Source organism: Salmo salar, chromosome ssa23 (assembly GCF_905237065.1).
Source record: "Salmo salar chromosome ssa23, Ssal_v3.1, whole genome shotgun sequence".
In the NCBI taxonomy this organism is placed as follows: Eukaryota; Metazoa; Chordata; class Actinopteri; order Salmoniformes; family Salmonidae; genus Salmo; species Salmo salar.
In genome coordinates this window covers 28365269-28437357 of record NC_059464.1, presented here as the reverse complement: position 1 = coordinate 28437357, position 72089 = coordinate 28365269, and the positions used below count along the sequence as shown (strand labels likewise).

The window sequence follows — 72089 nt, the reverse complement described above, 5'->3', positions numbered from 1 at the left end:
CAAATGAAATTGTAAAAAGTAATCACAGTAAGGTACTTAGTTGCTACCCAGAAAATATTTGATTTTGAGATGAAAATGGCTGCATTGCACCTTCAATTCAGAATTGTCATTGATCACATTGTGTATTATTTGTCACCTCTATGTGTAAGCCTTTTCACTCCATAAAATCTTCACTGAAAGTTACATTGTATCCACTTTACCACCCGTGACTCACACCTTGAAACCATTCTACCACCATGTTTAATAACACATGAATGTGTTAATAACCGCAGATGATGCTGCTACAGGCCCCAGGACATTAGTGGCTCATTATCACCAAGCTGTCTTCCAGGTGTGAGCACAGACACTGTTGGGAAATGCTCTCACCCCCCTCATGCCAGGGGGCTAAGACTCCCCTGCTGAGAGAAGGGAGTCCCTGGCCTAGCTCACACCTCACACTTTTCCCTCGGGGTTTAGTGTTGGTGTTCATTCACCAGGGTGTGAAAAGGCTTACCTCAAGTCCACACTGGAGCTTTTGTTTATCAAATCAATGTTTATTGGTCGCGTACTGTAACGGCCGTCGTATGAATTGGACCAAGGCGCAGCGGGTTGAGAACTCATTTTTGTCGTTTATTTTAAATAACCACAAACACTTCACGAAAACAAGAAAACGGACGACAACATAACAGTTTGCAGGCTAACCCTAGCAGTGCAAAACAACCTCCCACAATTCCAAATTGTCGATGTTATCACAGGTGCAGCGAAATGCTTGTGTTTCCAGTATTGTAGCTGGGGACGTGTTCTACAACCACATGCAACACCCACCCAAGATTATGGCATGTGGTTGTAGAACACATCCCCAGCTACAATAAATGTGGCTTCACTGTTGTACTCTGTGTACCCTGCAGCAACCCCGCCCCCCGCCACACACACACACACACACACACACACACACACACACACACACACACACACACACACACACACACACACACACACACACACACACACACACACACACACACACACACACACACACTACACACTCACTCACTCACTCACACAACTCATTTGGGGTGTACCTAGGCCTATTTACCAATGGCCCTTTCAAACATTCTAAAACAGTTTGTAATATATTATTGTGTGACAGTGATATGACTTAAGCCCAGATCTCAGGGGGCATGGCAAGGACTTTGCAATTAACCCTTGTGTAGTCTTAACATTCTGTATACTCCCCTTGTCCTAAGGGTCAAGGGGAGTATTCACTAAATCCCTAAAATAAAGCCGCTTAATTGAATTTTAAAACCCAAATCTATTTTGCATGAAGTAACAACCTGTCATTCATCACAAACTTTGTGAATATCTGGGTTTTCCCTCTTCACAATGTAGAAAGACTGCATTTAATCAGTGGACACCACTCATTTTTATTATAACACCCCTGTCATAATTGTTTTCTTTACTAAAGTAGAGGTTTATTATTATTATTATTATTGCTCAAGGTACTGCATAGGTGTAAACATACATTTTTTAGCAAGAGATAGCACTTGTATAGCCTAAGAAAGTAGCAGAAATGTGCAGAAAATAGTTTTGAAGTTTTGGAAACATAGTGATATATTCTTATATACTGTACAATGAGGAATTCAACTACAAAATACTAGTCTTGTCCCATTTTTTGAACCGTTGCTCCCACCCACAAAGTGTATAAGCAACAACAATAAATAAGAATAAAATAAGGTAATAGATACAAAACTAAAATGTGAAGAACATAAATCAATCAACTCAAATTAGCACATGTAGGACAGTATGCAAGTGTGTGTGCATGGACTTTTCAGATGTATTTCTCACATGTGCAGCATATATTATTTATTTTACATTCCTTTGGGGGGCAGAATTGGCATCTCCTCCTCTTGCCTGCCCCAGCTGCAGCCTCAGGTGGATCAGAACAAGATTCAGCCCCCTGAACAGCTTTCACAAGTGCTGCAGAGGCTTCTGTGCGGGGGAGGCGCTCCCTTTGAATGTGTGGGGTTACAAGTGCCTTTCCCAGCTGCTCCAGGAACACCCTCCCATTGTTCTGCTTATCAGGCATCCAGGTAGGGTTGATCTTGTTCCATGCCTCCTTTGTTGTGGTTGTAGTCCAGGATGATGGCTGGCTTTCTGTCCTCACGATCACTGATCTCAGCCGTTTTATGCAGTGTGCTCAGGAGGACCACATTCTTGTTCCTCTTTGGGAGGTAAGAAACTAGAGTGGTGGTGGGGGTGAAGGCAAAATTTGATGAGAAGGCCTCTCTCCCCCTTGTTGTGAGGAGTGCAGGGTGGAGCTCAGGCTTGTTCTTTCTAACTGTGCCAAGCATGGTGATCTTCCTCTTCAGGAACTGCTAGCTGAGTTCAATCAGTAGCACACATAATCTAAATGTATCATTGTGTGTGTGTGTGTGTGTGTGTGTGTGTGTGTGTGTGTGTGTGTGTGTGTGTGTGTGTGTGTGTGTGTGTGTGTGTGTGTGTGTGTGTGTGTGTGTGTGTGTGTGTCTTTGTGGTTTTTATGGTGTGTAAATTATTTTATAACTGCCGGGTAAAAAATGACCCTAAGACAATGTTTGTACCCTGGTGGTGTACAGCTTTCATGGAAATATGATCAAAGGCGACGTTTCACTTTTTCGAATGTTGGGGTCACTCTTGGAAAAGTCATCAAATTTCAATTTGAAAAAATATCATAGCAGTGCAAGAAGACCAGAGATCAGGTTACCTTACAGTCTCTCATGCTGCAGTGGAACAGTTCATGTAGTTACACTGCACCCCTATGCTCCCATTGTCATATTCCCAATTGAGTATAGTGACGTGTATAGTATCTTCTGAGAAATAACATCAGCCAGGCAGTGTTGACAAAGATCACCTCCCGAATGCAGTGTTATCAAACCTAACAACCTGCTGCTACTGAGACTTTCTGTCTGTCAGCAACAATATTAATGCCAAAGTGAATGCCTCTATAGCAGTGGTGCAGTTGGTGCTGTTTAAAATTAGGGAGGACGATTTTTTAAATTATGAGCATGGCCTTATTTCTATTACAGTATATTGGATGACTGTCATTCATATTCCATTCACCCAGCTCAATGTAACATCAATAGGTTTAGGCTACTACATGATACTTGAATTTGCCCTATTCCCATCATGAGGTTGCTACAACCTAGCCTACAAATTAAAGTTTATAAAGTAGGTGCACAGGTCGAGAGACAAATTGGAGTAATCAAGGTGACAGACAGTGACACATTCAATACAACCTTGCCTACTCTTGCATGCAAATAGCTAATCCAGTGTGTAATCATTAGTCCAAACAGTTGCAAACTTTTCCGTTTTGTAACTTAAACGAAAGTTTCTATTGGACAAATTCGGGTAGGTCCATTCCCGTTTTGTCCCATTTGCTTCCATTTAAGAAATGTTTTGCAACAGAATTAGCAGAATGAATACACTCCTGATCACCTGCACACACAGTTCACTTTCATAACAGCCACAAACAGCATCCTCACCTTGCTTGTTGCATAACTCATTCTCGCATCTACGTGCTCTCCTCCTCTCACCATTTTCCTTTGTTTGTGGACTTCAGTGCAGCTCTCTGTGACCAGGCGCAACACAACAGCTCTCTGTGATCAGGCGCAAAAATCTCTCCAAGCCAAACCTCCATACCATAACCTCTAACCGCTACACAGCAGTGGTTGGAACCTAAATTATTTTCCAATTGTTTAGCTCTGAACAACACCATTAGGGGGAGGGGAAGGTAGCCTACATGCACACACACTGTCAAATATTTTCAGCTGGCAGGCAGAGGCTGGAAGAAGTTTCTGATTGACAAAGGTAGGGCTTTGCATAGGCACTTTGTTGCGTTTTTGTGGGACTGGAAAAGCAAGCCCGGAACCTAACAGAACATTATTAACCGGGATTCATCCAATGGCATTGAGGAATACACCACCTTAGTCATCGGCTTCATCAATAAGTGCATCGATGACGTCGTCCCCACAGTGACGGTAAGTACATATCCCAACCAGAAGCCATGGATTACAGGCAACATCTGCATTGAACTAAAAGCCAGAGCTGCGGCTTTCAAGGAGCAGGAGACTAATCGGGACGCTTATAAGAAATCCCGCTATGCCCTCAGACGAACCATCAAACAAGCAAAGCGTCAATACAGGATTAAGATTGAATCCTATTACACCGGCTCTGATGCTCGTTGGATGTGGCAGGGCTTGAAAACTATTACGGACTACAAAGGGAAACCCAGACGTGAGCTGCCCGGTGACGTGAGCCTACCATACGAGCTGCATGCCTTTTATGCTCGCTTCGAGGCAAGCAACACTGAAGCATGCATTAGAGCACCAGCTGTTCTGGATGACTGTGTGATAACGCTCTCGGTATCCGATGTGAACAAAACCTATAAACGGGTCAACATTCACAAAGCCGCTGGGCCAGACGGATTACCAATACGTGTGCTCAAAGCATGTGTGGACCAACTGTCAAGTGTCTTCACTGACATTTCCAAACTCTCCCTGACAGAGTCTATAATACCTACATGTTTCAAGCAGACCACCATAGTCCCTGTGCCCAAGGAAGCGAAGGTAACCTGCTTAAATGATTACCGCCCATGGCACTCACGTCGGTAGCCATGAAGTGCTTTGAAAGACTGGTCATGGCTTACATACACAGCATCCTCCCGGACACCCTAGACCCACTCCAATTTGCATACCGCCTCAACAGATCCACAGATGATGCAATATCAATCACACTCCACACTGCCCTTTATCCCCTGGACAAAAGGAACAGCTATGTGAGAATGTTGTTCATTGACTACAGCTCAGCGCTCAACACCATAGTGCCCAGGAAGCTCATCAGTAAGCTAAGGACTCTGGGACTAAACACCTCCCTCTGCAACTGGATCCTGGACTTCCTGACGGGCTGACCCCAGGTGGTAAGAGTAGGCAACAACACGTCTGCCACGCTGATCCTTAACACTGGGGCCCCTCAGGGGTGTGTACTTATTCCCTTCATGTATTGCCTGTTCACCCACGACTGCATGGCCAAACACGACTCCAACACCATCATTAAGTTTGCTGACGACACAATAGTGGTAGGCCTGATCACCGACAATGATGAGACGGCTTATAGGGAGGAGGTCAGAGAACTGGCAGTGTGGTGCCAGGACAACAACCTCTCCCTCAATGTGAGCAGCTGATCGTGGACTACAGGAAAAGGCAGGCAAAACAGGCCTCTATTAACATCGACGGGTCTGTAGTGGAGTGGGTCAAGAGTTTCAAGTTCTTTGGTGTCCACATCACCAACGAACTATCATGGTCCAAACATACCAAGACAGTCCTGAAGAGGGCATGACAAAACCGTTTCCCCCTCAGGAGACTGAAAAGATTTGGCATGGGTCCCCATATCCTCAAAACTTTCTATAGCTACACCATCGAGACATCCTGACCGGTTGCATCACCGCCTGGTATGGCAACTGCTTAGCATCTGACCATAAGGCGCTACAGAGGGTAATGTGAACGGCCCAGTACATCACTCGGGCCAAGCTTCCTGCCATCCACGACCTATATAATAGGCGGTGTCAGAGGAAAGCCCATAAAATTGTCAGAGACTACAGTCACCCAAGCTATAGACTGTTTTCTCTACTACCGCACGGCAAGCGGTACCGGAGCACCAAGTCTAGGACCAAAAGGCTCCTCAACAGCTTCTACCCCCAAGCCATAAGACTGCCGAATAATTCATAAAATCAACACCGGAAAATGTACATTGACCCTCCCCCACACAATAACGAGGACAGGGTAAACAGATCAGGGTGTGACAAGTCTACTTGGTAAATATTTTCTTCTTCTTGAACTGCACTTTAGGTTAAGGGCTTGTAAGTAAGCATTTCACAGTAAAGTCCACACTTGTTGTATTCGGCGCATGTGACAAATAAAGTTTGATTTGATTTTAACCGGTTCCCATTTTTTTTATATAACTGTTCTGTTCTGGAACATTATAGATAACTTTTGTTCCAGGTCTGATTATTTTCCTTGAAACAGTTCCAACCCTTGCTACACAGCCTACGTTGTTGTCATCATATTAGTTAATGTTATAGTCAACATAGCTACATCGCAACTAACATGTTAGTAAACCCACAATCCATGTGTACAATCACGTAGCACAGTGTATAGCAAGCAGTTTAGCAATAAATAAATGAAACTTAAAGCTTACCTTGGAAGAGTTGCAATGTTGGATAGCCTTAGCCAGCTAGCTAACATAAATATTATTCCTTTCTGTTTGAGTCAGGTTGTTGAGTAGGTTAATGTGGCCAAGAAGAAGAAAAAAATGAAATATAGCTATCTCTCTTTCTCTCTCTTTCTCTCTCTTTGCTGCTTCTATTTATATTTTTATGAAATGAATGTGTTCAAAACTGTTCAACTATTGTCTTTCTCTCTCTTTGAGTCAACTACTCACCATACTTTATGCAGTGCTAGCTAGCTGTAGCTTATGCTTTCAGCACTAGATTCATTCTCTGATCCTTTGATTGGATGGGTAGCATGTCAGTTCATGCTGGAAGAGCTCTGATAGGTTGGAGGATGTCCTCTGGATGTCATCATAATTATTGTGTAAGTCTATGGAAGGGGGTGAGAACCACGAGCCTCCTAGGTTTTATATTGAAGTCAATGTACCCAGAGGAGGATGGAAAATAGCTGTCCTATGGCTAGACCATGGTGCTACCCTAGGAGGTTCTGTTGAGGCTACTGTAGACCTTCATTGCAAAACAGTGTGTTTTAATCATTTAGTTGGTGACTTGAATATATTTAGTATAGTTTTATTTAAAAAGGCTAACTTTTTTAATGTAAAAAAATATATGAAATTCAGTCAGTAGGATGGTACTCCCCTTCCTCCTCTGAGGAGCCTCTACTGCTCTATAGCCCACTGAGGAATCTGATGATCTGTTCTACCCAAATCATATCATAGTCTTTTTTTCCTCTTTGTAATTTGCATTCAGTTTCTTGTCTAGAAATATTATGAGAGTTATATTTTTAAAATGTGTCTGGATTTAGCAAGCTTGGATACACTCAGCAGATGATCACGCTTCATGGATAATGTTCTGGGAGCAGGTAATGATTGTCACGCCCTGACCATAGTGAGCCTTTTTATTCTCTATTTTGGTTAGGTCGGGGTGTGACTAGGGTGGGTAATCTAGGTTGTTTATTTCTATGTTGGCCTGGTATGGTCCCCAATCAGAGGCAGTTGTTTTTTGTTGTCTCTGATTGGGGATCATATTTAGGCAGCCATTTCCCCACTGTGTTTTGTGGGATCTTGTTTATGTGTAGTTGCCTGTGAGCACTTCATTTGCTTCACGTTTCGTTCGTTCTTTATTGTTTTTTGTGCGTTTCATTCAATAAACATGTGGAACCCATATCACGCTGCGCTTTGGTCCGAATGTTATTACGACGATCGTGACAAAAGATCCCACCAAACCAGAACCAAGCAGCGTGCCCAGGAGGAGACGGTATCCTGGGCTTGGGAGGAGATCAAGGAGGAGAAGATATCCTGGACATGGGAAGAAATCATGGAGGGACAAGAAAGCCTTCCTTGGAAGCAGATGCAAGGAGATAAGGGAGGTCAGCGACAACGCCGGGGTTCGCGGCCACAACGAAAGCCCAAAAAACAGACCCCAAAAAATTCTGGGGGTGGGGCACACGGGGTGGTCGGCGGAGTCGAGGAGTGAACGGAGAGAGTCAGAGACCGTCAGTGAGTTGATGGAGAAATTGGAGGAGAGAGAAAGGAGAGTTGTTGTGCTGGTGTATGATGCACGACATTCGCCCTAAGGAGCGTGTTATCAGTTTGATGCCACCTGAGTCAGCTCTCCATACTCATCCTGAGGAGCGTGCTATCAGTCTGGTAAAATATGTGCTGGCTCAACGCACCAGGTCTCCAGTACGCCTCCCCAGCCCTGTACGTCCTGTGCCAGCTCTCCGCACTCATCGTGCGAAGTGTGTCATCGTTGCGGTACAATTTGTGCCGGCTCTACGCACCAGGTCTCCAGTGTGCCTCCACAGCCCAGTACATCCTGTGCCAGCTCCCCGCACTCCCCGCACTCGTCGTGCGAAGTGTGTCATCGTTCCGGTACAATTTGTGCAACCTGTGCCGGTCCCATGCACCATGTCTCCAGTGCGCCTCCACAGCCCAGTACGTCCTGTGCCAGCTCCCCGCACTCGCCGTGCGAAGTGTGTCATCGTTCCAGTACAATTTGTGCCAGCTCTACGCACCAGGTCTCCAGTGCGCCTCCACAGCCCAGTTCGTCCTGTGCCAGCTCCTCGCACTCGTCCTGAACTGCGTGTCACCAGTCCGGTGCCCCCTGCACTGGCTCCATGCACTAGGCCTCCAGTGCGCATTCACAGTCCAGAGCTTCCGGCAATGGTCCCCAGTCCAGAGCTTCCGGCGGCGATCCCCAGTCCGGAGCTTCCAGCGACAGTCCCCAGTCCGGAGCTTCCAGCGACGGTCCCCAGTCCGGAACCTCCTACGACGGTCCACGGTCCAGAGCCTCCTGCGACAGTCCACGGCCCGGAGCCTCCTGCGATGGTCCACGGTCCGGAGCCTTCTGCAACGGTCCACGGTCCGGAGCCTCCTGCGACGGTCCACGGTCTGGAGCCTCCTGCGATGGTCCATGGTCCAGAACCTCAAGCGACGGTCCACTGTCCGGAACCTCCAGCGAGGGTCAACGGTCCAGAGCTTCCAGGCACGGCGTCCAACCCAGCTCCATGGCTGGAGCCTTCTTCTGCGCCGGTGCCCACTCCAGGCATGGCGCTCAACCCAGCGCCATGGCCGGATCCGGGGTCTGGGCGGGGGTTACGACCTGCACCGGAGCCACCACCGACGCAAGATGCCCACCCGGACCCTCCCCTATAGAGACAGGTTTTGCGGCCGGAGTCCGCACCTTTGGGGGGGGGGTACTGTCACGCCCTGACCATAGAGAGCCTTTTTAATCTCTATTTTGGTTAGGTTGGGGTGTGACTAGGGTGGGTAATCTAGGTTGTTTATTTCTATGTTGGCCTGGTATGGTCCCCAATCAGAGGCAGCTGTTTTTTGTTGTCTCTGATTGGGGATCATATTTAGGCAGCCATTTCCCCACATTGTTTTGTGGGATCTTGTTTATGTGTAGTTGCCTGTGAGCACTTCATTTGCTTCACGTTTCGTTCGTTCTTTATTGTTTTTTGTGCGTTTCATTCAATAAACATGTGGAACCCATATCACGCTGCGCTTTGGTCTGAATGTTATTACGACGATCGTGACAATGATGGCTATTTCAGGGCTGTTACTCCGGAGGTAACCGCCATCCTCATTGATTGACAGGATCACACTGAGAGAGACAATTAGGGGTGTCTTGCCTTACCCCCAGATCTGACTTGTTTGGACAAGAGGCTTTGCAAAGTGTGCCTCCTGGGTGCAAGCAGCTCTCTGCTCAGCACCTACCCCTCACACACATGTAATCACATTTCCCCATGGAGGGAGAGTCAGAGAGGCAAGGGGACAGAGGCCTCAGGGGCTGGCACTGGCACAGGCAGGCTCTTCATCCAACATTTCCTATAGGCTCCATCATGGATGTTTCACACACAAAAATCACACCACGATGGTAAAGCACATACATATACATAAATATATTTATGGCAATTCCCTCTTTAATAAAAACAAATTGCATATCTTATTTATTGTTTTGTTTTTACTTTCTCTGCAAAAGCTAATTTGATTAAAAACAGTGTAGAGAGAAAATAAAATGATAATGCTGTATGGTTGTACTCGACAAACAAGTCTGCTCTACTTTTTACAAGTGAATGCCTGCCATCATGGCCTTTCCATGTGCTCTGTGTTACTGTGGATGTTGTGGCAGGAGGCAATCGATGCTGAGAGACGTGCTGAGAGCACAGGTTGTGTTTACGCCAGGCCTGATGTGTGATAGAGTGTAAAGGCTGAGATATTCCCTGTGTTCCCAACTGTCCATCACTGATTTGTTCGGTCCTCTTCTCAATCAGTGGCTCTGACCTGAGGATCACAGCACGCTGGAAAAGATGGCCAAAATGGAATTAAGACTGTTAGAATTGAAAATTGTATCATTCGATTTGGTTTGATTCCACTAGCTTTCTTTGTTTTTGGCACACATCCCTGATTTAAATTATTTTCTTTATGTGATTTTATTAGGATAAAATGTCACCAATTATATCAAGACATTACTAAAGGAAACAAGACTGTATGTATGAGAGGGGGAGAGGGAAGGAGAAAGGAGAGAGAATGGTAGTGTGTTTGGAGATGTGTTCATTGCGGACTACAGTATGCCTCAATATGTAAGACAGAAGTGTAATCATAGACATTGTGGAATATTTCCATGGTAACATGAAATGAGTAGCAATTTGGGTTCAGTTGCTAAGGATGTAGTTATTATCCTGACCTGATGCTGAGCCACGTATTTAAGTATTCATACCATGAATGAACAATTAAACCCAACAGATTGGTACCCAAGTGGAGGAAAACAGCATGGTGCCAATATCTACGCCATTTGCATCCCTTCTCCTGTTATCAATTTGTTTATATCAATTTGAAGAGTTCCCTACAGCGGTTCATTAATAAAACATGGCCAACACATCATGTATCTAGGAATTAAAATCAAACAAATGAAAAGAATTAGGACGAAGTTTTCTTATTTCTGTTTTGTAGGTACATTTTCAGAGATAACGTTGAGTTTGGTGTCTCAGCAACATGCTTAAACACTGGGCTGTTTGACAGAGAAGCTTCTCTCTCTAACTGGGATCCTTGAATAGAGGACTCTCCTCCTTCAAGTTGATGCCTTCTTGGTTGGGTCCCATCTGCTCTGATTGAGAGGCTGTGAATAGGAAACAGGGGGTTTTAGGATTGTGCTTCCATACAAAGAGGAGAGGCCAGCCCTGGCCCCTGTTGGCAGCTGAGTGTTCTGGGCTGGGGCTGCCTCCATCACTGGCCCCCAGACATCCTCCTACTCCTCCTCCTCCATCCCTCTTTTCTTAGTCGAAGTCCATGCAGGATGTGCAGAGATGGGGGCGTATGTGCTATGTAGACTGAGCTAAATTGTTTTTGTGGGGGGCAAAAATAGTTGCTTAAACATCATGTTTCAAATGTCAATGTCATTGCATTGGGTAGTCATAGTTAGTTGTAGTAGTTCTGTGTGAGTATGTACTGTAGATGTAATACCTTCAGGAGGGCTCCTGATATATTTCACTGACTGATCTTGATGTAACACAGTGAGCACTGCATGCATGGAAAAGTGACTCAAGCAAGGAGAGGTTTGATAAGCAACTGTGCTGCTTCTATTTGGCCTGTTTATTTGAATGCAGAGAATGCATTGTGCTTGTCTGAAAAGCTTAGCTACATAGAATCTCCCCCTCCCCAAGGTCACTTGCAGTGTCCCAGCTCTTATTCAGATATGGCTTATCTATTTTTTCACAAGCCCTCTGTTTTCAATGCAAAGAATGGGCCTTTCTGGAGAATGGCCGTCCGGCCTGGTACCATCCCTCATTCAAGGCCCTTTGTGCTGCCCCATTTAAAGAAGCTGTCATGTTCTCTGTGCAGTTGGCAGGGAAGGCCAAATCTAGAGTGCCCCAGAAGTGACAGAAAGGAAACTTTTTTGTTTGCCTGCCATCGTGCGGACTGAGTCAAGGAGGAATTTTAGCAACATGTAATTTACTCTTGGGCCTTTTTACTGTACGTAGCTTTAGAGATGGTAATTTCTCCCTTTGTCGGTGTGAAAAGATAACCATCAATCAGTTGTCAATTGGTCAATTGCAGAGGTGATGAAAAGGAAGGGGTTGAACAATCCCCTCTCTCTGGCTACCTAGAGTATTCAGGAGCCCTGGGAAAACGTGGTAGCTGGAGCAGAGCAGGGAGTGGATCAGTCACTCATCAGCCTTTTACTCTTCACCTGCTGCAGTGGTTTTAACTTGGAATAATTCATACCTTTTTTACAATTCTAATGTTGATGTTAAATTTGCAAACATTTAAGGGCTCATTTGGTTTATTACTTAAATGCATGTGCACATTTAGTTTATTATATTTGCTCAAATTATATTTCAATTAGAATGCATGTGCATGGCAGTGTTTCTGTATTTTTCTGAAACATATTTCACATAAAAACACATTGTTTGTGTTGTAAAAATGTTTTAGTGAAGGGCACAATTTTACACACTGATTTGATATGTTGAACTGTAACAAGCACACATTTTTATAGCAGTACAGTATTTAATGATAGTCATCATTTTGAAAGAGAGCTGAGACTGGCTTATGTGGAAGTGTCTCTTCAGGGCTATCTCCAAGTGGAGCAGATCTGTAACGTAAAGAATGTCTGGTCTGAAACCACCCCCCAAAAATTATTGTGAAGCGTGCGGCAATGTGAAAACATCCTGACACCCCTCTCACCCTCAGTCCAGTTCCACCAATATTGATTTTGGTTTACGTCTGCTCTGTCCGCCGCTCAATGAAAAGGATTACAGGCCTGCGAAAGGATGAGATATCATCAGCTTGTAATCCAGCCCATGGTTTCCTAGCTACCGTATTGTCTATTCTGTTCCGCTATGTGAAAAATGTTGAATATCAACAATGAGTTTCAGTGCTGTATTGTTGAGTTTTGTATGAACTAATCTTGCCTCACTAAAAAAGACCTACAGCTTGGACAAAAGTCTATAGCCAGTGCATTCCTAGCTCCCCTTGCACTAAGGCAGGCTGAGGCAGAGGGGAAGACATTTTAGTCTTGTGCTCTTCTAGTTGCTAAAGCGCCGGGCTGCCGGGCTGTGGGAGTCATGAGGCGGCCCTGCTTCACTCGATATGGGCTCAGGGGGAGAGAACCATGGATGTGCAGGTCTAGGCCCTTAGAGCAGTGAGGGGGAAAGGTAAGCTGTTCGCTGACTGCTACTACACGGCTGTTTCTCCTCTTGTCAAGCTACAGTATGCTGGTGTTTCCTTCTCTCCTTCCCCCTGTCTCTGCCTTTCCCTCCCTCCCTCTTTCTTTCTGGTTCTTTGGCCTTGTGAGGAAATTTGTTCTCAGGTGCAAATGTAGGCATTGAGTGTGTGGAACGACTAAAGACGAGCATGCTGGCTGTTTTGATTTGGAATGCAGATTAACAATAACCATACCTCCTGAGGTGGTGCAGGTCTGGGCAGAGTGGGGCAAGAGGAGCTCGTGGCAGGCAAGGTGTCTTTGTTATGTGATCTCTCTCTTACTTCACTGCTGTTTGTAGACTAGAATAGCACCTGGAGGGGGTGAGGGCGACAGGGCTGGTCTATGATGGTACCTTTTTCCATTTGGCACCTGCATCAGCCCAAATGTAAAAGAGTTATGTCTCTCGCTGAAATGTGTACATTAATTTCAGTCAAACGTTTATTCATTTCTCCTTTCTTCAGCCGCTAGTGTGCAGAGTGACAGACCATAGCCAGCCTGTCTGAATGGGGGTGGGCCACTTCTCACTTAGATGACATGAGGGAATGTCTAATTTAACGAGCAGCTTAAAATCATTTGTTGAAGTAAAATAGAGACTTTGAATTGCAGTACCTTGGAATGCCTGTAGTATTATTTCTCAAATTAATATTCAATTTTTTTTTAATTATTTTGTGCAGTTATTACTGGTTTTGTGTACTGTTTTTGTGTAACTGATGTACATATTAAGTCAGTTATTAGTGTTTTTCTAATCCCAACAAAGTTAATTCTGTGAGAGGATTGGGAGCATTACTTTGTAAGCAGGTCTTTCTAAATGGTGGTGTGTGGGTGGGTGGAGGAGAGATGCAAGGAGGATGTGTGTTTGATGTAGGGTGGTGGGATAGAAGGATAGAAGGGAGGCTTCTCTCTCCTCTCGGCCGTGCTCGCTGGAGAGTGCGCTTCAGTGGCTTCGGGCTGCTTGAGGTTGGCTTCCACGGAAACAAGGAGTTGAAGGGGGGACTGAGACCGTTTTGGTTGGCTTAACCTCCACCCCCTCTCAACACAAACACATACCACACGCACACACCGACACACACTTCCTTGAGTCATTTTCTATCCACGGCCCCGCACAGTACTGGGGCCTGAAGTTTTCCCCATCCTTGCCCATCATTGTCAGACAATTATAGGGTGGAACTGAACTAGAAAATCTGGTACAATCCATCAATTAGTACAAAGGGTTTTCAGTGTAGTGTAAAGGCAGGGATGCAGGAGCCCTTGCGGCTAGAAAAAAATGGTCCTGATTGGGCACGGACAGTGGATTTTAGTGCTGCTTGGATACACTGTAAAGATGCTGCCTCCTACCCCTACAGGTCTGAGCAGCAGAGTACCACATTACAGGGCTCCTTTCTTAGGACTCCTTTGTGTATGTGTGTATTTTTTTCCTCCCTCGGTCTCTTCATCGTCCATTTCAGCCATTACGTGCACTCAGTAAGAGTATGCCCTAACAAAAGGCCAAGTTGTCGGCAGTGCAAGAAAGTGACATTGTTAAAAAGAAATAGATGTTAATGTGGTCCAGTGATGGAAAGCCTGGCGGACAGTGGATGCGCTCTCCTTTATGTTCCACGTATGTTTTGGTCCAAAAAGCACATCTGTTTCCATGCCTGGTGTTTTAGCATGGACATTAAGTTGGTGTTGGGGGCTGGTGGGTGTAGTGAGTGTAGTGGAGGGAGATGAGTAGTTATGAGAAGATATAGCTGCTGGCAACAGCTCCATTCACTCAAACTTTTCAACTCTAAAAAGCATCTACCATTTTTAAGTCTCTGTGTGCAGTTGGAAGGAAGTTGCTAACTGGCAGTAGCACAAATGCTAACTAGTGTTAGCATAATGACTGGAAGTCTATGGGAACAACTAGAATGCTAGCTTTTCCTTTAGACTTTCAGTCATTATGTTAACGCTTGTCAGCAATGACTCGCGAAACTACCTCTAACTTCCTTCATAGTTGACACAGAATTTTTTTTTAACCAAAATCCCAAACTATCCTTTAAAGGATTTCCAATCAAAGAAGACACACAATATAACATGATTATTTTTAAAAACAGATTCACTGAATTGATAAACCAGTCGTTTATCAACATAATACACTGTAGATGAACTTTGTGGCATATTATACAAATATACTTTGCTTCAAATAATATTCTGTATTTACTATTTTGCTTTTGTTGCAGTAATTGTTTTGTAAAAACTTTATTATAGATTTTATTCCCCTATTTCATGGTATCCAATTGGTAGTTACAGTCTTATCGCTGCAACTCCCGTACGGACTCAGGAGAGGCGTGCGTCCGCCGAAACATAACCCAACCAAGCCGCACTGCTTCTTGACACAATGCACACTTAACCCGGAAGCCAGCAGCACCAAAGTGTCAGAGGAAACACTGGCGACCGTGTCAGCGTGCACTGCACCCGGCCCGCCACAGGAGACGCTAGTGTGCGATGGGACAAGGACATCCCTGCCAGCCAAACCCTCCACTAACCCGGACGATACTGGGCCAATTGTGGGCCGTCCGGTCGTGGCTGGCTCCGACAGAGCCTGGACATCGAACCCAGAATCTCTAGTGGCACAGCTAGCACTGCGATGCAGTGCGTTAGACCACTGCGCCACTCAGGAGACTTGTTGTGGTAATTTAAGAGTATTATTTTCTTAGTTTTTGGAGCTTAGGACTCTTTCTATTCTGCTGTTTTCTGATTCAAAATCTCAGTAGTGCTTTTGATCAGCTTGTTACAAATGTTACAAATGCACTTTGATCACAGAATTGAGTTTATTTGCAATGAGACTTCAAAACTACTTGTGTACATGCCTAGCCTTCTAAGGTCTCGTGAAATGAAAAATACTTCATTTTGGGCATTATTTGTAGTCATTTATGCTGAAGTAGCAAGCAACTCTTCCCCAGCTGGTATAGAAATTAGACAATTTATAGTTTTTAATCAACATTGGGTTTTGTTAAGAAATTTTAAAATATTCTCAGGTATTTGTTTACCTGGGTTGCACGCAAACTCTAATATCAAACCAAAAAGTTGAGTGGTGTGAGTAACTTGATGATGATGTAGTGAGAGTGACACACTAATGACTGACTGTTTGTCCTCGTTAGTTGTGCTCTGCTCTACAGCTGACTAGCTACTCCAGTGCTAATGAAGGTAGCAGCCAGTCAGAAAACAATGAGTGCAGGCTGAGCAGGCTCACTAATGCTCTGTGTGCTGCCGGCATGCCCCTCATCCAGGAAGCCCCCCAGCCCACCCTCTCCTCTCCTTCCCCTCCTCTTGCCTTGCCGGGCACAGCTCTCCTCATCCAGGCCTAACCTCGCAGGAGCTGCTTCCTTTTGTTTTCTGCAGCTTTGTGTTCATCCTCCTCACACTCTTCTCTCCTCTCAAGCCCCTCTGAACTGAGACTGCCAAATTAGCTATTCAATATGTGCAATTTGCGGTGGGGCTTTTTGTGATGTGAACATCTATCCTCAGGGTTGAGAGCACAAATCCCCCTCATTGCGCCGCGCTCCTCTCCCTCTCTGGACAGGCGGAGAGGAACCTAATCTCCTGCAGCGGCCCTGACCCTGGCTCACACCGGCCATCGGCAGCTTCCGCAGGCGCCACATCCCAACAAGGAATTTACTCTACATTAGCATAGGAGGAATTAAGCCTCTTTCCCGCCTCAGTCCACAAAGAGAACCACAGTAGCCTCTCCACATGAAGCACCATGCTCGTGTGATGTCTGATCTACGCCTGTTTCAGAACAGCGTATCGCTGTCAGGATTTTCAGGATGGAAAGTAGCTAGCTGCGTGAACAGTCAAAATAAGTTGTGCAATTGAAAATGTTTAGTTTGAAAGCAAATACAGGTGACTGTAGTAAATCCAGTCAGAGTTCATTCAAATCAGATAAGCCCTATCTAACTTTTCCTCAGTTTGAACTACTTTCCAGTTTCCAGTTCATGCTGGGGATTGTCTTTCCCGGTAGAGGAGAATACAGTGTTTAGGCATGATCTGTATGTGGCAGACCTGCAGGCCCAGCCAGCCAGGCCCAGCCAGGCCCAGCAGCTCAGTGGGTATCATAGGAATTCTGCTTGCATGTTGGTCAGTACTTGAAAATGTTCCCTGTTCAAAGAAGGGATATAAGGGAAATAGGATTAGAGGGAAATCAAATGGCCAGTTAGATGAACAATAATACTTTTTGAATAGCAGATTTGGTCTGCCGCTAACTCTACTGAGATAATACTGATGATTGAAATGTGGGATTTTACTGTCAGTGTAAATCTCTTTCAATATCCAGAAAGTCAAACACACAGTGAGGTGTGTGTTTGTGTGCTTTGCCCGCGCACATGAATGTGTGTGTGTTTGTGTGTGAGAGAGAGAGTCTATGTCTGTCTTTGTGTGTCTGTGCATGTCTGTGGGTGTGCTAGGCTATATGTTGGATGACAGAGATTCCTGGAGTGTCCAGAGGCAGCCTGGAAGTGCTGGCTTGTCCCCAGGGGATGGATGACAGGCAGGCAGACCCAGCTTGCAGGGTATTCCCAGAGGCTGGAGGTCAACAGCAGGCAGGACACTTCTCCTCTCCCACATGGGAAAAGGGTGACTGTGCTGCTCACATCACAAAGGGCTGGACTGTCTCAAAATAAAGATGTATGGGTTTTTAATGTTCAACTTCTGATGGAATTTGGGTACATTTCAGATGGGTCAGATCTTTCCCATGGTGGGAGAGACATTAGTGAATAAGATATTCAGCATTTTTGCAGTTCACCCCATACAATGAAATATGTTATTATGTCATTCTGTTATACCACGTCATAACTGCTCATTTGGATGATATTAAGCCAGTCACTGAACCATGTTAGTGGAACTACAGCTGGGTCTGTTTTGGATTGGAAAGGTGACGAAGACCTCTGCTGTGTCTGTCACTATCTCTGATAGAAACCTCGGGGGTGTTAGGTGTCATTGGCTGTATGCTGATATGTGTGGTGGAGAAGATGGGTTACAGAGCTGAGAAGAGCCTTATTAGCCCACAGAACACACTATCCCACCACCAGCCTTCTCTCTGGGGCCAGAGGAATCTCCACCACTCACAGGCTGATGAAAAGTGAAGCCACCGCGGGGCGCTCAGAAAATGAGAGCCATTACCACCACAAAAACACGGTCATTTGGATATAGAATGGAAGTCGGTGAGGCGCAGGCAGGGGCTAAGATATGGAGCTCGGTATTACAAAAGAAAAGGCAAAGGGGAGACTGCAATTTACTCTGAGACTGGCCACCTGACCATGGAGAGACCAGTAATCAGTAGATTGGGATGGGGAGTGCCCTGGTGGAGATCTGTGGTCCATCACGGAGGCCCAACAGCATGCATCTCCGCTTAAACAGTCCTTTAGCTATGATGTCATCTTGCAGGACAGGCCAGGGACCTGCAGGCCAAGCTAGAGGAACTGGAGAGGATCTCCATCCAGACACCCTTACCTCTGATGTGGTTCCACCTGATATCACGTAAAACCATAGCATGAGATCAATATGAAGTAATGGCGCTTGATGGCTAGTTTGGATACAATTATACAGATAATGTTTTTCTAAAATTAGCTATCCAGATCAATAATTACCCTAGTCTCTATCGTAGGTAAATTCTCCCTCCTGTATAGAGTGAAAGTGATTTAATTTGGGTACAGATGTGATTTATTGCGCATCGATAGCTTCATTTAAGTTGGCAGAAAATGACAGGAAACGGTAGCAAGTCACAGCTCGCACTTGATGTTCATTGTGTATACAGCTGAATCAAAAATCAATCTGCTTCTACATCTGCCATCTTGAGGGTTAAGGGACACAGATGGCTCCATCGCTGGCATCCCACCAAAGCCTGGTGTTAATCGGATGCCAACGCTGAAGAGGGAAAGTTTGAATTCTCCCTTGTTCCTTCGTTAAGATTTCAGGTCCCCCTGCCACCAGATGTGACCGATTGCACGTTGTTGCAATCTGGGTTTAATCACGCATCATTGACAAAATGACACTCCTATGGAAGGGCTGAATAGGAAATTAAAGCATTTTAGATAACGTTCATAATTGACTAAATTGTTTAAGCCCCCAGATCACATGTATAATCTCTGCCTCACATGACCGTGCTAAAACGAAGTGCCTTGTTTGATCATTAATGATTTGAATACTTTAAACACTAATCACATTTCCAGTTAAGTTTGTTTTGGGTCTTTGGTTCAGAGCGATAGGAATATAGAATGTTGATCATGATAGTCCATCTTTGGCTTTAACTCCATTTAAGTGATAATTGGTCTTTCAGCAGGCAGCTCTAGGCGATGATGGCTAGTCTGTGTCCATCCACTTTTCACACTCGGCAGTAAATTATATAACTTTTGCTGTAAATAAAGGACTAGTTCCCCATTTAAATTTGAAAGCATGTTGGTGTTATCCATCCCCTTCAGGCTATTGGGCTTTTATAACCCAAGATCGTCACTGATGATAATATTAAGTGGAATTTTTCTCTCATCAGTCATAAAGTGGCTCTAAATGCTAACGCGTATGAATATGTACATTTCGTGTATGGAAATGTCCTATTTTACAAAAGAAATCATCTCATTGGAGCCTCTTACTTGGTCCCCATTTAACTTCCTTCAAAATATAGATATGATGAAAATTATAAGACTACAGCTTGATGGTAAATGATTTCTACTCAGGGTATGAGGAGCACTTTGATGCTTCATTGTTAGGTGTTTTATTTCTGTTTATGTGCTCCAGTATCAGCTGCTTATGAAGGAATAGAGCTCAAAGTTTAGCTTCTCAGTCTATAGCAATTCTCCAATGCTCTGTGTGAACCAAGTCTTACCAGTGGTGTTCCAGCAGTGTACACAGTCTCACATATCATAATTTAGAACTGGATGATCAATACTTGAGAACCATTTGACGAGAGGAATACCATTATGTTGACAATATACTCTGCATAGGGTACACAGTGTAATGTGGCTCGTTGTTTAGCTACTCCAACACTCTTTTAACCTGCAACTCTATTTCATTTCCTCTATCTGTTACCTCTTTAAGAAGCTCAAGTTTTTTTAATCTTTGGGGATTTTGTCAATGAATTCATTAGTTTACAAACGCAGTGTGTGCTTATACAAAATGTATCAGGCAGAAATGATAGCTTCCCCCATGCGAGGTAAATCAGCAAAGTCATTTTTGTTTTGTTTTATTCTTATCTGGTCATTTAATTGCTGCTATTGTCTCATTAGGAGGAGGCACCCATGAATGATAAGAGAAGTTGAAGTGAAAGTGTATGTTTTTTTTCAGTTTGCTTTGAATGGTTTCAGTTTGAAGACTGGCTTATATACGTATATATATCTCTGCCAGTGCTGGTATTGTAAGCACTGTTAAACAGTACAGACAACATTTGCCAAATTCTGCCTTTGCTGTTTTACAGATAATTCAAAAATTCCTCTGCAAATTATCAAAATTTAATTAGCAATATAAATGCCAGAAGGAGCACATTATGTGCAATTGTCTTGCTATCTTTCCAGAAATGAGTCTTTTAAAATGAATTTGCTGTATCAGTCATCTTTAAAAAAATAAATTGATCACTGAATTCATAGTTTCCATCCTGTGTTTTCTTTAAGGTATTCATTGACATAGGTGATTGCCTCTTAATTACTAGCACAGCCTCCTCCTATTCACTCCTATTAATTCATGTTTTCTGGCACAGTCCCAAAAGGCAGCCTTGCCCTATATCTTCTAATTACTTCTATAATTGAATTTGCTCACTGTTTCTGGGCTATGTTTTTAAGTGCCTGTTTGTTCCGAGGGTTTATTGTGTCTTTGTGTGACAGCCCTCTGCAGACAGAACATGCACAGCCATCTTTCCTCATTTCTCATAAATTTTCCACAGCCTGAGTTCTCTCTCCTTTCTTTCTTTCTTTCTTTCTTTCTTTCTTTCTTTCTTTCTTTCTTTCTTTCTTTCTTTCTTTCTTTCTTTCTTTCTTTCTTTCTTTCTTTCTTTCTTTCTTTCTTTCTTTCTTTCTTTCTTTCTTTCTTTCTTTCTTTCTTTCTGTATTACTTGCACCTCCAAACCCCAGACATATGATGGGTTAGGGAAACAGGAAAGAAATTAATTAGTAAGGGGGAAACAATTACCCTGGCTTCTTCTCGTCCAGTCATTAGTACTATAACCCAAATTTGTGAACCAATAAATCCTCCATAATGTTTCTTTGTCGCTGAATACAGTTTTATGGAGATGGTCCTTATACACTTCCAGTAGCCGCTCAGGGTTGGTAAATGGAAAAGCTTTAAACTATTCCAGAAATGTGCCACATAGAGTCGTAAATCATATTAATGACCTTGGGCCTATCAGAGAAGAAGTGAACCTGATCAGGAGTGGCTATAGGAAATGTGAATGTAACCTTGATATGTTCATAGACACTCAGGAGGAGCCTCTGCGGAGCTATGTGGACTCTGCTCTCTTAGTGCACCAGTGATGAATTAAAAGACATGTTGCATAATGATAGAGACTAACAGAAGGAGCATCGAGGATGCCACAGGGCTGAGGGTCCAGCACAGTCCTGTGTGTTGTGTCCCTGTGAGTGGGGCTGAGAGGAATCTCCCTGACCGTTCCCTGTCCCTCTTATCTTCCTGGCACTATCGAGGCCAGCCGACGACAAACCGGCAGTCCCCTGATGGGCCTGGAGGGCTCATTGTGCTCATGTCAGGGGGCATTATCCCACCGTATCGTCCGAAAAATTATTCCCCAGGCCTGACAGTGTGTCTTTGAAAAAACTTTCCCTCACTCCCATTGATTTATTTTCCCATCCGGCTCCTATCTCGCCTGCCTTTTGTTTCCTTATCATTGCTTCAGGTTATTATGTGCAAAGTATTGACAGGAGCAGGAGGCCGTGGTCGATGGAGAGCTAATGCATCCGTAATCCCGCCTTTGTTAAGGAGGAATGTTTCACTCGGGTCTCCGATGGGGAGAGAGGCGCAAAGCTGTTGATCCCCATTTTATTTGTTGGGAAGCCCATCCATCAATCAAACTGGAGACCATCTGACTGCTGAATGACACAGGGACTCGGCTGAAGAAATTTGATAACAGCAGTATTGTCAGAAGGCTCCCCTCACTCTCTTCGATAAGAAATACATTTGACTGGAGCAGATAAGCACATGAGGATTAAAGCCTTTAAGAGAGTGGGTTACACACATGCCACAAGAGTTTTTTTTTTCAAGAGCTTTGGTGTAAATGATACTTTTGGCAAACAACACAAAAATACAGATTCAAAGTGTGCTGCTTGTGATAGCGCAGGATATGCTTGGATTATTTATAAGGTTCCTGATAGTGACAGCAACCCCTATAGGTATGTGGCATTTTGAGCAGACAACTGGGAAGGTGCATAAAGTAATAGGCTTAGTGCTATGGCATGTTGTCATGCTCTGTGAGAACCATTGTTATGAATGGCATATGTATAACAGTATGTTATGTGTCATACCAGCTACTGTATAGAGAGAACCTACTTAACATGTGACTCTGATCTGGAGTGGATTGTAATCCAAAGACAAACCAACAACATTATCATCACCACCATCTAGAGTAGTCTCTCAATCGGATTAATGGTTGGAGAAGGGTTAAATCCATCATGGATATTATAGTTAATCATCTAGGCATGAGGTAGCCAGCAAGCAAATTAGAATGGCATACCTTATTCAGACTGGGTACAGTACCTTTGTTAGATGGAGAAATTAGCTTTGTGTATTAGTACTGAAACAGTGTTTCGATGTCAGGCGTTCTCAGGTTGGCTATACTAAGGCCATATAAATAATTTTAGTAGAATTCCATAGGGTTCGACAACTATGATTATTATACAAATTATGAAGTAATTAAAATAACAGAATATCAATATTTTCTCTAATGGCATATAAAAAATACATTTGAAGAGAATACTTGAGTATGATCATATCAAACATACAGTCTATTCAACATAATCGAGTCGAGGAGAGAGAAGAAGAGATGGTATATACATTTATATTCTGTTCAGAAAAGGGTTAGGCAAACATTTGCTCAACTCTACATTTTCCATTTTCCAAAGTAAAAGGACAATGACCTGAAAAAAGATTTCAGAAGAAAACCCAAAGAAATCCTGAAATTACCAGAGGGCAAAAAAATGGAGGTTATTGTGACCCGTGCATTAACACACTGTATGATTAAGTTAGTTTTTGTGTTCATAATGACTAGAGGCTAAGGAGTCAGAAGAGGGGGAAAAATCAATGTAAGAGTGCAGGAGATTAGCCTGACAAATTACATGCGCCTGGCTACTCCATTGTACAGTATGGCCTCTATATTCTGAAGAAGACGCCACAAGATGAAGCTGCCAAATGGCGTATGGACTCCAAGATCATTTTTTATTGATTTTGCACAAACGTCAATGGGGGTAATTGTGGGTAGTCCAGCGACCCTGCATGTTGGATGTATGTCAGGTCCTGCCAGAGACAGACAGACAGCTGTCATTGTTCCTCTGTCCGGGCCATACACACTCCCAGACACACTCACTTAGAAACAGACCTCTTTTTTCATTTACATTATAACAGAGATGGATCTTGTGTCTTGGTATACTAGTCAGTTCATTACTGCTAAAAGTATGACAGATACTTTGACTTTGTTCAAAATCAGCACCTGAAAATCTGAAGTGGTAGCTATAATCTGTAATGTGCACATATTGAAGTGAAAAGTTGTTATTATCAAAAAGACTCAGAAAACATCATTTTCAATAGTGAACAATTTCAGCAAAAAGAATTGAATTGAACGTCTGAAATTATATACACAGGAATTGACCATAAAGTGTAGCTAACTCTTGTTACATGCTATTAGTTACTAATTGATTATTAATGTGATGTAATAAAAAACAAGGATTTAAGTAGATTACTTACAAGAACAGATCCAAGCTATACAGGAGCAGTATGTTTATGTTTTCCGCCAGCCTCAAGCTTACTCTTGATTGATATTCATCTAACAAATCTGCTTGTTGCGTCATAATGAAATGTGTGCGTGTAACGTGATAAGGGTTGGCAGCGTGGGATCATTTGATTCTATTAGCCTGCATCTGATGTACCACCGAGTTACATGGCAACGTTAAGCATAGCAGATGTTAACAGTGGGAGGTAAAGTGCTGACAGCTATAAGTGCTCTCTGGCAGTAGCACGTACACACACACACACACACACAGACAGACAGACAGACACACACACAGACACACAGACAGACAGACAGACAGACAGACAGACAGACAGACAGACAGACAGACAGACAGACAGACAGACAGACAGACAGACAGACAGACAGACAGACAGACAGACAGACAGACAGACAGACAGACAGACAGACAGACAGACAGACAGACAGACAGACAGACAGACAGACAGACAGACAGACAGAGGAAGGCAGATGTTGCATGCACTTGCCACAAGTTTCCCCCCTTCCTTTCTTTATGGCATTTAAAGTATCAGTACAGCACATTGGGATCTTTCCCATGGAGTTCCTGCCATTCCAAATGGTGAGAATGAATGTCATAGGCCTCCATAAGTCAAGGGCTCTCTTTGCTTTTCACAGACAGGCAAACGCCAAAGATTTATCTTCCCGTTGAACATAGGCCTTTATGAGCTAGTTGTGAAATTCTACAACTAGTGTTTGAAGAAGGGGTAAGAAAGCTAAGGAACTGAGAAATGTGTGTCAAGTCACGGCTTGTCTGATGGTAGAGGCGACTGTGTCTCAGGTCTTTCTGGTGTTCTCACATTAGCTCCATGGTGTGATGTCTCTCTCTCTCTTTCTCTCTCTCTCTCTCTGGCTCTGGCTGTAGACTACTACTGGACTCATACAGGACTGGAAAGGCAGGGTGGGCCCTCATTCAACTCACTTCACATATGTTTCAGTCTCCATTTTCTCTGAATATAATTTCAAACTTAGAGTAAGATTTGTATTTCTCCTGGAATTGTGAAAGTACGTGTGTGTGTGTGTGTGTGTGTGTGTGTGTGTGTGTGTGTGTGTGTGTGTGTGTGTGTGTGTGTGTGTGTGTGTGTGTGTGTGTGTGTGTGTGTGTGTGTGTGTGTGTGTGTGTGTGTGTGTGTGTGTGTGTGTGTGTTAGTGCTTGACTGTGTTCTTTTTTAGAAAGTCAGGTGTGTCACCCAATTCAGCCAGTATCAACTGGATGCTTTTGTTATGCTTCTTTATTGAGGTGTCTATAATAGCCTAAGTAACTGTAAGAAAACTGTGAAAACTGTACAATTGAAGTCAGAAGTGTACATACACCTTAGCTAAACACATTTAAACTCAGTTTTTCACAATTTCTGACATTTAGTCCTAGTAAATATTCCCTGTTTTAGGTCAGTTAGGATCACCACTTTATTTTAAGAATGTGAAATATCAGAATAATAGTAGAGAGAATGATTTATTTCAGCTTTTATTTCTTTCATCACATTCCCAGTGGGTCAGAAGTTTACATACACTCAATTAGTATTTGGTAGCATTGCCTTTAAATTGTTTAACTTGGGTCAAATATTTCGGGTAGCATTCCACAAGCTACCCACAATAAGTTGGGTGAATTTTGGGCCATTCCTCCTGACAGAGCTGGTGTAACTGTGTCAGGTTTGTAGGTCTCCTTGCTCGCACACTTTTTCAGTACTGCCCACACATTTTATACAGGATGAGGTCAGGGCTTTGTGATGGCCACTCCAATACCTTGACTTTGTTGTCTTTAAGCCATTTTGTCACAACTTTGGAAGTATGCTTGGGGTCATTGTCCATTTGGAAGACCCATTTGCGACCAAGCTTTAACTTCCTGACTGATGTCTTGAGATGTTGCTTCAATATATCCACATAATTTTCCTGCCTCATGATCCCATCTATTTTGTGAAGTGCACCAGTCCCTCCTGCAGCAAAGCATCCCCACAACGTGATGCTGCCACCCCCATGCTTCACGGTTGGGATGGTGTTCTTTGGCTTGCAAGCCTCCCCTTTTTTCCTCCAAACATAACAATTGTCTTTATGGCCAAACAGTTATATTTTTGTTTCATCAGACCAGAGGACATTTCTCCAAAAAGTACGAACTTTGTCCACATGTGAAGTTGCAAACCGTACATACGTTCATCTCTAGGAGACAGAACGCGTCTCCTTCCTGAGCGTTATGACGGCTGTGAGGTCCCATGGTGTTTATACTTGCGTACTATTGTTTGTACAGATGAACGTGGTACCTTCAGGCATTTGGAAATTGCTCCCAAGGATGAACCAGACTTTTTTTAAGGTCTACAAATGTTTTTCTGAGGTCTTGGCTGATTTCTTTTGATTTTCCCATGATGTCAAGCAAAGAGGCACTGAGTTTGAAGGTAGGCCTTGAAATACATCCACAGCTACACCTCCAATTGACTCAAATGATGTCAATTAGCCTATCAGAAGCTTCTAAAGCCATGACATCATTTTCTGGAATTTTCCAAGCTGTTTAATGGCACAGTCAACTTAGTGTATGTAAACTTCTGACCCACTGTAATTGTGATACAGGGAATTATAAGTGAAATAATTTGTCTGTAAACAATTGTTGGAAAAATGACTTATGTCATGCACAAAGTAGATGTACTAACCGACTTGCCAAAACTATAGTTTGTTAACAAGATATTTGTGAGTGGTTGAAAAACAAGTTTTAATGACTCCAACCTAAGTGTATGTAAACTTCCGACTTCAAGTGTATATCTTTCATTACGTATAACCTGAAATAAAAAGTGTGTGCCCAAAGAAGTAACATTGTTCATGTCAGTAGATATATTTGGCACAAGTGGACATTTAAAAAATTACACTTGAAAGGACACTTGAGGGGCTGTCAAAATGAGCGTTTTATTTCTCTCTGAACATTTGTATTTCATAATTGAAATAAAGAATTTGCAGTAGATAAATAATAGTGAGCATTGGTATTTTTCCACAGATGGATACACAATGCCACTCAAGCTTCTCTTTTTGTCCAGCCACTTACCCAAAAACATGATTTTGTTTGTGTGTGCAGTAGCAAGGGAATGGTCTTCATTTTTACCAGATTCTCCCAGCTTTCACAAACTCTACCTCAAGATAGCCATTTAGACTAAAGCCCTGGACGGCCATCAAAACAAAGCTCTATCAAAGGCAGCTCAGCCCTGTCAGATGGTGGTCCAACCTTGTGTGTCTGGAGCATACTTGTATCTGCATGGTCCTGGCCTAAAAGCAGCAGAGAGGCCAATCCTATCCCGGCCCACGCTTAATGCTCCATGCCTGGCGCCAGCTAGACCTGCCGACCAGGGTGCAGGGAGCCATGTCTGTCCCACCTATGGCTGCCTAGTGCCTTCCCCACGCCCCGGCATCCTCCCTTGCAGCTGGGCGCTAGCCCCATCTCCCCAGGCTGTCTGGAGCTCTTCCCAAACGGATGGAGGATACGGTCAACAGCTTAGATAGATGCCACTTTAGGTCCCGCTGGCCTGTGGAAATCCTACTGGAAAACTGTGCTGTGTGTTCATGGATGTGCTGCAGATGTTTTGTTACATGGTTTATACAGTGCGCATCCAAAGTATTCACCCCCCTTGGATTATTTCACTTTTTGTTGCATTACAAAGTGGGATTGAAATAGATTTATTTGTAAAAAGAAAATGTCAATGATCTACAAAAAATACTCCATATTTTCAAAGTGCAAAGACAATTCTACAAATGTTTACAAATTAATACTGACTAAATAACTAAAATATAGTCAGTCATTGTATAAGTATTCACCCCCTTTGTTTAGGTGACATTATATTTGAATGACTACCTCTTCTTCTGCCCTCCACACATAAAACTTCTGTAAGGTCCCTCAGTCAAGTATTGAATTTTAAGGACAGATTCAACTACAAAGACCTGGGAGCTTTTCGAAAGCCTGTGATTGGTAAATGAGTAACAATAACAAATCAGACATTGAATATCTCTTTAAGCATGATCAGGTTAATAATTATGCTTTGGATTATGTGTTATAATTATGCTGTGGATGAAGATGGCACTGCAATAGATAGCTGCCATTTTAAGGGCTCCTGACCAATTCTGTTATTTTCTATGTTCAAAAACAGCTTATGGACATCAGAACAGCAATCACTAACCTCGGTTTGGATGAAGACTTTTCACTCAATGAGTCGGCAGCTGTGGACATACTACTCGTTCCTGACCATGCCCTAATCCCCTGGACTCAAAAGAAGAAGAGACGGCACAAGACAGGCAAATGAACGGGCTCCTTGACGCGATTACGTCGGCGAGTAAAGGACAATGATAATGTAATTTACATCTAGCTGGTTTTTCTATGAGGTGTGTGTGTCTTTGTTAACAACACCTGGTGCGCGATCGCTAATGTTAAGGAAGTCTCAAGGTTTTGCTCACCTGAGTTAAAATACCTCATGATAAGTTGTAGACCATACTATTTAGCAAGATAGTTTTCATTAAAAAAAGTGTAGCTGTCTGTTTACCACCACAAATGGATTCTGGCACTAAGATTGCATTCAACAAGCTTTATAGGGCCATAAGCAAACAAGAAAATGCAAATCCAGAAGTGACCCTCCTAGTGGCCGGTGATTTTATTGCAGATAAACTGAACTCCGTTTTACCATATTTTTACCAGCATGTCACCTGTGCAACGAGAGGCAACAAAACTCTTTACTCCACACACAGAAATGCAAACAAAGCTCTCCCTCACACTCCATTTGGCAAAACTGACAATAACGCTATCGTCCTGATTCCTGCTTACAAGCAAAAACTCAAACAGGAAGTACTAGTGACAATACAGAAGTGGTCCAATGAAGTGGATGCTAAGCTACAGGACTGGCTTGCTAGCACAGACTGGAAAGTGTTCCAGGATTCATCCAATAACACTGAGGAGTTTAACACATCAGTCACCAGCTTCCTTAATAAGTGCATCGGTAGAAGTATATCAAGCCTTTTTTTAAATACTCAAAGCTCCATTATTAGCTTTTTTAACTACTCCTATAGAAATGGTAGTCTATCAGGGACTCAGCAGGAAGGTCTGATTTCACAATTATTAAAACAATACCCAGATGGCAAATATAAAGGTCCAGGCCATTTTAAAAACTGGAGGCATTTTACACTTCAATGTTCTGATGCAAAAATACTAGTGAAATGCAGAGCACTCAGAATAAAAAATCAGACAGGATCAGACAGTTTTTTTTACATGGACGATACGTTGGAGCTAATACACAACAACTACTAGAAATAATTGAACAACATGAAACATCTAAGAAGACAGGCCTGGTATTCATAGCGGATTTGGAAAAGGCCGTCGATAAAGTAAGACTGGATTTTACATATAAATGCCTAGATTTTTTTCAGTTTCAGTGAGTCTCTTATTCAATGATTAAAATTAATGTACAGCAACCCCAGGTGTAAAATAATAAAAGTGGCTAATTCTCCAAGAGTTTTGAACTGTCAAGAGGAGTTCAACAAGAGTGTCCGCTGTCACCATATCTATTCATTATGGCCATCGAAATGCTAGCTGTTAAAATCAGATCAAATAACAACATTAGAGGATGGAAAATCCAAGGCTTAAAAACAAAGGTGTCCATGTATACTGATGACTCATGTTTTATAATATGTCCGCAAGCTGGATCCCTGCAGCGTCTCATTGAAGATCTAGATAACGTTTCTAGCCTCTCTGGACTAAAACCTAGCTATGATAGGCGTCCCATATTACGTGTTGGATATTTTAAAAACACTACTTTTACATAACCATGCAGTTTACCTATAACATGGGCTGACGGTGAAGTAGACATACATGGTATTCATATCACAAAAGATATAAATGAGCTCTCCACAATGAATTTCAATAGAAAATGAGTAAAAACAGACAAGATCCTGCAAACATGGAGAGGTAATACCAGTCTATTTATGGAAAAATTACAAAATTACAAAATGATTAACTCCTTAGTCATATCTCAGTTTACTCACTTCAAATCAAATTGTATTTGTCACATGCGCCGAATACAACAGGTGTAGACCTTACAGTGAAATGCTTACATCTCACTTACTTATGGTGCTGCCTACTGATGATTTGTTTTTCAAATCATATGAACAAAAAATATTACGCTTTGTCTGGGATGCTAAACCATAGAAGATAAAGTGTGCCTATCTATATAATGAATATGAACAGGGTGGGCTGAGATTACTAAATATTAAAGCACTAAACCTCTCTCAAAAGTTTTACTTGAATCCAAAATGGTTCTCAAGTAGATTGCTAAGAAAAGGTCATCCCTTGTTTAAAAATTGTGTTTTTGCCTTTGTGCAGATTGCCATGTCTCATTTTCAATTAATTGAAAATGAAACCTTGTTCAAAGTACAGTACCAGTCAAAAGTTTGGACACACCTACTCATTCCAGGGTTTTTCTTTATTTTACTATTTTCTACTTTGTAGAATAATAGTGAAGACATCAAAACTATGAAATAACACATATGGAATCATGTAGTAACCAAAAAAGTGTTAAACAAATCAAAATATATTTTAGATTTTAGATTCTTCTTGATGACAGCTTTGCATACTCTTGGCATTCTCTTAACCAGCTTCCCTCTTAATGCATTTTAGCCAATCAGTTGTTTTGTGACAAGGTAGGGGTGGTATACAGAAGATAGCCCTATTTGGTAAAAGACCAAGTCCATGTTATGGCAAGAACAGCTCAAATAAGCAAAGAGAAACGACAATCCATCAATACTTTAAGACATGAAGGTCAGTCAATGCGGAACATTTCAAGAACTTTGAACGTTTCTTCAAGTGCAGTCACAAAAACCATCAAGCGCTACGATGAAACTGGCTCTCTGTCACGTCCTGACCAGTATAAGGGTTATTTGTTATTGTAGTTTGGTCAGGACGTGGCAGAGGGTATTTTGTTTATGTGGTTCGGGGTGGTGTTTTATGTAGTAGGGTGTTTGACTTATTATTTCCGGGTTTTTGGGGTTATGTTCTAGGTCTGTATTTCTATTTGGTCTCTAGTCTTTTGTATTTCTTTGTCTAGTTTATTGGGGTTGGACTCTCAATTGGAGGCAGGTGTTTTCTAGTTGCCTCTGATTGAGAGTCCTATATATGGGTATGTGTTTGGTTAAGTGTTTGTGGGAGATTGTTTCTTGTTTTGCCTGTGTGAGCCTGACAAGACTGTTTTGTTGTTCGTGAGTTCTTCGTTTTTGTTATTTTGGTGTTCTCTTTATTTTAAAATAAATACAAGATGAGCATCCACATTCCTGCTGCGTTTTGGTCCTCCATTCCCGACGACAACCGTTACACTCTCATGAGGACCGCCACAGGAAAGGAAGACCCAGAGTTACATCTACTGCAGAAGATAAGTTAATCAGAGTTACCAAGCTCAGAAATTGCAGTCCAAATAAATGCTTCAAAGAGTTCAAGTAACAGACACATCTCAACATCAACTGTTCAGAGGAGACTGCATGAATCAGGCCTTCATGGTCGAATTGCTGCAATGAAATCACTACTGAAGGACACCAATAATAAGAAGACTTGCTTGGGCCAAGGAACACGAGCAATGGACATTAGACCGGGGGAAATCTGTCCTTTGCTATGATGAGTCCAAATGTGAGATTTTTGGTTCCAAACGTTGTGTCTTTGTGAGACGCAAAGTAGATGAAAGGGTGATCTGCGCATGTGTGGTTCCCACCGTGAAGCATGGAGGAGGAGGTGTGATGGTCTGGGGGTGCTTTGCTGGTGACACTAACTGTGATTTATTTAGAATTCAAGGCACACTTAACCAGCATGGTTTGCGCTTAGTGGGTCTATCATTTGTTTTTCAACAGGACGATGACCCAACACACCTCCAGGCTGTGTAAGGGTTATTTGACCAAGAAGGAGAGTGATGGAATGCTGCATCAGATTACCTGGCCTCCACAATCACCTGACCTCAACCCAATTGAGATGGTTTGGGATGAGTTGGACCGCAGAGTGAAGGAAAAGCAGCCAACAAGTGCTCTGCATATGTGGGAACGCCTTCAAGACTGTTGGAAAAGCATTCCAGGTGGAACTGGTTGAGAGAATGCCAAGAGTGTGCAACGCTGTCATCAAGGCAAAGGGTGGCTACTTTGAAGAATCTAAAATCTACTGTATATCAAGACTTCGTACTTTTCGGCCTGGTCCCCGGCGACAATGAGACAGCCTATAGGGAGGAGGTCAGTGACCTGGCAGTGTGGTACCAGGACAACAACCTCTCCCTCAATGTCAGCAAGACAAAGGGGCTGATCTTGGACAACAGGAAACCCATGTATATAGCCACGTTAGCATTACTCATTGTGTATTTATTCCTCGTCTTATTATTTTTCTATAATTTTTTTCTTTATGCATTGTTGGGAAGCATTTCACTGTTAGTCTACACCTGTTGTTTACGAAGCATTTGACAAATAAAATGTCATTAAACCACCCAAACGCAACAAAGATATAGTCGTCCTTCTGAAGTGAGCTGCCGGACAGGAAGGAAACTGCTCAGGGATGTCACCATGAGCTAAAATTCTATGGCAAGAATTGAAAATTGCTGTCTAGCCATGACCCCCCAACATCTTGACAGAACTTGAAGAAGTTTGAAAAGCATAATGGGCAAATATTGCACCATCCAGGTGTGCAATGTTCTTAGCGACTAACCCGAGAAGCCTCACAGCTGTATTCGCAGTCAAAGGTGTTTCTAACAACATGTATTGACTCAGGGGCATGAATACTTATGTAATCCAGGTATATTACTGTTTAATGTTGCTAATTTTTTAAGAGTATTATTGGAATTTGTTTTCCGCTAACATTACAGTGTTTTGTGTTGATCGTTGACAAAAAATTCCAATTAAATCCGTTTTAATCCCACTTGTAACACAACAAAATGTGAAGAAATCCAGGAGAGTCAAAACTTATGTCATAATGAACAAACTAATCATTCAAAATAAGCCCATTAATTCTGCCTTGTATTCATCTGAAGTACCTCCCCATTCACTTCTATAGTAAGATAAAAATGTGTTGATGATTCAATTAAAATATTCAATTTCCTACACATCTTGATTTTCTTCCGCCTGTCCCTTAATGTTTTTTTTTATTTATTTTTGCTGCTGCTGAATATATGTATGTGATATCTGGGGGGGGAAATGGATAGCTTGTTTAAAGACGTGGGATTGTACAGTAGCTTCCACCAGTCCAGTGTCTACTCTCTTCTACTGTACTTTGCTTGGTATCTCTTTCTGTGACGATGTGGCCAGCATCTAAAAGGTATCATTCTACGCTGCCTTGGGTGTCTTGGTTTGTCACTAAATTACTCGCCACACTTAATTACAGAGGATGAGGTGAACGCCTCATTTCTCTTTGTTATATGCTAAGCAGTCAGCAATCTCAAACAAAAGGGCCCTGGCTCTGGAAACTATAGGATTTGCTGCTGGGATTATAGTCTCATGGATAATGATGTGTGGTCAGCAGAAGCAAAGCTTTATTTTAATTCAAATTGGCCAGTATACAAACCCATTGGTATGTCTGATGGTTAGAGTAACTGTCTAGTAAGCGCTGTGGTAGAGTATCGCCACTTAGCTGGATCTATTATGTGTGTTTTACAGTGCAGGTCTTCTGTTATATGATGGGACACACCACCTATTTGCTATAGTTGCTACATGGCTGTTTTCCACGTGGGGCATCTCCCTAACTATTTTTACTGGTAGGCAGGTTCAAGCCAGTTCAACTCTATTGTCTATTGATTTACACTGTCTATGTACTCTGTGTCACGTAGCTGAAAATGCTAGTAGCATGCATAATTCTGTTGAGATTGTTTGAAATTGCATAGGTATAGCATTGGCTTCCATACCTGGGAAAATGCAGATTATCAGATAATATGATTGGACAGTGCAAGTCATGACAATTCACATAAGTATCACACATCTTCTCTGAGTTAATAGGATTATGTCAGCCTTCATAATGCCTATGACTATTATTACAGTCTGTCACAGCATATTATGACAAGTGTTTTGTCACTCAGTCATTACTGTGCTATGCATGAGAGCACTCCCAGTGAATACTTACCAGGCTGAGTGTGAGTTATATAGGCATATACTGTATGTCAGTGGTTTATGGCAGAGGGGTGTGTTAGGTGGGTTTACTTTGTGCGTGGGTGGATGGGTGGATGCCCAGTTATATATGAATGCCCAGTTTTTCATCTGAAATGTGTTAGCATTCTGAGATGCTCAAAACACTTCTAAGTGAACTCTCTCAGCCATACTGCTGTTAGACTCTGTCTGGGAAACAATGAGCTGTTGCATTGAATCATTGCTCTCTCAATGTAGTTTTAATTAAAATCATCCAAAGACATCCATTGTAGACTCATTTGACTATTATCTTTATTTTTTTATTTCACCTTTATTTAACCAGGTAGGCCAGTGGAGAACAAGTTCTCACTTACAACTGCGACCTGGCCAAGATAAAGCAAAGCAGTGCGACACAAACAGCAACACAGAGTAACACATGGAATAAACAAACATACAGTCAATAACACAATAGAAAAGTCTATATACAGTATGTGCAAATGAAGTAAGATTAGGGAGGTAAGGCAATAAATAGGCCATAGTGGCGAAATAATTAAAATGTAGCAATTAAACACTAGAGTGATAGATGTGCAGAAGATGAATGTGCAAGTAGAGATATTGGCGTGCGAAGGAGCAAAAAAAAAAAGTTTTTAAAATCTAACTTGGAGATAAAAGTTAGTAATGTGATCTTTGGCAAAACATATTACTAACAGTAAAATCTGTTAATCCTCTTGACAATAATACTCAAAGCCAAGATAATTTTCCTTGGCTCTCAATTGAGAGGAAGGATAGTGAGTTTTAAGAAAAACATGAAACATTTTCAGATGACTGTTGGCTGCACTGATTTAAAACGAGGTGGAGGCAGCCAAACATTTTGTCACTCAACTCCTCCATAATATTCCTATTACCCGATAACTGTTTTTGTTGTTGTTATTAGACATCCCCTTCGTAATCTGTTCAACTCCCTCCATTTTTTCGGTGGACCTTGCAAGCTAATTAACGGATAGAATTTTGATTTAAGTCATTATTGCTCACACCTTTGCAGCAGCAGCACCTCAGAGATTAACAGTGAACCGTGTTCTATGAGAAGACAAAGCCCTTGCTGCCACTGGAGTGGATTACTGTCTGTATAGAGCTATAGGAAGGTAGAGGAAGCCAGTAATTCCTATAGAAAAGTAGACAAACGTAGAGCCACTGACTAACAACTTTCCCTGCTGAGACCTTTTGTCTTCAGATTGCCATTTTCTCTTCCAGCTCCCTGACAGGACTGATAAAGACCTTGAGTAAGGCCAAAGCCAAAGCTTAGGTGACATGGAGAGTAAATTCAGCCCTAATGATTAGTGATATGCAATATGTTTTCTTTGGCTAAACTTCTGTGCTTCTGTGTTTTGTAACTCCTAAAGCACTTCATTGATTGCCCGTAGCTTAATTACAAATGGCATCAGCTGCAGATTGAATACGTTACTTTAAATGGCTATTGAGAAACCTTATGCTCCCTGAATGCTATATTCAATCATCTCATTTAACTAAAAAAGAATAATGCTATGTGAAATCCATGGTAACAATACTATTGAGATTTTAAACCCATGTTATATGAAACTTTTATGCTTGATTCAAAATCGGTAACCACAGTTCGTATTATCATAGTCTATTGGAGCCAATCTCTCCAAAAAAGTGTCTCTCTCCGCTTTCTCTCCAGTTTTGGGGAATTGTTGATAATAATAATAATAATAATAATAGTATTACTATAATGATAATATTAATAATAATGTTCATATAATGTTCATCTCCAAACTATAGCGAACGTTTTGTTCAACCAATGCCAACTTCTCTTGACATTGCAGTGAAGCCTACTTTCTGCAAACGAAAAAAATCTTTATCAAATCCCCATTCTATGCCTTTCAATAATAAACCAAGCCCATTACCTCACGGCAGCTTTTGTTTGCCCTATACAAGAGAGAACAAAATTGTTATTCAGGAGAACGCTTTAGATTTGTATTGTGGGTAGAATTCACAAAGAGCAGCGTTATTGTATTAAAAAGAACCATCTGTATCAGAAACAATGGCTTCAAATTATCTCTAAATACCCACTGAACAAAATATAAAGCTTTCCCTTCTCATTATGTGGGGTGGTTGTAGTGGTGGTGGTGGGGGGGGGGGGGTGAAGCAGACTTGGTATAACTGACTTTTGTTGTTCTTGATGCATTCTTCTCTTTTTAAATCGGCCCCTTTTCAGATTGTGTGTAGCCATAAACGGCTTTTCTTGTTACAGGGGTAACGAGCAAAACACCAGCGTTCAGCGAGCAGCTTGAGCGGCGGTACGCTGAAGTAAGAGCACTGGCTTTTGGAAAAACCTGCAGACTACGGGGCGAGTAAAGAGAGAGAGACAGCCTACCGCTGTTTCGGTCGAGCAGAGAGCGGGATCTCCGGCGGCTGAAGAGTGGTTCTTGAATCGGCCAGATACTGTTCCATCCTCTTTTCTGCCAATCAAGCAAAGATGAGGACAACACCCAAACTGGCACGTAAGTAGCATTGCAGTCGAGAGTGGTCCGGGGACAGTGAAAAGCAGGCTGCGCCTATATGCAGTGCACTGCGGTGTGATAGAGTATCGCATTATGAGCTTCAGTGGTTCGTGGGTTATTTTCCCATTGGGTTCTCGGACATAATTTAAAGCTTGCTCAACACTCGAAAACATTAGATTTCAAGTAGATTGTCTATTATAAATATCCATCATGTAATTGTTTAGTGGTTTGGTTTGTTTTTGTAATGGCTTTGTTTGTTTTGTTGACTACTGTTTTAGATTTGTCCCATTATGTATTTTTTTTTTTACATTTTGTTACACAATTGTCCTCATACTTCCGCAGAACTAGCCTAATGTTTGACATGTTCTTAATATTTTTTCATGATGTATTGATTTGGCCTTGATCTGGGCTACTTGAGAGTAGGCTGTCAACCACAAATATTGAAACATCACACTTTTCAAATGATTGTTCCAAAGTAAATGTTTAATATGTATTCATCAATTTCTGAGTTTATACTGATTATAGTTTGAAGTTACTAAAGAGCAATATACCAAATTAGAGAAAAAAATGTTTGCGGGTAGAGTTAAGTTAGTCTAACTATATTAGGTTTAAAATTGCACTCGTTAACAATCCACTCTCCCTTTTCCTTGGGTATTTCATAGGCTACATGTATTGAGTGCTCATAAATTAATATTTTATTTGGTGCAGGCCTACTGCTCTCCAATCACTAGCACGACACCTAGTGGACAATAATATAAAGTTTAGAGATTCATCATGGTTATATTCGGTCATTTTCCTTACCATGAAGTCTCTCTCTCTCTCTCTCTCTCTCTCTCTCTCTCTCTCTCTCTCTCTCTCTCTCTCTCTCTCTCTCTCTCTCTCTCTCTCTCTCTCTCTCTGTCTCTCTCTCTCTCTCTGTCTCTCTGTCTCTCTGTCTCTCTCTCTCTCTCTCTCTCTCTCTCTCTCTCTCTCTCTGTCTCTCTCTCTCTGTCTCTCTAAGAAAAGGAAGGATCTGTTTAAAAAGTAAACCCATTGATTAAATAAATATATTACATCCAATTAGTAATATCAGTGCTGGTTATGTTGGATTATATTCAGTAAATATGGATATTTTAGGACTTTAGTGTGATTAAAGATATAATGAGTTAGGCTATAGGCATTAGGGTTATTATGGGATATATAATGAGGCAGGCCTAAGGGTTATTATGGGAGGTATATTGAGTTAGGCTATAGGCCTAAGGGTTATTATGGCAGGCATGGTTTTATATCGGGTCAGATGTACATTTTGAAAGGGAGCTAAAAGTGATTACATTTTCCAGAAGGGCTTTTAAAAAACAATATTTAACAGATTCCCTCTACGATATTTTCACACTCATTATGTTCAAGAGTTGATATGAATGGGCCTGCATTTAACGAGAAACAATTAGTTTTTATTAAAAAGTTAATTTGCTATGAATTACAGTGTTTTTCTTTCTAGTTTGTACATGAATAAAATAGCCTATAAATGTGTTATTCTTGCTTTTTGCTCAGTCGAGCCTTCTTTAAAAATAGGTTTGTTTTATAGTGCAAATAGTACTAGTTGGTTTGGTCTCTCGAGTGGTCAAACGGTGTTTCCCGCAAATCGGTTAGTTGTCAAATAGTTTGCTAATTGCAAATGCAGGGAAATTCCTGTTAAGGATTGTTGAAGATGTAGCAGACTTCCCGCTGTTGCTTTTCCCATTATCGTAAACAGATTACAAATAACGGGGGGGAAAAAAAGCGGCTAGTTCTGACTGTTGTATCTCCACATCTCACCCAATTACTCAAAACCTTTTGAATATGGTGGTAATAAACTATTTACCAGTTTGTATATCATTCAAATAGGTAGTGATGTTTTGTTTAATAACATGTACAAAATAGGCATAGGCTAAAATTATTATATTAATAGTATAGGCTAGACGTTGTAGATTTAAAACTTTATAAGCACTCGCTCAAAACAGTGTGTCCAAAAAATACAATATATTCAGTGTCAAGTTTCTCAATAGATGTATGTAGGCTATAGGCCTATTTTATGCTTTTCCAGCATTTCCAGCATCATTGCCAACTGTTTTATCATAAGCGTGAATGTTTGAAAATAAATGATCCTTCTAAACCTGTAGTTGGTATACAAGTTATATAATTAGGCTACAGCGCACAACAGAACAAACTAACATAAACTATAATAGTGTTCCATGAACCTTTTAGGTTCATACTGGTGAAGGTTATTTGCTATTGTCCCTTTCGCCAGCAGACGGCGCTGATGCCATGTAACAACGGGCTTCATCTGTCTGTGTGGCTGATACAACCTTTTGGAACAATATATATTTTTTGTACCTTTATTTAACTAGGCAAGTCAGTTGGAACCTTCCGATATGTGAATTCATATATGCATAAACACGTGCTTTTAATGAACACATATTAGGCGTGTTAGTGTATTTTCGCTGTTCATGCTCTATCAGCTTTTGTAGATCACAGTAATGTAAATTATCCATCAGATATGCCTATAAGAGATTGTCCAAGCCTATTCTCCAATGCCAATTGTTGATGTTATAAATGGAAAATCTATGGATAAAATTGCCTGTTATATTGGCCTATCGTTGAAGTGGTTACCACTCTTGGTCATATTGTTTGTGAGTAAACTTTTCTTACTATATAATTTTTTGTCTTGTGACGAAGTGAATTTCAACAAAAAAGATCTTAACAACGGAATGTAGTCATGCTTTTGTTCGGGCTGATGTACTGACAACACCCGAAACAAAACTAATTATTTGTGATGGGCATGTCTCTGTTTTCTGTGATGGACATGTCTCCGTTTTCTGTTATGGACATGTCTCCGTTTTCTGTTGGCATTCAACTTCAGTTGAATTGAAGCTCATCCATTTACACAATGGGGAAACAGCTAAGATTACCTATCCGCTTTTCAGTGCAAAAACCGAGCTGAATTTGCTGATCGATTCATTAACTCAAAACAGTTATATTAATTTAATGGATTGCTACACATCGCCTAATTACTAATAACGAAGAACGTCACCCGTATTGCTAATAGCTTACTACAACTAGACTACTACTTTCACAACTGTTTCTTCAACTGTCACTATAGGCCTAATGATAATGAAGTGATTATTATAAGCAAAGGTGAAGTAGGCTTGGATATTTGTATGTGTAAGTTTTGATTTATGCTCCATTTGCTTTTGCCCCTGTTTTGTCGTTGAACATAAAAAATCACGATATAGCCGAAATAGCAAACTTGATCTAAAGACACATTGAACATTTGATTCAGTGAAGATAAAATATCGAATGAAGTTTGAAATGTTATGTATCATGCTTCCAAATAACGTTTGAACTGGTTTAAAATGGTAGCCTATAAAAGTTTAAAAAGCTGAATTGGTCCGATATGCTGTTTACTTAACAACATAAATGTATCCTACTGTATAAGTTCTGGAGCTTGTGTTCCTTCGATTTTCAGTAGGAAGCACTTAAAGTTTGCCATCCTAGTGTAATGTTCCCACTTTAAGCACTTGGAATAATACATATATAGCTTCTATTGGTTGATAACCGCAGCTTCTGCCTCAGTGCTCCACCACTGACCGCGAGTAACCCCGCCCCTTTATGATAAATAAAAGACACAATCCTGGCCGAGGGAACAGTCGCTCTGTGATTGGTCAGGTAAAAAGGCATTTATTCCCTGACAGCCCTCATCCCATGAATGGTTGTCTATTAACTTGTTCAAAAAGTATCCGGAGTTGTCAAGGCTCTGGCGAAGAGGGAAAAGTAGTTTGTTGTTTCTTTGAGACCAAGAGAGAAGTTTTTGGACACAACAGGACCTACTGGCTGAAGGCAAAAATACGTTCACTATTTCTGCAAAGTTACTGAAAACGACAAGGTAACTCCAGCTACCTTTGTGTTGGACTTTTTTCATTGGTCGGGCAAGTTTAATAAAAATCTGTTTATAATGTATAACATGATGGAAACTGAACTGAAACCAACCGCACCCCAGACAAATTCTGGGGTTACGGGGAATTCAAATTCATCTGGAAACAACCAGAAAAACAGTCCGGACCGAGTCAAGAGACCCATGAATGCCTTCATGGTTTGGTCGAGGGGACAACGAAGAAAGATGGCACAGGAAAACCCCAAAATGCACAATTCGGAAATAAGCAAAAGACTTGGGGCCGAGTGGAAGCTTCTATCCGAGAGCGAAAAGCGACCTTTCATTGACGAAGCGAAGCGTCTCCGGGCTCTCCACATGAAGGAACATCCGGATTACAAATACAGACCCCGGAGGAAAACCAAGACGCTGATGAAGAAGGACAAGTATACTCTGCCAGGTGGGCTTCTTGCGCCGGGCGGCAATGCCATGGGCGCTGGAGTGGGTGTAGGGGGAGGCTTGGGTGGTGGGGTTAATCAAAGGATGGACAGTTACGCACATATGAACGGCTGGACCAATGGAGGTTATGGCATGATGCAGGAGCAGCTTGGTTACGGCCAGCACCCTGGTTTAAACGCTCACAACACCGCGCAGATGCAGCAAATGCACCGCTATGACATGAGCGCACTTCAGTACAACTCCATGACAAACTCCCAGACCTACATGAACGGATCACCCACGTATAGCATGTCATACTCACAGCAGAGCACTCCTGGAATGACTCTGGGCTCCATGGGTTCGGTGGTCAAGTCAGAGTCCAGTTGCAGTCCCCCCATAGTCACGTCGTCGTCTCACTCCAGGGGTGCTCCGTGTCAGACTGGAGACCTACGGGACATGATCAGTATGTACTTACCGGGTGCTGAGGTGCCGGAGCAAACTGCCCAAAGCAGACTCCATATGTCCCAACATTACCAGAGCGCACCTGTACCAGGCACGACGATTAATGGCACACTCCCATTATCACATATGTAAATAAACTTTAATAAGAGAAACTGGACTACTATGGACTATTTTTGTACAGACATTTTTGGGTGGTAAAAGTTGTACAGAACTCAAGGAAAGAACACAACTTTTTTCTATAAAGTTTTTCAATGGTGTATGAGTTTGGAAAGTAGAAAGTGGGAGAGTCTCAATCAGATGTTTTATTATTGCAATCACCTTTTGTACAGTATTTATATATAAAAAACATAACAATCAGATGTAATGTTTGTAAACTACAAGAGGTTACATTTTTATAAACCGAAATTCTGCATAAAAGAAAATGGCAGAATTGAATTTGAGTTCAAGATACTCCTAAAACTGCAAACATTGGAAAAGCGGAAGTAGGCCTATAAGCAAAGCAGGTAAATGTTTCTCCTCAAGGTTCGTTAGTACTAAACCATTTTAATTTCTTTTAAAAAATAAGAATAAGCAGAAACCTTGCCTTACAGGTTAAGCATAATTGTTAATTTATATTTTGTCTCCCACTTTTCATCTGTTAGAGGTATGAAGTTTGTGTTCCTTATTTTCTAATGATTTGTACAATTGATGTATATTTACTGTGATATTTTAAGTTTTTATTTCACATTTCATTCCCGTAGTTGTATTTTAAAATGTGGTCTGTACTCAGCAGCCAACACTCCATGTATATATATTCGAACTAATTTCATCATTATAACAGTTACAATTTCAGCGAAGTTTTTTCAATATGCAGTTTGAAATGAATAAATTTTTGAAATTTAGATACTTGAAATTGTATGAGTTTTGATTTTATTTATCATTTGATTAATTAGATAAGATTGTCATCCACGCTCAATTTGTTGTGGATTGTCCATGTTTTGTATTGCATTTATGTTATTCATGTTGCATCAGTATTTATTCATCACATCATATGTCAGAACTTGATAGACTTTAATATTCTGTCATATTTTTTTTTTACAACCCAAGAACACACAGGAATATAGCCTAATTAAGTTATTATAGCATGCTAAGTCTTAAATCATATCTCATCAGAACTATCAACAAAAACAAAATCAAACCACATCATTTTGTGCGTGCATGTGTGTATGCTTCTGTGCATCTGTGTCTAAGCACCCGCGTGCACGCATGTTTCTTTGTCATGTTAAGTCTTCAGATGATTTAGACTCAGTTTAACGACGTTTTTCATTTTTTGGGTGAAATGCGCTATGCCCCTATGCTTTGAGGGTAACATTATTCGCCCAAAATATTGAAGATTCTCTCCAGGTAGTCGTTCATTTTATTTTTTTCATTAATCAATACACACATCATTTTATTTATTTTACCATTCTAATTGAGAACCGGTTTGGTGCATATCATGTCATAGGCCTACTGATTTGAATGAATTAAGTTTAGCTCTCATGTATCAGAAAACAAGTGTGACAACATAGACGCAGAGACAGTCCATGTGAGCTGGATTATGAAGGCATGTTTCTAGTTTGGATAATATGTAGGCATGTTTGTGGTACGGATAATAAAACATTAATAACATTGAGGCTCTTGATATATGAATAAAGATAGCCCCTACTGAGCAACAACGAAACAAATTGATTGAATAAATATGCCTGTTATAAGCCTACTTGTCTTGAAAGCATGCATGCACCACATCATTTTTCATTTTTCTGTTTAATGTCGCTCGGGGTTAGGCCTAATTGTATTATTATTTTAATATAAATTGTTCTACTTGGCTAACACTTAATGTAGCCTGTTTAATGATTCAATCAAATGGAAAGTATTTCTGCAAAGAATCAAAAGGCCCAAACAGCGCAAATAATTTTCACTCGGAGGCCTATAGCCTAAATATCTCCATATTCGAGTGGGCATTGAATTCACTGTTTATTCAAATTATGATTTGTCTTAACCATGGTTCACACAGTTCATCTCGATGGGCATAACTTTAAAACATCTTGCCGGGAGTGTTCAAACTGTCGTCTTTGTCGTTTCTCAAAATGAAACCTGGATGAGATTACGGTCTATCCATTGAACATAAAGTTTTAAATATGTGGGTGTTAAAAACATGTTTTTTTAACTACAGAGGTAGATTAGAACTGTTGCTTGCCAAGGCTGGGAAGCTTCTATGAGACTAGGTCTCGAGGGAGAAGAGCTCACATTAACGGATAAATGAATATTTGACGAGGGCTCATTCCAAAGTATTATTCCGAAAATCGTGTCCCTATACCGGACTTTCAAGAGGTCAGGCAGCAGTGGTTAAATGAATTATTTATACAAGCAGTACCTATAATTGGCTGTATTAGCTGAACATGTTTGATAAACTAGGATGTTTAAAGGTCGAGTGTTAGGCTTTTAATTTCAATTTAATGGCAGCACGAAAGGCCTGTGTGATCATATGCTAGCCTATATATATTTTGAGTATGATCATTTAACTTTAATTACATTCATGTTTTTGGAGATTAGGAGAAACGACATATATGCATTTTACCTTTAAAGTATATTGCAAATACGTAAGTGGAAAACATTCATGAAAATAGAACGGGCGACTAGGATAAATTCACAATAGTTGTGATAAGGGAAAGGGAATTTACTATTAACCTAATATTAGGCTTCTGAACCTCTTGAATTTAAGACTTTTGTGTTGGACTTTCATTGAGAGACTCCCGTTTTCTACACATTGAATAAGGGATATCAGGCTTGGACTATTCCCTGGAGGAGCAGTGATCAGTCAAGGAATCCCCTTGTTGAGCCACCACATAGGAGAGAAGGATAAAAGATGAGTGTTTAAATGTATTTTCAATTGCGTGATTTAATCTCAAAGCGCTCAATGGAGCGCCAGATTCAAACGCCGCTGGGTTGTCTTCAACTCTCTAATGTTTTGAATGCTTGGATATTGTCCCTTTTTTTTATAAATGGAACTACCGAGTACACACGTAAAACATTGACAACTAAATATATCGTTTTGTGTGATTTAGGATAACAGCGCCGTATTCGAAGAGGACCCAATTGTTCCAAAAGGCCTTGATTTTGCTCCGCCGCGGTCCGCGCGGAGGCTGCCGCAGCTGTGGACAGCAACAGGTGGTAAGCACTCTATGTTTTGCTCATAGTAAAACCCCTCAGATAATATCTTTTGATATCTTTGTGAAATGACACGCTCTTCCTGGAAAGTATTAATCACAACATATGAGGGCCCAACACATCTTCATATCTAGTGTCCAGATCTCATTCAAAGTAAGATATGCGTCAAGAGACCTCAATATTTAATCAGATAGGCATATAGGTTATGTCATATTTCTATATTCGTTTTTGTAGTTAAAATGTGTATCGTTTGATAAATTATATACAAACGTCAGAGATGTGTCCCATAGTGTTATCGGTGTTTGCTAATTCGGGATCCTTGGGACGTCCCAACTCTGACCTTACCCGATCGACAGTTAAGGTAAGGTTAGAGTTAGGGTTAAGGTTAGAGTTAGGGTTAGGGTAGGGGTTAGTCTTAGGGTTTAGTGTATGGATCCCCGATAGCACTAAGTAAGTGTTCTCTGAGGTAGTGGAATATGCACACACATAATAGTCCCCAATAGGCTTCTAATTGAACCCCTAATCAGTTACCAGATTTACTGATCGTATGGAGCAATGACGTCCCATGCACTAGATTGGTAAATAGAGCATTTCCTATGCTCCATGTTCCTCATTGTCTAATATTTTGTTGGACACACCATGTGAGAGAGTAGCCTATATCTTCTTATAACTTCTTATTCAGAAACGAAAACATAATGAAATCTGGATGAAAGTCATGGTAGGCTACACAATAGGCATAGTTCTATACATATATGCACTATTAGCCTACTCTTTTATTTCCTTTGGTGGCATAATGGAATTTGAGGAGATTATATTTAATTCATTATTATTATTGTTGATGTTGTTTTATTGTTGTTGATGTTTTTATGCACTTATTATTTCGTCTGGAAAATATTAGGCCTAGGCCTATGTCTCGTTATTGGGCCATTAGTCAGTGATAGCATACACAACAGTGTACAGAAAACGACTTTTCCCTAAAGTAACCATTTTTGTCGCTTTATCTGCTGTAGTTTTTGAGGAGTTGGGGGTTGTAGTGGACGGGTATCTGCAGGGGGTGTGGCATTGTGAGATTCGTTGAATTGAAAACTGTCAGAGATATCGTCTATTTTAACAGTGGTTTCAGGGGTGAATGGCAGTCGCTCCCTGATCCCGTGCAGGTGCAGGGAAGCAGGGGGATGGGGGTCTCGCGGTCTCTGCGCAGCCAAAATGCGCATTCAGTTCAATAGACCACACACTGTCGGCCAGCATGCGCCTCTCACACATTCTCAGTGCAGTGCAGTCCTTACCGAGCGGAGCTCACACACTTTACAGCTCGCCAGAAGATATACACAAGCATGGGCTGAATGACTCTCAGGATTGTTATTGTATTTTCCTGTGTTTTTTATCACTTATAATTGATAATGAAAGGTTTATAGCAATATCAAAATGTGTGCTTTGAGTACAGATCATATTCTACATCATTTAAAACATTCTTCAAGTTATTTTCTGTGGACAGTTTGATATACTGTCATTGTATTTATTTTTTTATTTAACTAGGCAAGTCAGTTAAGAACAAATTCTTATTTACAATGACGGCCTAGGAACAGTGGGTTAACTGCCTTGTTCAGGGACAGAACGACAGATTTTTACCTTGTCAGCTCGGGATTTCGATCTTACAACCTTTCGGTTACTAGTCCAACGCTCTAACCACTAGGCTGGCTACCTGCCGCCCCGTAGTCTGTTATTAATAACAATCAAATGTTTAACCCTTCTTTTCTCAACCATCGCCATGGCCACTTAGTTGTTTTCGATTCTGGACTCACCCTAATTTAATGGATGGTGGGTTTTAAATTCTAAAACGGCGACCCTAAACTCATTGCATATTCTGGCGTCTAGGGGATTAGGACGGTAACCACTGTTCAATGGATAAGTAGGCACTAACAATGTCCTAGTAAATACAATATGCCCACTGGCCACACACTGGTTGAGTCACACACTGGTTGAATCAACGTTGTTTCCACGTGATTTCAATGAAATTACGTTGAACCACTATGGAATAGAGGTTGAATTGACATCTGTTTGCCCAGTGGGATACCACTGTACTGAAGTTGCTATGGAGGCCTATTGGCACTTGACTATAATTCTAATCGCGGGATTTAGCTCTGATAAGATACAGTTGGTCTCTCACGTTTCATGATTTCAGTGACTCAAGTTGTGTTGTGTTTTATTTATTTTTAAATCAAACTAACACTTTTGAGGTAGACATTGAGAGTATTTGTTGCTGGTTGAATTGAACATAGCTCTGCATGTATCCGGTTATTCACCGCATAGTGCATGCTCTACACAAACTGCTGTTATCTGAATCATATTGGGAAATTAAACTTTTTATGATGATGCATGTCACTATGTATCATAGCTAATACAAACACAGATTGGGCCTATTTTAGACAGGAACAAAACTGCTGAAAGTGGCAGATATAGCTCAAATTTAAATATACACATTGTTTTATAACTAATTCGAGTTAATACACTCTTAATGACGGGATAACAGCGTATCATTTGCATTTTTTTCACGAAAAACAATATAAATCACCATCTCTTTATTATTTAGCCTAATAACGTCAAACGCTTCGCTAGATTGGGTTGGGAACAATGCACATCTAATTGTGGAAATTTCAGAAGGTGCATGGCCACTGCAATTGAACAGCGAAGATATCATTTAGAGCAGAAGACACGACCACTGTCCATATAGACTACACCATTTGTGACTCAAATTCATCTATTCTAAGAAGGGGAATGTATACACTATTAATACTATTTCTGCCATTAAATATACCATTAACACTATTTGCGCTTTACTGCCCTCTGCCCCTACCCCTCAAAGAGACTAAACTAAAACTTGAACCGGTTGTCTACTAGTAAAGTAAAATATGTTTTAATCTTGATGGGCAACATTGTCATTGTGTGATGGGAAATAAGGCTGAGCAGACTTGGAAAACTTTAGTTTCACTTCAGGGACATTCTGTCTGTCAGGCTTCTGGTCTTCACTACCACATGTATAGTAGGCCTACCGCAGTCTGCCAGGCAACAGGTGATAACGGACTGCTACATGATAGGCTGAGTACATTCTAATCTGAAAACAGCGCACGTTATTTGTTAGGCTATTATTGTGCGGAAACAAAGTTTACCCATGCGCAACAATAGTGACGGGGCAAGTGTTTCTGCTTTTCCACATCTATTGGTCAGTCCACCCATGCCTAGAACAATATATGCTTTGATGCAGTGGTGCAGCCAGCAGGGGTGTGCAGTACGATGCAGATCAAGCTCGAGCTTTATGGAACACTGGCATAGCCTGGGAAACAAATGAGGCGAGAAGCTCAGCGTGGGGTGGGGAGCAGGATGCTTGTTTCAGGCAGCTTTTAACAGTTGTGCTGCTGTGTCAATGCTAACCAAAAACACATCCACTGTGACAAGCTTTTCAAACCTGATAAATAACATTCCGAAAGACCATGCATGATTAAAACTTAGGCCTAGAACAAGTTGTAAAAAGTTATTTGTTAATGTTTCATTATATACTAGATGCTTTTTTAAAGTTGGTTGTAGTGTTGTGGTAGCTGGGTCGAATCCCCGAGCTGACAAGGTAAAAAACCGTTGTTCTGCCCCTGAACAAGGCAGTTAACCCACTGATCCCAGGTAGGCCGTTATTGTAAATAAGAATTTGTTCTTAACTGACTTGCCTTGTTAAATAAAGGTTTAATAATAATAATAATAGCGTAGTTTCATTATAAGCATACTCATTTAAAAGTATCACTCTTCCATTTAGCCCCTTTTACGCACAGATTTATGCACAGGTTTAGCCTATAGCAAGCATCAGTTGGTGACAAATATTACAGTATATATGTAACCTGTTAACGTCTATAGGCCTACATCTTGGCACCATGGAACGTCAGAGACCCTGAGGGTCTGAATGCTGCATCTGACTCACACAGCGTTCACTAGGCTTTCTAGGCTATAAACGTAATATGATGGGCCTGCAATATGAATATAAATAAATACATGTCTTACAAAATCATCCAATTAACGTACGCTCTAGATTGGTTTGTTTCGTTAAAAGTGGGATTTTTATTCCAAGTCGTTCTAAAATCATATATGTGACATTGTAGGACTATATCTTTGACGTTCGACGTTGTTTTTGGGTAAATCATCAGCAGACGAAACGGGAACTTCTCTGTCACTTCCCAGTAGTGGCAATGGCCATGATGACTGTCGCTATCCAACCCTCTGTTGACAGCAATGCACTGACTTCCCCAACAGCAGAACTCATTGTTCACTTCATTCCTTCACAATTTCAGTCTTCATGCACCCCATATTGATCTAGGCCCACATTATAAGCATCTGGGTAACACATTTCGAGATTTAAGAAAAATAAATACATTAGAATGTAAAAATAAAATATGTATTATCTTTAGATAGTTCAGTCATTCAATGTGAGCATATAGACCTGTATCTATAGGGAATACCAGTTTGAACTTTGAAACGGTAGGCCCAATGAAAAGTTGAACCTTATCCAACTTTATCAATATGTTTACTCCTGTGGCTGATCGAGAGTGTGCGTGGAAATAAATCTAGGACAGCAGCTCGTTCGCAAGCGGCTGACTTTCTGTATGCTTTAGAACAAAGTGTTTACAAAAGTTTGTCTGAGTACTGAAAGGGCACTACAAAGGCCCTTTATAGACATGCGACATGATGCCCGAGTCATTTGAATGGAAGTGGGAGAACTACTCGGCTTGAGCGCCTGGGTTTGTTGACAGAAGGACGTAAAATGATCACATATCTAAAATACAGATGAAAAAGCTCACATATTTTGCCTGTAGGACAATCAAAATGAGAATATATATGAATAGCCGAATAAATCTTTAAGAAGCCTATTCAGGAATGTGAGAGACATCAATCACATAGGCCTGCTCTGACATAAAAAAAAAATAAAGATTGTTGGGCTTAATAATAAACAACACGCAGAATTATTCCCCCCAAATGTTTCACAATTGTCCAAATGTGTGAAATGCTGAGAGTATGACAAACGAACCAACATCCTCTACAAAGTCAAATAATGATAAAAGCAGAGAGACTGAAACATGTAATGAGTTCACCCTTAATCATTGATCATTAAAAATGGTGGTGTTAAATATACTCAATTACACGCATGACTTCCCTCAAACAGTAAATTATATCCTCCAACTACTTGTCTATTCTATCTCTCCCGCCAGAACTGGAAAGTCGATTATGTTGAATCCATACGTTTCTATGGATTGCATCACCCTAATTAATACTCAAGAGTGGTCCGTGGCTCACAGTTTTTGAGTGGTCCCTCTCCTGTCGCTCTGACAGAAACAGTTCTCGAATGGAAAAGTGGGTCCTTTAAAAAAAAAAAAAGTCTCTAGAGACCATCCAATGCGTTTTTCTGTGACTGATAATGACGCATGACTCAGATGCGACATGGATCTGTCTGCACGGGGTAAACAATGCCCTGGCTGGGGCTGACACTCACGTTTGGGAAATATTAATCATATATTGGTAAAAATGTATTTTTTCGTTTCTAAAACGTGTACTGTTGCGACCACACATGTTTTTTTTTAAACTCATAAGACGGTGAATAATAATAATCTAATAATAACCTATGAATTATTTTGTAATAAAAGTTTACATTATCTATATTGGATTTTGAGAGCTGCACCTGTGGCAGCGTTTAATAAATATAGGGCAATGAATTACATGGGGTTGGAACTTGGAAGTATGCTTTTCTGGGCGCTACTCGGTCACTGCATTTGATTATAAATAAGAAGAGTTCACACGCTGATCGAGTGACTAAGGGGAACAAGCGAACCATTTTAATCAGGTGGCTATCTTCCTATCGCTGAGATCAGAGCTCTGTCACTCACGAGCTCGTCATTGTGTCCCCCCCCCCCTGCGAAATGACATCTCCCTCAGAAAAGCGAATCGTAGCTGGATGAGATTTCAGTGTCTGTGCGTTATAAGCCCATCTATTAGCATAACGCAATGAAACGAGTTCTGTAGCCTACCTACCACAAGTAAAAACCAACTGTTTGCTTCAAGATACATTTTTCATTAGGCTATCACAGAGCGAGAGAGAGATTGAATTGAGAGAGAGATGGGGGGGGGAATTGGGAGTCCCATAGGGCGGCACACAATTGTCCCAGCGTCGTCCGGGTTTGGCCGGTGTAGGCCGTTATTGTAAATAAGAATTTGAACTTAACTGTTAAATAAGTTAAATAAAGGTTAAATAAAGTTAAATAAATTAAAAAAGGACATTAAAAAAATAGAACCTTCCAGAGCTGGCTGGCCATAAAAGGGTAGACATAACATAGTGTATGTCAAGTTGTATCCCTCCAGCAAACGTATGGTATGTTCTGTTTGGTATAGTTACATGATACAGAAGGTTACTTAAGCCAAAAATGAAAGGAGATAGGTATAATGCAAACATCTAGCAACCCAAAGGTTGTGTGTTCGAATCACATCATGGACAACGTTTGCTTATTACTTACTACTTTTTAGCTACTTTGCAACTACTTAGCATGTTAGCTAACCCTTTCCTTAACTCTACATTTAACCCCCAACCCCAGTGCTTAATTTGTAAATTGGGTGGTGCTTTATAATAAACCATTGCATGCATATAATCGCTTTTGTGCTTGCAAAGAGCAGTAGAGTAGAGGCGCTTGCAGAAGTTGTACACATGGAAAAAAAATTTTTAAGCCTAGGGTCAATGAAAAAACGGGCTTTTTATAAACGCATTTCATGCAATTCTACATAATTTTAGATGTCTGGAGACATTACAATAATCTTTTTCAATACCTCACAAATGATTGAAATGGCAGGCTTCTTTGACACTGACAAACTGAGAATCTGAGATCAATAAAAAAAACACATTTGTCGTAGGCCTAGGTATCTGAAGACATAGTGTACAATATGAGGAGGAAATTACACTCATAATAAACCTTTCCGGTTTCACTGACTCAACCAATGATGTTCAGCTCACTCACCAGCGATGGCAGATGCGCTCCTGCCAATGCGCTCTCTCTCTTGTTTTTAAAATGTATTTTATTTAACATTTATTTAACTAGGCAAGTCAGTTAAACTTTGTAAAACAATGCTGTTCCCTCAACAGGACTATTTTGAAGTTGATAGCATATTTGGTAGCCTACAGACAAATTACTATTCTATTTTCAGCTAAATCTATTTGCTTTCCAACATGTGTTTTCCCACAATTGTATTGGAAATATTGTGAAAGGCCTGTTTTGCCTGCATGATGTTCACTTACGATTTGCCGCACGTTTCCAACAGTAGGCACACAGTCCACAGCTAGGCATTTACACACTGTTTTTTTTTAACAAGCTATTGATCCACTGTGGCTAAATTATAGGCCTACTCCTGTTGTAGTATTTTTTATTATTTCATTTATTTCTGAACAGACAGCAGTAATTCAATAACTTTGAGAAATGTATTTAAATGTATCAAGGATGCTGCGGAACTTCCAGCACCCTTCCTGCCGCTATAAGGAAATGCATGATGAAGTGCAACACTGCAAAGATTAAAGTTGCAGGGTTATGTCTATCAGAGCAGAGAGAGATCATAGAAAGCGAATCTCATTGTAGTTCCGTGAGAGATACAGGCGCACTTCTCTCTCTCACTGCAGCAATGGCCACGCCTTGGTCTAAACAGACTACAATGTTGCCAAACCATAAAACCTGACCGGCCGAACACGACCAATTCTTAGAACATCAGGCACGTTTTCACATTACGTGTTTTAGGGGGCCGGATAATTACAGAAGAGGCAACTTGATTGATTGAACTTAACTCTGATTTTATTATCATTTTTACATTGCAAACAGTGAACATAGTTTTTCATGCCAAGAGAAGTACTTGATCCTGACAAATGGGTTCCGGAAAGAAACAAAAAAAATGTAGAGGAGCCGGATTCTGTTCTGCAGGATCCAGCTCAAATCAAGCACTGCCTAACTCTAACCTTAACCTTAACCTTAACCCCTAATCCAGTGTCTCCCAAACTCATCTTCGGGACCCCAAGGGGTGCACGTTTAGTTTTTTCCCCTAACTCTACACAGCTGATTGAAAGCTTGATGATTAGTTGATTATCTTAATCAGCTGTGTAGTGAGAGGGAAAAAAAACTAAACGTGCACCTCTTGGGGTCCCGAGGACCGAGTTTGGGAAACCCTGCCCTAAACCCTAATGTAGGCCACACATATTTCAAATTGTAAGATATCATACAAATTATGTAACATATCATATGAAATGGATGATGGACATCCACAAATTAATACGTACCAGCCGAAACATAACATTTCACATTAACTAGAGGGAGACACATTTACCTTTACTATGTTAAGTCGACTCCTGGGTCAAGGTTGTCAATGTCCATAGTTGTAGGCCTAGAAGTAAACAGTAATGCCCTCTATTTCCATGGCTCATTGCTCAACTCATGAAATGTAAATGCCATATGAAGCAAGGCCACAAAGATGGCATGGTGTCAGTCCAAGTTATGACTTCAAGAGGAGACGAAGATCCGGGACAGCTGGACCACTCATTGATTTTGTGACAGCTTGTGTCATTTAACGTTTTGCCTGATGATAAGCGGGACATTAACCCATGAGCACCTTCTACTGCGCGTGCATCCAACCACAATCAGAACATCACTCCATCACACAGTCGCCCCGGGTGAGACTGCACTCAAGGCTTGTAGCTCAGATGTTAATATAATCGATCCTTGAGGTAATGAAGTGTACATTAAAGTATCTAGTTAGAACGACGTTTTCGCAGTCTACTTAGCTTTATTTGGTCGTGCATTGTGCTGAAAAATGCGTTAGCGCTCGCCAAGTGACCATTCATGTAAAACGCAAAACAATCCTGTCCACAAGGACATTCTGAGAAAGGGAAAATTAATTAAGAAAAGGATCAATTGATTAAATCATTATTGAAAGGGAATGGAAAAGAAAACATTAGAAAATTGCGGTTATTGATTAATCATCTTTTTGATTAGGCCTATCTGTGTCAGCTTTCACTGACAGATAGGAGACTCATTTTACTCAATGCTCTAGTTGTCAGGACTTCTGATTGTCTTGAACTCTAGACCAGTGTAAGAAGCAGCTCAAAGGATGACCCTTAGGCGATTATGTAGCCTTCCATGGGATAAATTGAATGAATGAAAACCGAATGAAAACCGAATTGATCCCAACCCTCTTTGTCCATAAGTATCACATAAGTGTATAAAGTCAACATAAGTGACTGTTGTGAAATTGTGGTTTAATAAGAGAATGATGTTGATGTTCTTTCAGATGAGTGTGATTATACAAATCAGTATTTGTAAATTCCCATTTTGATAGTCCAGTTTGTTGAAGCAGTATGAGTGGAAGTTTGCTCTGACTCTTGAACAGGAACAATCACTAAACACAAAGATTAGGGGGACTCGGATATCGTTTTATTCAGCCTAATTTTATTCACATTTATAGACAATAAAAATGGAAAGACAGCAATGAAATTCAATAACAGTCATGCAGACATGGGGAGGAGGGCAGAGTGGGATTTGACCACATTAACACCACAAGAAATTGCACAAAAACATAACCTACTCCTCCAAAACAACAACAACATCAAAAACAACCCCAGCCATAGTTACATAAACAAAAGCTAATTTTGTAAATAATAAACTATCATTATATCAATATAATTATCGATTACATTACACAGTTGAAGAAATCCAACCTAAATGCTAAATAAATCACAATAGGTACCCTGTAAAAAGGACATTCAGAGAAAATAAGGAAATGCAAAAAATTTTGCCCAGTAGATTATGGAGAGAAGATTTGGTCCCACTTGTTTCAGTAGTCTAAGTAGGATAAAGCTTGGAGTGCCTCGTCACCGTGGAAACTGCCAGAACAATTCAGTTGAAGTTTGAGGAGGTCAGCTTGCAGGGTCATCAGCTCCAGCCTGCCTGTGCAAACTTCTGTTGGGCTGGGGACTTTTTAGTGGGCGTGTTAGCCTGGGCCTAGCTCTGGGTGGTAAGCAATTCTAAGTCTGATATTCATTTTTTGAGTCAGTTCGCAGCCTAGGCTCTCCAGGTGGCCTGTGAAATCGATTTTAACCCTGTGACCCTGTCTAGCAGAGGCATGGTTGACAACCTGAGTAAGAATTTAGTTGGCACTGACAGATCTCCACAGATTTCAGTAAAGGGGGGGGGTTAGGGGAGGTTATGGGTGTGCTAGAAGTGCTCATTAAAAGTTTTCAGTAGTTAGGAGAGAGTTGGTGTGTGTGTGTGTGTGTGTGTGTGTGTGTGTGTGTGTGTGTGTGTGTGTGTGTGTGTGTGTGTGTGTGTGTGTGTGTGTGTGTGTAGCACAGAGCTGCTGTTCTATTTAATCAGCTTAGGGTTGTGTCAGTTTGTTGCGTTACATGTCACTGGAGTTCACTGATCTATACAGAAGATTGACAGTATTTTTTTTAGATGTTTGATTGAGAGCCATTTGCCAATAGATTGTTGTAAAGTTATCAGGGTGTTCATGCAGTTCTGAAAGTCCCCATTTTGCCTCTTCACTTGAACAAGAAAAATAAATAGAACCCACAAATAAATTATATATGTGTATATGTGTATATGTATATATATCTACAGTACCAGTCAAAAGTTTGGACACACCTACTCATTCAAGGGTTTTTCTTTATTTTTACTATTTTCTACATTGTAGAATAATAGTGAAGAAATCAAACTATGAAAATAGCACAAATGGAATCACGTAGTAACCAAAAAAAGTGTTAAACGAATCAAAATATATTTTATATTTGAGATTCTTCAAAGTAGCCACCCTTTGCCTTGATGACAGCTTTGGACACTCTTGGCATTCTCTCAACCAGCTTCAACTGGAATTCTTTTTAACAGTCTTGTAGGAGTTCCCACATATGGATGAGCACTTATTGACTGCTTTTCCTTCACTCTGCGGTCCAACTCATCCCAAACTATCTCAGTTAGGTTGATGTTGGGTGATTGTGGAGGCCAGGTCATCTGATGCAGCATTCCATCCCTCTCCTTCTGGGTCAAATAGCCCTTACACAACCTGGAGGTGTGTTGGGTCATTGTCCTTTTGAAAAACAAATGATAGTCCCACTAAGCGCAAACCAGATGGGATGGCGTGTTGCTGCAGAATGCTGTGGTTGCCATGCTGGTTAAGTGTGCCTTGAATTCTAAATAAATCCCAGACAGTGTCACCAGCAAAGCACACCCACACCATCACACCTCCGCTTCTATGCTTCACAGTGGGAGCCACACATGCGGAGATCATCCGTTCACCTACTCTGCATCTCACAAAGACATGGCGGTTGAAACCAAAAATCTCAATTTTGGACTCATCAGACCAAACGACAGATTTCTACGGGTCTAATGTCCATGGCTCGTGTTTCTTGGCACGAGCAAGTCTCTTCTTCTTATTGGTGTCCTTTAGTAGTGGTTTCTTTGCCGCAATTCGACCATGAAGGCCTGATTCACGCAGTCTCCTCCGAACAGTTGGTTGAGATGTCTGTTACTTGAACTCTTTGAAGCATTTGTTTGGGCTGCAATTTCTGAGGCTGGTAACTCTAATTAACTTATCCTCTGCAGCAGAGGTAACTCTGGGTCTTCCTTTCCTGTGGTGGTCCTCATGAGAGCCAGTTTCATCATATCGCTTGATGGTTTTTGCGACAGCACTTAAAGAAACTTTTAAAGTTCTTGAAATTTTCCACATTGACTGACTTTTATGTCTTAAAGTAATAATGGACTGTCGTTTCTCTTTGCTTATTTGAGCTGTTCTTGCCATAATATGGACTTGGTCTTTTACCAAAGAGAGGTTGGGTTAAATGCAGAAGACACATTTCAGTTGAAGGCATTCAGTTGTACAACTGACTAGGTATCCCCCTTTCCCTTGACTATCCCCCTTTTAAAAAAAATGTTTTTATTTCACCTTTATTTAACCAGGTAGGCCAGTTGAGAACAAGTTCTCATTTACAACTGCGACCTGGCCAAGATAAAGCAAAGCAGTGCGACAAAAACAACAACACAGAGTTACACATAAACAAACGTACATTCAATAACACCAATAGCACAATAACACAATAACACAACAATTCTGTATACCCCCTACCTTGTCACAACACAACTGATTGGCTCAAATGCATTAAGAAGGAAAGAAATTCTACAAATTAACTTTTAACAAGGCACACCTGTTAATTGAAATGCATTCCAGGTGACTACCTCATGAAGCTGGTTGAGAGAATGCCAAGAGTGTGCAAAGCTGTCATCAAGACAAAGGTTGGCTACTTTAAAGAATCTCAAATATAAAATATATTTTGATTTGTTTAACACTTTTTTGCTTACTACATGATTCCATATGTGTTATTTCATAGTTTTGATGTCTTCACTATTATTCTACAAAATAGAAAATAGTAAAAATAAAGAAAAACCCTTGAATGAGTAGGTGTGTCCAAACTTTTGACAGGTACTGTATATTGTTGTCATATTGAGTTGTGTATTAAATCAATAACATTAATAAATATGTCTATATTTGGTGATTAACTTAACTGATTGAGTGTACATAAGTTAGTAAAATACCAATATCTAACCTTCGCAATACTAATGTTTTTAGAATGGTCATGTATGCTTCCGACTTTGAAACCATTGATCTTCCATGACATCATTTTGTTTGGTTACACGTCTTCCCATGTGGATTGAGGATATGGTTTCCTCCCTCAGAGGGTAGTGGTGCTCATTGCCCTGCAAATAAGTGTCAACTTGTTCAGTGATTTTGAAATTGTCATGGCGAGTCCCACAGGAGCATCTGTGAATAAAGGACAGCTCTTCACAGCCTATTTCTGCTGTCTCATTGGTCCTGGATATGCCCCATGGCCTCCCAAATGATGCCATTTGTCACATGTTTAACAGATTGATACTCCCTAGACTCGAGGGTGGTGTGTGTGTGTGTGTGGAGGGGGGGGGTGATAGAGAGATAGACTAGTGACCTCCCTCAAAGCCTAAGTGCCTGAGGATGCTATTGTGATTGATTGTATTTGATTGTTTGAGTGGAACCTTCATGATGCTTCTGAGAGCTGGTATCATCCCAACAGTTTTCCTCTTCCAGTAGGGAAGAGAGTGTATCCCTATAACTGGCAAAACACTCGTTCGGTTATTTGGAAGCGATGACACTCATGGAGTGTTTCACTATTATTTTCAAACTGAATGGATTCAGCAACAGTATCCTTCATTTGAACTCAGTCCAGAGGGAGAACCTCTCTTACTTTAGCCTCTTGTCTAATCAATCACCCACAGAAGAGGCCTGAGTCATGTGTTCCTATGCAAGTGTTTCTGTAAACACTGAAGGGTAAGCTAACCTTCCATTCTCTGTGTCTTATAACTCCATCCTGATAGAAAACCTTCCATTCCCTCTCTCCTCTCACATTCAGATACCAATACCAACACGGCCACATCATTCATGACTTCTGGAATTACACAACGCTTTGTCATTTAAGATATGTGAGGCCTATCATAATCTCAGCCACATTTAGATGCTGTTTGTCGCAATGTTTCAGTATTTGTTTGTTAAAATGTGAAAAATGGTTTTTACACTTCCCTGTTGATGTGTGGTTGGGGAAGGACAGGCGAGTCAGCGTCAGAGACTAACAGTGTAAGTGCCAGGTCCACATGTAGAGGCTTCATGAAAAATGTTTGTGGCAGCAGCAGTAATATATTTCTGATTACCTTTTGGATTTATTGGTAACACACAGTTGTGTGCCTGTGTGAGTATGCGCACACGTGCTTGTGTGTGATTTAATGAGGGATTTTTTGGGCAAGTTGGCATTACTCATCAGTGTCATGGCAGTTTTGTTTCAAAAGTGCTGGTGCTGGAGAAAGAGGGATTTCGGCCCATCAGCAGTGTGTGATGTCAGCATTGCCGAGACAACAAAAGAGAGCTCCAAATCCGTGGCGTTTGCAGCATTATGGGGGCCCAGTCTGGGCTGAACATAGCCCCTCTTTTCACTGGGACAAACATACTACCATACAGCTATCTAGAGCTCTGTCACAGAGTGCAGTGCCCACACATATAGGATTTCTGCTTTTCAACCCTGTTTATTCATCATATCCTCCACACTTATTTACTTAGGCTTTATCTATCTAAGGAGAATATCTGGGAGGAATGTTAATGATAAGGAATTTGTTTTTTGATAAAGTTATGGTCAATTAGCTGACACTTCCATAGCATCCAAAGCAACACACAATATCAGTAAAGCCTATGCGTATGAAAAATGTGATATTGTGTGGGTAAATGATATACAAACAGTGATCACGTGGCTCAAACTTTGAAAATACAATACAAATGTTCATTGTTCATGTTCAGAGCTGTGACATCCTGAAAATGAGCCTTTTGATTCGCCCCTCCTGTGTTCCAACTGTAACAGAATAAATGTGTAATCAAAGTAGACACACACCTCTGTTTATTTAATGCTTTGGTTAGGACACTCTAAAGCCACCTGCAGTTCTCCTTGCAAATTAGAATTACATGTTGGCACAAAAACAACTAGCATGCTTTCTGAAGCAGAGGCACTCAAAGAAAATACAATCGCTATGCATTCTGGGAAATCTACATTTAACAAAGGCTATCATAATTCAGCATATAGTTTCAATCCTTGTTGGTCTCGAGCTAATAGTACTTTAACAATTCGGTATATCTCTAAACATGTTTGCAATGGAAAGGAATAGTCGACATTTCAATGAGGATCTTCTTCTTCATCCCTGGCAGTATCACTATTAAAAGGTTTTAACCCTACTTGAACCTGTTTATCTACATTTTTCCTCTAAGTTCCTCTGAGCGACTCCAAGTTGAGTGAACAGTCTGGGCTTCAGAGACACTGCCAAGCCAAAGAACACAACTGGGTCTGGCTGGCATGGGCCATGGGCAGGCCCTGAAGGCAGGATATTGTAGAGGACAGACAGACCACACGGATCCCCAACAAGTCCTCTTTATGATGGGGAAGAATTATGATGGCGATGCCTCGCAGTGGAGCCTTCAGATCAGCCTGTAGTGGGGTTATAGGAGCAAGATGCCTACAGTAACATACCGTCACACAGCGGCCCCCATTCATTACGTGCCCATGTGTATTAATATACTGCAAGAACTTGAGGCAGCTGCAGAATGTAGTCCAACACAAGGACACTCTTTCTTTTCTGCTCCCTACTGTCTGTCTTGGTACAGGCCTGTCTGTCTCTCGTACCCTCTGTGTGATTATACAAGCTCGCCCCAAAAAACGTTCTACAGAGATTTGTTTTCGAGGTGTGAGGGTGCGGGGGGGTGGGGGGTCAACAATAGTTTCCTTTGGACTAGATAAAGAGGGACGTCATGTTCAAATGGCAACCCTAAAGTGATTAGTTTGTGTACAGCACCACTGCCTGAAAAATATAATTACTCAATCTAGATGCTCCCAGATACACAAAGCATGGTGTTCTAAATACATGTGGGTACACATAGTAAGCCAGCCTTTGTTTATGTGTTTTATTTTGCTAGAGAAAAGGTGAGAGGACCCTGCTGACATCCATATGACCGTATGACCAAGACGAGACCTGTCTGTCCAGGAGACAGAGATCACACCAGATATGGTAAGTTTGGGACTGAAGAGAATAGACAGCTCTTGAATGTTGTCCATTGGTGCACATTGGTACACCTTAATGCTCACAGCTACTATTACCATTACTCTTCCCCTCTGAAAAACAAAGTGTTCTTGGGCCAGTAACCGAAAGGTCGCTTGTTCGAATACCCAAGCCGACAAGGTGAAAAACTTGTTGAGGTGCCCTTAAATATATATATATTTTTTATTTAACCTTAATTTAACTAAGCAAGCCAGTTAAGAACAAATTCTTATTTACAATGACGGTCTACCCTTGCCAAACCCGGGCGATGATGGGCCAATTGTGCACTGCCCTATGGGACTCCCAATCACGTCCGGATGTGATACAGCCTGGAATCAAACCAGGGACTGTAGTGACACCTCTTGCACTGTGCCTTTAACCGCTGTGCCACTCGGGAGCCTAAGCAAGGGACTTAACCCTAATTTGCTCGAGCGGCGCCGTACTACTCTGGCTGACCCTGTAAACAACACATTTCACTGCACCTTCCTGTGTTTGTGACAATAAAACATCCTCCCAAAAATATTCCCATTACCTCTGAGAAGCCTTGCCATGCTTGTTTTTCCTGGTTGGTTACTTTCTACAATGCCTTGAGAGGGTGGGAGGCCCAACAATCACTATTCCAAATTGTGTGTGGCACAAAGAATATGAACTCAGTCATGGGAAGACTGCCATCGGATGGTCTTTAGAACAGCTGAGAGGAAATTACTCTGAGACTGGAGAAAGACTACTGATCAACTCACACATCTGACCCCAATCCATATCCATTCCATCATTTTAAGATTACGTTATTTCACTTTTTAGTGTCTTCAACCCTTGGATTTCCCTCAAGAACAAACCAGTACAACGCATCATGGAACCTCTGAGTTCCTACACCCACCCTGCTCTCTTTGCGTATATAAAGAAAAACATGGTGTACATTCCTGAACCCTATTCTGCTGGTGAGGTTTCATAGAGAGACCCTTCCCAGTTCTCAGTTCCTTAATGTCACCAGGTATTGTGCAAGCGTTCCCTCACCCCTACTACTGTCATACACCAGTCTGACGTGCCGAAAGGAAGCTGCATTGGCCCTTGTGGAATGTGGAATGTGGCATATCCCTGTGAACTATTTCCTGCTTTGTCGTAAGAGTAATGTGTGGTGGAAACACAGTTTCCTTTTTTCACAGCTCCTCTGTGGTGCAGTGTTGGTCCTCTTCTGCAGCTAGCCTCTGCTCAGGAACAATGACATTCTTTGAGTTTAAGGCCCTTAAAAGATGCCTATTCCAAGTCAGCAACCCAATGTTGCTGTGTGTCACCAAGCACGTTAACTGTGAAGCACTTGCCTTCTCCAGTCATTCAGTGTGATGGGGCAGCAGGGACAGAGCGGTTCCAATACTAGGTGATTTACAATAAAGCACAGTGGAATTTCACCATATCTGAAATGGAAATAATGAATATCTTATTAGGATGGTTATTTCAGAACAAGTCACAATTTTAATATAAATTATTCTAATTTCAAAACCTTGGTCACAAAGAGTAAGACTCCATTTAGACCCAATCTAAAATGAATGAAAGCATCTTTAAGGGACAGAGTGGAACTGGGAGGATTCTGGAGATACTCATGGTTATACTGTACGTTCATTGGCAAAACCGTGTCTATTTATGTTAGTTAAGGACACTAGCTGGAGACGTGGAACCCTTGGGAACCTTCAGGTCTTGGCATTGTCACGACAGCCTACTAGATTGTTATGAGGGTATGAAGATGGCTTTAGGAAGGCGGTTTCCACAGCAGGATTTGTTACTTTTGCTAATTTCCATTGTTAAATATGTAGGTAATACAATTGAATATTTGAGTTTCATATTTGCTTTGCTTCACGGTTGTTGAAATCCAAACAGAGTGAAGTCCCACTGGGATGCTTGGTTTTATTGACCAAACTCAGGAGGGGTTAGTCTAGACTCATTACGCTCACACACATGGCACTTTGTCCACTTGTCATGTTTAAAGATACATTTTTCTCTGCTCACACATCCCATTGTCTTTCAATTATTAATTCAATAATGCATGTACTTTGGATTGTACTATAGTATTGAAAAAGGACTGACCCTTCAACTCATTTCTAATACTGTAACCTGCAACCCTCACAGGGTGGCGGGTAACCTGGTGGTTAAGAGTGTTGGGCCGGTAAACGAAAGGTTGCTGGTTTGAATCCCATAGCCGACTAGGTGGAAAATCTGTTGATGTGCCCTTGAACAAGGCACTTAACCCTAATTGCTCCCGTAAGTTGCTCTGGATAAGAATGTCTGCTAAATTACTAAAATGTATAAGGACAAGTCATAGAGATGAAAACTGTGATGTGTAGGAATTGTCAATGTTGTTGTGCGGAAATGCAAGGATCTGGGATCTTTGTTGACAACAAAGTTGTTAGTTGTTCTGTGTACCTTGATACTTAGTATGGGACCACATCTGCCTGTCCCAGGGCAGCCATCACTCAGGTCAGAGAGGAGAAGCAGGACTTCTAAGGGGAGAGTTTGTTCCAGCCGTGCGCCTGGCCACACTGACGGGATTTGAGCCCACATGTTTGGGGTTGCGGGGACAGAGCAGAGGGGGTAGAGGGGCACTCTGGCTTCCTCCCACAGCCCCCAGCATGGTGCTACTGGAGGCAGCTGGCTGGAGGAGTGGCCCGGGCTCCAGGCCTTTGTTGCTGGGGAGATGAGAGGATGGAGGAGTGGGGGAATACTGGGACCCTGCAGGGAAGGAAGCACTAATACTCCTCCTCCGCCTCTTCTCCCTCCTCTTCTAACAACAGCAGGGTGGAAAAGTCTATCCTCTACTGTTATATGATGTACTCAATCTTGCAGTGAGACTGGTTCCTCCTCTCTTACTTTAGCCAGTTTGTATGCTCTTGTATGGACACAAAACACCTACATTAGTGCTTAGCAATTTGTTTTTTTAGTTGTTATTAAATAACTAATCGACCGACGTCTGTTCAATTACTTGAATTCCATTTTGTTAGGTTTTTTTGTGTGCCCAACTCGCCGTTTAAATAAAGTCATTCATTTTAGAATTAAAGTCAAGAACTATGTGGGACGCTGGGCTGAAGGGAGTTGTAGTTTTCATGATGCAAATATTCAACCTAGTTCAGCGCAGAAACGTGGTAATTAACTACAATGACCATAATCCATTGAGCCTGACGGATACACTTCTATGCCTGCTATGGGTTAGATACACACAGACCGCGTGAGAGATGAATGTACACAACACAACGATGAGAAAGATAGAGATTGACAGTTCATGAACGTATGCCTGATATACTTTGAAGAACTAGTCAAATTATTTTGTCAGACTGCTCTGCAGCATACAGTACTTAGGCAGGCTAGCCTAGCTAAATAGAATGACAAAAGACAGTACAGGATGGGGAGCAGAGAGATAACATTAGATGGCCTGGCTGGCTGGCTGCTACTGCCTGAGCAGAGATGAGATGATGACTTTAAGGAATACAACATAACAAAGTCATGCAATAAAAACTAAGTTATTTACACAACTGAAATATTTTCTTATTTCATAGTAATTTCCTATTTTCTATTGATGTCTACCCTACTTGACAGAGACAATGTCACATTTTCAATGTTTTGGCAATTGAATGTTTACTATTTTGGACTTTCAAATTTCCATTAAAAAGCTCTAAAATCAATTGAATGTCATTATTTCATAATACATTTCATGTTAAAAAAAAATAATTGAACCCGAAATCGAAAACCGTGATTATTTTAAATATTGAACCGAAAACGAACCAACCTCAAAAAGCAGTAATTACTCAGCACTAACCCACATATCCAAGATTTTTTGTTAAGCATTATAATTTTTTTAAGCTTTATAATGTGCAGCCAAGGAGTTTCATCTCAAGTCTGAAATGTTTTTTTTTTAAATGGCAATGACATCTCTAGTTCTGATTTTCTCCTGTTTTTTTCCCCCTAGTTTTACCTACCATGGTTGTGATAATTGGATTTTCTGGACACCTGTATGAGTGCAGTATATCCAGCGGATTATAACCAGGGAGAGGGTGAGTCAACTCTAATTATTGTCACGTCAAGCAATACAAATGGCCAGCCATCCCCCAACCCCTTCTCTCTAGCATGGTAGCCTAGTTACTGCTGTCCCTCACACCCACCTCATATCAACAGAACTGGTTTACTGTCTCAGAACACCCAAGCTAAGGTAGGCTAGAGGAGGCCTTCAAGGGTGGAGTTTCTCTCTGTTTCACACGAGCTGAAGTTGCCACAGTTTCCTCAGAAAGAGTCGAGAATTTATGAAAAAGTTGTTTCTACGCTACACAATCCATAAACATAAAAAACTCACTCTAGTCTCCTAACGAACAACTCTAAACATAGATAAGAAAATGTTTTCCTGGGAAATAAGTAGAGAACATACTGTGTCCTACTTCCGCCCACTCTGTGCTGGGCCAAAGCAGGAGTAGATAGTGAGGGGGGATGTGGGGACAGGAGAGGAGAATGGGAGTGGTGGGGTGTACTCTGCTCACGGTCCCACACTTAAACCCGAGGAGGGAGCTGTGACTGAGACTGAGCGGGGATGAGGGATGAACAGACAGGACTTGTCCACAGACAGTCAAAGGGAGAGCTGGAGCTCTTTAACCCTGGGGAGGGAGGTAGGAGAGCAGGACGGGGACGAATGGACTCACAAGATGTCCAGACGGGCCAGGCCAGGTAATTTATAAGGCCTTGCTTTCTCTCCCGGCCAGGCCCAGCCAGCAGGAACTTCCCATGGCCACCTCCGCTCTGCTCCGAGGGACTGAGAATACGTAATGAGTTGCAGGGCTCCACATTTACCACGGCTGATCAGCTGAGAACAATGAACTCGCAGGCACACAATAGTGACTAGAGAGCCTCAAGGCATTGTCTCTGTATTTTTAGAGGGGGGAGAAAACGAGAGAGCCAGAGAAAGAGGAGAATGGAGGGGAGAAAAGTGAACAAGACTGTAGTTTTGTAATGCTTTGTTCTATTTGTTTGCGGGGAAAGAAGCAATACTTTGTTTGTATACTTATTGTTACTATTGTCAATACTTGGCATCCATGAGGCCATTTATGTCCATAGGCAGCACATGCCATTGGTTTATGTTAAAGAGGTTGGGGATAATGCTGAGGCTTTGGGTTTAGTGTTGAAGCACTTCAACTGCATCTAATGTCATGATATTTATCATATTTTTATAGCGTTCTTCAAATGGTAAAAACGTATTTGCACTATTAGTGATTTCCTCTTGCAATTATAGCCTAGCTATTTGCCTATATCGGCCTGGTGTGTGCAGTGAGACCTACCTACCTCCCCTTACAGAGGAATAGGGAATGAGGGTTGCTCTGGCAGCTAGTGACAATGTCATTTAAAGCCAGCCTACAGCCACCGATTACCATCTACATATTTATGGAGACTATGAGCATTATATGGTACCATTTAAATTAACAATCCCTTTTTCACCGACTGAATACTTTGTAATCTTGACTATGCAATTAGTTTAGAATGGCTAAGAGATCAACTTCATTAGCATTTTTTGTACTGAAGGTACCGGCTTGGGCCAAATGTTCGTTCTAGGGTGGAAAGCATATCTCTTTGGAAAAGCTATCCTAAATTAGTTTCTGTATCAGTTAAAGACTATTTCCTCTCTGCCCTAAACTTGGGCATGATAGAAGAACCCCTGGAATATTTATGGGGGAAAAAATAAATCCACAAAGACAATTTTGCCCTTTGGTTACATGTTCTGCCTTCCCTTCTTGTGTTTTTCCAATTACTTAATGCTATTTAAATATAGCAGAGCCGACATATGCAATTCACTGTAGTGGGGAATGAAATAAGTCACGCTTTAATTGTATTGCATCAATTAAAATAGAAGCCCATCACAGTAAGCTAGCTGTAATAAAATGATAAAATGGACAATTAGGAAAAATCAAGGCCCTTAATTTTCTAAACACACTCCAGAGAGTGTCTTTAAGCCAGCCAGACTTGACTATATGTTGAGCAGTATTCCCCTCAGTGAGGACCGCTGAAGTGCTGTGAATTACAGTTGAACTGTTTGGTATGTTATACAGTAACATATAGTACTACAAACTGTAGTGCCACTTCATAAAATATTATTCATCCAATTGTCTGCTTGGCAAGCTTTTATATACATGTTATTTAGGCCAACTCATATATTGACTGGGAGAATAAACCATGCAGTAGAATATGTGTTAAAGTCAGCCTTTGCAGATGGGCCTGGATTGTAGACACAACCAGAGTCTGTAAATCAGTAATTTCCTCGTCTTTGCAGGAAGGATTTGGCTAGTTGGTGTTTGTGGTCCCAGGTCGACCGGTCGGGCAAAGAGATAACACCAATACTGTTTGCCTGCCAGGAGTACTTGCGAACCGAGTGCAAACCGATTGTACATGTAGAATCACTTGAAAATGTTGGCAATCATAAGTCAACAGCACACCGAACGATCGGCAGACGAACGTGAGATCCACATTCGGTGCGAAAGAGGCTCTCAGATTCCCAATCAGTGTTTGCCTTAGGAGACGGGTGATTACTCACACACCTAGGAGCCCCGGCCTCTTTCTGCCCCCCCTGGGCTCCCCCCACCTCACCCCGCCCTGCCTCGTGCCATGCATGATCTGTGGGTGAGGCAGCATGTAGTGTGGTGTGGTGTGTGACGATACGCCGTCTGCTGGTGGGCCAAACCCATTGCTTGCTCTCCCTGTCAACCAATCAATATTTTTTATGTAACACATTTCATACAAAGCGAGGGCTTTACACATATCCTTAAAAGTACATCTGAAAGGCGTTATGGTAACCATAAAAAAAAACATTCAGTTACACAGGGTAAAATATAAGGACAGGCAATTAATCCCTTTTATCCAGCTAAATTAGTATTGTATATTGCTATTACTTGGAAGGCAGCAAGACCTCAACCAGGAAATGGTGTTGTATACCTGTATTTTGTATTTCTTTCCAGGTGTCCTTCTGATGTTCTTGATGCACATCCAAGGGTACTCGTCCGTTGATGGGTGATGGAGATGGAGTTCCTTCTGCTATAACTCTGGCCTCCAAGAACAGCTTCAAAGACAGGACCTAAGGAGAGATCAGTCACGCAAAACACATCTACACACCGCTGCTTCTGCTGCAAATGTGAGGGAATGATCTGTCTCTGTGAAGACAAAACTTGCACCTTGTAAAATTTTCAGAACATGGTTCATTTTGAAACTGTTACAACTGAAACAACAAAACTTTTTACCAATAGAGGTTACGCTGCTTATGATATGAACTATATCGTCCGTTGATGTATTGGATTTCATGATGTTACATATCTTCAATCTGTGATCATATTAAATCAATGAAATCATGGTGTGCTGTGTCTTCGGTAGAAACACACTGAGTTTTCAAAACATTAATAATATTGAGCTGTACCCTTTTGCACTGAGAACAGCCTTAGTTCGTTGGGGCATGGACTCTACAAGGTGTCGAAAGCATTTCACAAGCATGGCCCATGTTGACTACAATGCTTCCTTCCCACAGTTCTGTCATGTTGGCTGTATGTCCTTTGGGTGGTGGACCGTTCTTGATACACACAGGAAACTGTTGAGTGTGAAAAACCCAGCAGCGTTGCAGTTCTTGACACAAACCGGTGTGCCTGGCACCTACTAGCATACCTGTTCTAAGGCACTCCAATCTTTTGTCTTGCCCATTCACCCTCTGAATGGCACACATACCTAATCTAATCCATGTCTCTGTTGTCTCAAGGCTTAAAAATCCTTCTTTAGCCTGTATCCTCCCCTTCATCTACAGAGATTGAAGTGGATTTAACAAGTGACATCAATAATGGATCATAGCTTTCACCTGGATTCACCTGATAAGTCTACGTCATGGAAAGAGCAGATGTTCATAATGTTTTGTACATTCGGTGTATGATGTGCATTACAATATTTGGATATCTGGGGTAGGGTTTTCACATCCAAGCCAGGGGAAGGTGACTGCAGGTTTTTGTTCAAGCCCTCCATAACAGGAGTTGTACACCCCTAGATTAAAGTTATAGGGGATGCAGAAGCCAGAATATGGTGACAGAGAATACCCCCCACACACCCTACCACACACACCATTTGCAGCTGCAGAGTTAGGTATGTTGACACTGTTATGGCCTCTATAAAAACCTGAATAAGGCTGGTCACTACCGTGTAAATGATAACACCATTTCTGGTCATAATTGATCTAAATACAGGACATGGCCGGGTAACTCTATCCTCCAGTACGGTGTGTGGTATCTTATATTGTTCATGTTGTATCACTGCAGCCCTCAGGTGATGAAACTGTCTCTGTCACATTAGCTGCTCTCTCTCTCCTTTCTCTCGAAGCTCCCAGGCCGGCTTTCAGCCGTGGCTATTCAACACCCGTTTATTTAAAACAAACACACACACACACAGCCTTTCCACTGCCTACCACGCAGCCCAGTCATTCATCACTGCCAACTAAAGAGGGTATGTGTGCCCATTTGGGCTTATTGATTACCCATATCTCTCTCAAGTATTTACTGTGTAAATCAGCAAACAGAAACCACACAGTAAGTGGATATACCTCCTCACTCACACTTGATTGTCCTCTCAGAGGATCCAGGCAGGAAGCGTTCTCTATCATGTAAAGTCAAGTCAAGCCCAGGAGATGGTTAGCATCATGACACTCCGGAACATCCTTAAGAGAACCAATCGAAGGCCCATCTGTGTTCAAGTGCAGATTGAATCCTGTGTTTCCAGGTTTATACAGAACGTTATGAAAGCAAGTTGGCGGAAAGGTCAGGAGAGAGCGGCACACAAAAACAAACAATTCATTTGGCATGGAGGTGTAATGGGATGATCCGGGGCTGGGGCTGAGCCTATTGTTCTGCTGCAATTAACCGTGGCAGGTCATGTGTCACTGGGCACTGACCCTGGTCCCATTCAGGAGCCCACACTCTGCATTAGCCATGGCCCAAAGAGAGGTCAAACAGTCACAGACTAGGCAAACCCCCCCCCAACAAACACACTCGCTCATGAACACACAGTTCTGACTAGGACAGCACTTAAAAAACAAAAGGGTATTACCATGGGGTGGTTGGGACACTGTGGCGGCATCTAAGCCTGTGTGACTCATCCTTCGGCCTGAATCTGATGGTCTGGTGCATATTGGAGGCATTAAGCATGGACGACATACACCTAACCCCTAGTCCTATTTCATCTGTGCAGAGAGAGTGAGCATGAGATGACACCACTTCCCATATCCAGGTCAGCACCAGGTTGAGGTGCAGATTTGGAAGGAGAGTGAGAGTACAGAGAGCAGAGGGGTGGATTTGGTTCCTGTGGGGCCTGCTCGGGCACACACTCCTCAGATCACCCATCAGGATTGCTTTGTGCGGTCCAGTCGGCATGTTGCGTTTTCTCTCCTCAGCGACTTAAAGTTGCTGACTTCGTTTTAGTGTCAGTCACCCGAGGACTGGGGAGACTGCAGCTTCCTCGCATGTGGAGTTAGTCGCTCGGCTGTTGGAGGCGGTACATTTCCACCTGACAGATGCCTGGTGGAACAGTGGCATGTTGTAAAAACATAGGATCTTTTAGCTGCAGGCTACAGATACTGCTAATTGAAAAACGACCTCTCTCGAGTCATGAACACCTATTACAATATTACTGTTGCACAATGCAATCGCAACCTATAATTTCGCAACACTTGGCTGCTTTGCCTCGTCTCACTGACATTCCGCCTCCCTCTGTCCACTTGAGTGAATATTCACAACATATTTACTGTTTAGAGAAGGACAAACATTAGCTAGCTCAACATGACTCAACTCCTTCATTTGATTTCCATTCAGCGTGGTGGCAGCAGTACTTGATGACAGCCAGCCTCCGCTCCAGCATGGCCCTGTTCTGCCTCTCCGTCCTAATTGACTGGGAGGGGAAAGGCAGAACAGCTGCCCCAAACCACCGAGCCAGAATTAAAACTTCAATCCCGCTGCCTAACACTCAATTTCATCCATGACCCAGCATTATACAAATGAGTTGAGAACAGACAGACAGGTGTATGGTTCCCCAGTAGGGTCCCTGGGGAAGCACACAACTGCTCCGCTCTCTCCCTCTCTTTCCCAGCAGAACCAGGCCCTCTGCTCCCTCTGTGCTCCCTGCCCTCCTCCAGACCGCACCAGCCAAAACAACAACGGGCCAATTCTCGTTCTTAGGGGATCCATTCACAGCACTTTTCAAGAGTCAACAAGAGTGTGTAACACTTACATCATCATCAGCCCAGTAGCTTTGGCTATCATTTTTAGGCCCTCCTCCACACACATACAGTAACCAGAATATGCTATAAAATAAGTAGAGATACTAGCCTAACGGTAAGTACTAAGTACACATACACCACATGACCAAAAGTATGTGGACACCTGCTCGTCGAACATCTCATTCCAAAATCATGGGCATTAGTATGGAGTTGGTCTCCCCTTTGCTGCTATAACTGCCTCCACTCTTCTGGGAAGGCTTTACACTCGATGTTGGAACATTGCTGCGGGGACTTGCTTCCATTCAGCCACGAGCATTAGTGAGGTCGAGCACTGATGTTGGGCGATTACAAGCACTGATGTTGGGCGATTAGGCCAGGCTCGCAGTCGGCGTTCCAATTCATCCCAAAGGTGTTCGATGGGGTTGAGGTCAGGGCTCTGTGCAGGCCAGTTAAGTTCTTCCACAATGATCTCAATAAACCATTTCTGTATGGATCTCGCTTTGTGCACGGGGGCATTGTCATGCTGAAAGGGCCTTCCCCAAACTGTTGCAACAAACCAAGAACCACAGAATCGTCTAGAATGTCATTGTATGCTGTAGTGTTAAGATTTCCTTTCAATGGAACTAAGAGGCCTAGATCGAACCATGAAAAACAGCCCCAGACCATTATTCCTCCTCCACCAAACTTTACAGTTGGCACTATGCATTGGGGCAGGTAGCATTCTCTTGGCATCCGCCAACCCCAGATTTGTCCATCGGACTGTGATTGTGAAGTGTGATTCATCACTCCAGAGAACACGCTTCTGCTGCTCCAGAGTCCAATGGCGGCGAGCTTCACACCCCTCCAGCCGACGCTTGGCATTGAGCATGGTGATCTTAGGCTTGTGTGCGGTTGCTCAGCGATGGAAACCCATTTCATGAAGCTCCCGACTAACAGTTCTTGCGCTGATGTTGCTTCCAGGGGCAGTTTGGAACTCGGTAGTGAGTGTTGCAACCGAGGACAGACGATTTTTATGCGCTACACGCCTAAGCACTCGGCGGTCAAGTTCTTTGAGCTTGTGTAGCCTACCACTTCGCGGCTGAGCTGTTATTGCTCCTAGACGTTTCCACTTCACAATAACAACACTTATAGTTGACCGGGGCAGCTCTTGCAGGGCAGAAATTTGATGAACTGTCATGTTGGAAAGGTGGAATTCTATGTCTGTGCCACGTTATAAGTCACTGAGCTCTTCAGTAAGGCCATTCTAGTTCCAATGTTTGTCTATGGAGATTGCATGGCGGTGTGCTCGATTTTATACACCTGTCAGCGACAGGTGTGGCTGAAATAGCCGAATCCACTAATTTGAAGGAGTGTCCAAGTAACTTTGTATATGTAGTGTATAACTTTCACAGAGGACAACAAAGGAGATGGGTAGGTAAGCAAAAGCTCAGAATACATTAGAAAGTCACTGGGATAATTATAGTTTGACATGACCAGTTTCAAATTACAACTGTTTTAAATCTGAAAAAAATGTGCACTGATTCAACTGATAACTTCTGTATTGAGGAAAAATGTACTTATTACGACTGTGAAATGTGGTTGTCTCACCTAGCTATCTTAACATGAATGTACTTACTGTAAGTCACTTTGGAT

The 72089-nt window shown here is 41.7% G+C and overlaps 1 protein-coding gene and 1 long non-coding RNA gene across 2 annotated transcripts; both read left to right on the top strand.

The window, feature by feature from the left end:
- The first annotated feature begins 12652 nt into the window (after positions 1–12652).
- On the top strand, positions 12653–67563 carry LOC106584343 (uncharacterized). Its single transcript, XR_001323725.2, has 6 exons — positions 12653–12899; positions 36277–36526; positions 44396–44501; positions 60081–60172; positions 64155–64239; positions 67177–67563. It is a non-coding gene; the product is annotated as an uncharacterized lncRNA (long non-coding RNA).
- LOC106584342 (transcription factor Sox-2) lies at positions 40179–42959 on the top strand. Its single transcript, XM_014169545.2, has one exon. It carries the CDS (start codon positions 40497–40499, stop codon positions 41442–41444), a length of 948 nt encoding a protein of 315 aa, XP_014025020.1. The 5' UTR covers positions 40179–40496; the 3' UTR covers positions 41445–42959.
- Positions 67564–72089: the final 4526 nt, after the last annotated feature.

What these genes read in the sequence shown, in the direction of transcription:
- LOC106584342 (XM_014169545.2), top strand. Translation starts at nt 40,497, where the DNA reads ATGTATAACATGATGGAAACTGAACTGAAACCAACCGCACCCCAGACA.